We start from the raw sequence: 71,333 nt of genomic DNA on the forward strand, positions 1-71,333 counted from the left end.
ATATCTTGACAGGCACAAAACCTCTTACCACTATAGCCGGAGAAGCAACGGCTACAAGACCATGATCTTTCACGCTATCCACAGACACTATAAATTTGGTCGGATCGTCATCACTTTCATCTACTCCAATCATATTTATCGAGGCTCCATCATGGGTCGGGAGTGGATTGTTATCAACGTTTGGTGCCGGTTGTTTGACCATGATCTGTTTTGCTTCAATAAGATCTTCAACTTTGTGTTTCAATGCGTAACAACGATCAGTGGAATGACCTTTTACCCCCAAATGATATGCACACGTTTTGGTGGGATCAAAAATTCTAGGTAGTGGATCTGGAATTCTACCTTCCACAGGATATAATAAGCCTGAAACTTGCAATCTTTCAAAAACAACGCTCAATGGCTCTCCTAACTGTGTAAAATTGCGGAAAGGTCTATTTGAGCGAGGTGCGGATGCATTGTTTGGATGATGAAATTGTGATGGTGGAGTTTGGTGTGTTGGTGGTCGTGGAGCTCGGTATGTTGGTTGTGTGTTGTAGACGGGGTAGGAAATTTGTGGTGATTGAGGTTGGTAAGATGACAAAGCTTGGTTGTATGGATGTGACGAATATTGAAAATATTGTGAGTGGAGAGCGTTAGACTGGTACCGCGGAGGTTGTTGATGGTGGTATGAGGCGCTTCCCAGAGCCATTACCGCTGCCGCTTCTTTTGTTTTTCTTTCCATTTCCGAGAGTACCAGTTTGTATGGCCTTACTAGTAGATTGCAATGCCGCTAGACTTGTTATTCTCCCTGTCTTAATGCCATCTTCGATCATGTCCCCAGCTTTGATCACTTCTGCAAAAGTTTTCCCGCCCATTGTCACCAAACGTTCATAGTACTCCGGTTCTAGTGCTTGAATGAAGAAAGTAACCATTTCTGCTTCCTCCATGGGCGGGTGTACCCTGGATGCTTCTTCCCTCCACCGTATAGCATATTCTCGGAATGATTCGGTTGACTTCTTCTTTAATTTTGTAATTGAGATTCTGTCAGGAGCGATCTCAACATGAAACTTGTAATGATCCACAAAAGCATTTGCCAAGTCATCCCAAGTACGCCATTTGGTTGTATCTTTCTTGGAATACCATTCCAAATCTTTTCCACTCAAACTCTGATTAAATAGTTTGACTCTTATCCCTTCATTCTTCCCCACACGAATCAACTTTTCACAATAGACCTTCAAATGGAAGAAAGGGTTTCCCGACCCATCAAACTTCTCAAATTTTGGAATTTTGTACCCTGGTGGCAATTCTACCTCAGGAAATGCACATAATTCTTCATATCTCACGCTTTGGTTACTACCGAGTCCACGCAAACTTCTCATAGCATCTTCCAAACTTTTGAGCTTTCTATTCACCATTTCATCATTAACTGCCCTTGCCTCCTTTTCGACTTCGACATAATGATCAACATCCGTGTGACATAGTCCTTGGGTTTGTATCATGGGTGGAGCTGTGGCATAAGTATATACCGGCGGAACTTGATACGCATTGGTAACATCATGTGCCTGCGGTATGTACTGAGCCTTTGAAGAAGCTGCTCTAAACAAAAGAGGAGCATTTTGAGTGACTAGGTGGGCGGAGGGTTCAGAATGAGCTGGATGAGAAGTGGTAAAATAGTTTGCTTGGTTAAGTTCATCCAAGTTTGGGAATGGAGGTGGTATAGGTAAAGTCTGACGAACCCCATGAGATGGAGTCATATGTGGCGGAGTTTGAGAAAATGACCAATTTTGAAGTACCATGTGACTTAGTTCAGCAACTCGCCTCTCGAGACGAGCAATGGTCTCCAAATGTGTTTCTGGTTCATTAGAGGATGTGGGATAACTCGTGATCGGTAAACTAAGAGATGGCTCAGATGAAGTGGTTGCATTGATCAAACTTTGCTCCATTTTAGAACGAGTCCTTTTAGTTAATCAGATGATTAGTGATGAGTCAGAGTCTGATTTCTTGGCTTTAGACCGTGTGAAATATGGATGCTCCGCCAGTTCCCCTTTAGCACAAGTCAACCTTCTGTTTTGAAAATAAGTTTTAAAAGAAAAAGATAAAATAAGAAAAGAAAAATAAAACGATTCAGTATACGGTAAGGACATATTATTGCACGTAAACACATTATTGCACATAATACATCGCGTTCTATAATGCAAGGGACCTCTTTATGCCAGAGGTAGGCCTAACGAACATTTGAAGGACAAACATGTCTTTTATGTATCATTCCATAACTCTTCCTAAAACTAATTTACAAGAATAATAAAAATTTATTACATGCCAGTTAATAATACAATTCAAAGTTAATCTAAGATATCTAATACTTCATCTCCACTAATTTCCTTTGGTTGTCTTCAAACCTCCGGCATTAATTGGATGCTCCACGACAACCTGCAACAAAATGTCAGTTTTCCTGAAATATTTATCTATAGAGTACTAGGTCCACGGATTCCTCACATTTGTCCTTCAAATAATGCACATAAATAGTGAATAGTGTCACTTAGAGTCATAGACTCATTTGGACATTTGGTAAGGTTGACTAATGAACTCAATACACCAAGGGTATTAAGCCTCCTAGGTTTAAAATGATGCATGTCCTTACAAGGTTTTGGTTTTCGCTCTATCTTAGGCTAGCTAGGAGTTGGTTTCCTACGACACAAGACTCCCCCAAGTGGACAACTTGGGAGTGGAAAGTCCGTGGCTGTCGACTGCACCGCCGATCGATTAAATCCACCAGATCAATCCAACTAAAGGGGTAATTTAGTAGTGCACGGCCGCGAACCGCGAAACCGCTTTAAGTGTGTGAATTGTGTGAATTTTCCAGGAGTGGAAGAAATATGAACGGAATGCCAATTTAATAAAAGAAAAAACATATATATTACATGGCAAAGGCAAATAAGGCATAAAACAATAATAAAGACATTTAAAAGCATATAAGGCAAAATAAAGAAAACAAACAAAAAAAACACCCAACAAAATATTAATTAACCTAAGTCTGTTGTGGTTAGAACCTAATTTCCCCAGCGGAGTCGCCAAGCTGTTATACCCCATTTTAAACGGATTAAATCGGAGTACAACATATTGGTGATTCCTATTTTGTTTAATTTAAGGAGTCGCCACCTAATTAGTTTATTGGTGAATTAGAACACCTAAATATTAACTAAGGTAAAGTTAAACTAAACCTCTGTTAATGGTCTGCTCAATTAGCGTGATTCTAGGTAAGGGTTCTAGATTATCCTAAAGAGAAGGGATTAAGCATCCTTTAGAATCCATTAATTATGATTTACCGTCCAAATTTAGGTTAATTAAAATATGGCTAAAATGAATATTTTGAAAATATTATACTAATGTATATTTATTGAAACCTTACAAAATATGAATGCATGAGTAAAACATTAAAGTGGAAAGTAGGACATCTATTAGTTTAAATTATATAAGCATAAGAATACCAATTGTGTCATCCAAGAAAATAAAATGTAGCAAATTTATAGAAGGTTCGAACTGTTAAAAATATTTAGCCACGTATGGGAAAAAATATGGTGACTTGACTTAACAAAATTGAGAAAAAAGCAATAAAATGATTTCTGGTCAAACTTGTAAAAATGTGGTTTGATTTGAGCTTAATTGCAATCTATGCAGACTTCACTTTACTCTTTTGTTTTGTTGTTTTTTAACTTTATTTACTTTTTGTTGGGTGATTTATTTATCTATCGATAAAATGGTGACGGACATGTAAGCTCTCAATTTTTTGTCAAAGGGGGCAAGAAAAGAAGCTTAAGAACAATTTGTATGTATTTGTCGTGTTTACCAAATTCTTCTTCGCAAACCATGGGATTTTATGTGAATGTCCTCATTTGTTATCTTTGATTTGCTACTTTGACCTTTAGTCAGTTGTGCGTATAAGCATTGTTAATCTATTTGGCTAGAAAGCGGTTAATCAATTTATTTCTTTATCTACATTGTTAATCTATTTGGTTGAGTTGACAGAAATTTTTTCTAATCATGCAGGTTCAAATTCCGGTTGCGGAATTCTTCTATTTCTTAAATGATCCTTACTAGAATCCACTGTTGAGTGAAAAGTACATAATTGTTACCAGCATGCTAATTTCAATTCTTGGTTTGGGGATTGAGATGTCCTCATTGACAAGCCCATATTGGATTGGCACTCTGTAATGTGCAGGCACCACTACATTTTAGCACAAGCAATCGACTTACTAAAACACCTCCTTGATCCAAGAATGTCTAAACGAAATGAAAGTTCAAAAACAACACTACATAATCATCCTAAAAGAACACCTCTACATAAGATATCTGCTCTTTCGGGCTTCGGCGTTCAACATTCTGCTATCTCTAACAGGTAAAAAGATAGATACTTATAGCGGTATAAATTGCAGGTAAAACTACTACTTCAGTAAGCTGCAATTATGACCTACATAATCGAAGATGACTATGAAAAATGTACACGGTTTTTAAATTCATTTTTCAGATGTTGGATGCAGTACGTACAATTCACTGAAGGAGGTTATCTTACAAAATCAACATTGCTTCTACTTGGGCATCCTGTATATGAGACACATCACTATTATAAGAATTGTCGAGATATATGCTTCAAATTTCCCAAAGGTCCCTTTGTACTATCTTTGCTACATATGCCATTACAACAAAAAAAGGTTCAATTCAAAATTTTAGCTATCCAAAATTTTAGCTACCCTACCTGAAGAAGCTATTACTCTGAATTACTGACTCCTTTGAGATTAAGAAGTTAATAAAACGTCTTGAAGTTAAATTGTTGCTCTATATGAAAAAAAATTATTACTAACTTCACGTTCTAAGCTAAAAGAGGTTTACAAGCAAGACGAGAAAATGAAGTATAGGATAACATTTAAGTCCACGTAAAAAGAAGAAACAAGAATATTCCTATCAAATACTATAGGCAAATCAAAATTCCTTGAGTTACTTGCCTGATATTAGTTAATGACAAAATTCCGACAGATTATTACTTCCTGTTGGAGAGCCGAATAAGTTGTGTCCAAGCATATCAAGATTCAGGTATCTCCGATCTATCTATATATAATAGGAGAGGCAAAAGATGGTGAGATGACAAGTGTCATTATCATAAAAATCAGAAATTAAAAATTTAAAAATCAAAAAGAAAAAAAAAAGAATAAGCTACAAAAGTTAAAAAAAAAAAAACTGCAATGAGCAAATTATTCAGCAAAATATTTTTTTTAAAAAAATGCAAGGGCATACTTAGCAAATAAAAAATTATTAAAACAGTGACATCACGTTCTTAAACACAAACAGTTTTAGAGCCTATTTTTGTGGAACTTTATTTCCACAAAATATGTTCTACAAGATAATTGCACGTACAATTTAAAAATGACAAAAATTTAAGAATCAATTTCAGAGCCTATTTATGTGGCGAACTATATTTCCACCGTCCTAGACATTAGGAAAAATAAACTCCCTCAAAGAACGGTAAATTACAAACTTCTATCTATTATTAATAGGAGAGGCAAAGAGTTGTTAAGATGACACTACAAAATTCCAAATTCCTAATTTAAAGTACAAAAGAAAACTGCTTAAGTTAAAATTGTTGAAACTGCTAAATTTAAAAATAAAATAAAAAACAAAAAATAAAAACAAATCAAACAAAAAGTTAAACCAAAAAACCCACGTTTGCAAACAACTAATCAGGAAATAAGCCATATGTCAAAATATGGAAAAAATAATGCCAATTGGCAGAGGATAAATAGATGTTTTAAATTTGATTTTAAATTCAATTCTTTAATAGTAGAAAAATAGCACATCCAAAAAAAGGACAAAAGAAATGATTTTAATCGTGGGTTTGTTTTAAAGAATTGAATTGAGATAAGAATAACAGTTCAACTCAACTGCAAATACCTCTCACAGCAAAATCCTAAAAATCCTCTTCATCTCAAAACATGTTCATTTTTCAAACTGCTTCACAAACAAGTAAGATAATACATTTTCAGATATTAACTGCAATGGGATTGATACTGAGTTTCGGAAGTTTGAGACTGCCAATCTGCCATATTACGGGCTTTATTAAAAGGGTTCAATCTGAGATTGATGATTTACAGCCGGAGAAGTTAGTTCAACCTAATGTGAATTGGTTCTGCACAAATATTTCACGAAGTAGGCATTTTTCTCTTCAACTTATCAAGGCTATGTTTCTTTTAGTGTTATTTCAAACCGCTATTTCTAATTTGCTTTTGCTTTTAATTTGTTTTAGAACTTTAGGAAAAGATAATAATGTACTTTTATTAGTTTTTTTTCTTTGTCTTCACCTCTATATTTTATTTTATGGCATGCATCTCTAAGATTCTCACATTTGTGGATATTAACTTTTGCAGTATTTACTGGTCTTTCGGAAATTGTTGGATTCGAAAGCAAAGATACATTATGTAAATTTTCTTATTCTTGACAGTTATTGCGTTATTTTAATATATTATACATTAATTCTTAATCATATGCATGTATTTTGGATCGAATTTAGTATTTTAATTATGTTGTATAAGGAATCGATAATACTGTACTTTTATTAGTTTTTTCTTTGTCTTCACGCCTAAGTTTTATTTTATGGGAGGCATCTCTAAAATTCTCACATTTGTGGACATTACTTTTGCAGTATTTAATGGTCTTTCGGAAATTGTTGGATTTGAAGGCAGAGGTACATTATTGTAATTTTTATTGTGTATTTTAATATATTATACAATAATTCTTAATCATATGCGTGTATTTTGGATCAAAGTTAGTATTTTGATTATGTTGTATAAGGTTGACAATATCTTATCCTTAAATATATACAAGAGGATATGGGCTTCTAAGCAAAGATTTATTTGTCACTAACTTTTTCTTTTACTTTTTATTTTTATTTTTTTTACTCCTGAAAGATTTACTGGCAGTGGAAAGCCTCATAACAAGGAGTTTTTATACAAATAATTGTTATAGTAATTAGACTGCTAGGCAAAAGAAAAAATATGCAAGCTCCTTGATGATATGATTTACTATGGCATGTCTATAGATCGACTCGGTTTGCAGTATATAAAATTCCTATTCTAATGCATATATATATTAATTGAGAATAATATTTTATTGTTTGTTTATCATTGACCGATTTAATTGATATTGTTATTTTGATTTGTTGGAAAGAGCAAGAAGAATGACGGAGGAGAGAAGAAAAGTGGGGACCTATAGAAGAAGGAAATAAAGAGGGAAAAACAAAACGATGACAAATTATATATGGCTTTTATGAATTCACATTTTCATTAAGAAGGTTGAATCTCCAAAGTGATCAATATCATCTTGAAGTTTCAAAAATTTATCTTTAGTGATTTTTTCCACTAAATTTAATCCTTTTTATGGTGCTCTTTTTGTTGTTTCACATTTGATGTAGATTTAACATTTGTAAATATTAATTATTTGTTCTTCTATCCGACAAATTGTATAATCCCTTAATTAAATTGAAGAGAAAAGAACAATTCTTGCCCTTGTGCTTTTCAATTTCCTACCGTTGGTGTTTGACTTGTGTTTTCTTAATCTTTTAATACTTATTTATATATAGTGTTTTGAAAGTACAAAAGAAGTTGCTATGTGTGATGCTAATTCAATTTGATATATCTTTATTTGGCACAAAATATATTTACGTTGGAAATTCATACATTCTATATTTAAGTTTAAGTCCTTATTTTGAAAAGGAAATATCATATTGAAGATGCTTTATTGAGATTTTGTTTAGCTTATTATATTTGAATCATGTTATATTTTCATGTTGTTTATATCACATACTATATTTTTCAAAATTTCATAACTCTTTTGTTCTTCGACATATTATGGAACAAGTTGCAGTCGTTATTTAATTAAAATATTATGATGTAATGCGCTAAAATAAGGAAAATTATAATTTAATAAGCTTAATATTTTATGATAATATTTGCTCATTGTGCAAATCCTATTACTAATACTTATTATACTAAAATGAGAGCATGGGGCAAAAACAACATTAGTGAAGCACAAGGTAATAAAAACTTATAGTATAATGTAATAACATGTACTCCAACAAGACATCAAAACTGTTTCTTGATTAATATTTATTTTGATATTCACAGCGCATCGCGCGGGTATAAATACTAGTAAGTAGTAACTCATGTAAAAAAGCAAACGCTCAATTTTTTGACATTTGTATAGTCAACATTGATATTCACTGAGATGATCAATTTTATATTAGTCCCACCTAACTTAAAATGTTACATCTTTTGAGTAAACAACATTAAACTTCATTCATAAAAATATAATTAATTATTTTTAATCATTGGATTGTTCAATAGGATAACATAATTAATTATTTTTAATCATTGGATTCTTCAATAGGATAACATAATTAATTATTTTTAATCATTGAATTGTTCAATGGGATAACATTAAGACTAATTTACATTATCAGGAGAATTACGCTTCTAGGATAATCAATTATGATTGATTCCATCTTAAGTAATAAAAAATTTCTAATATTACTATCTAGAGATTGTAAACTTTCTTTGCTTACAAGTATCATTTATTAAGTTGATATAAAATATTAGTTGAATTATGTTATTAAGAAATGAAATTTTAAATCTTAACATATTTAAAATTGAATGTATTGTACTATGATTGACGTATATTGTTACTTCAATGGTAATATTTTCCGTGCATCGCACGGTAGAGATACTAGTTTTATTATCAAAGTGATGATAATATCTTCATCTAGTCTATTCTAGCAGACAGATATAAGTTTCAAAGTATGCCGATTTGTGGGGGAAATAACAGACAGGTTTGACTATACGTGTCATAAGCAGCGCAAAATTGTGGCGAGCAACTCATGCGCAACACTTCCACTTGTAACCTTTACAAAGCTCCAGCCTCTTCTTCTTATTGCCCACTAATTTCACTACTATTTCTCCTCCATCACATATCTACATTTTCAGTTTCTTGAAGTTAGAAGTTGTAAAGTGTGTGGACAACTAGAGAGATATGGGAGAAACGACAATAACAACAGGTGGAATGGAGAGGAATCAAGCATTGATAACAGAGGCCCCTCTTGCGCCAGTTACTATTGAAAGGAAAGTTAGAACTGATTTGGAAACTTCTATTCCTAAGCCTTGTAAGTTTGCTTCTTCTTTTTAGTTTTTGATGATATGTGCATAACAGCATAAGTGATTGGTGACTCTTCACTTAGAAAGTTTAATTTTTTCTATTTTCTATTTCAAACAATCGGGAGTATTCATCCTATATTATTCCTGCAATTTGCAGAATGTGCCTATAAAAGGAACTATACTAGCGGCCTACTCAGTTTATTGTAGAAATTTTCGTGATTAATGATTTGACCATGCAAACTAACTAAAAATGCTTTTTCTCGGCTAAAGAAACAGATTACTCATCTATTTCTGTGCACTCATGATATATACTATCTTAAGAGCGATACGCTGCGTACTGATTCCCGTAATTATTAATAACCTATAGTCAATGACAAAAACCTTCTAGTGAATTTTAACTCGGAACCTCAACTTGAATTTTGAACCCTGGCCAACCTCTAATCTTGTATTATTTAGGGGATATACGCAACCCTATCCTCCATTTTTGCAAGAGGCTGTTTTCACGGCTTTTGCAGAAATGGAGGGTAAGGGATGGTAAGGCTACGCACGATAGATTCTTGTGGTCCGGCCCTTCTCCGGATCCCGCGCATACCGGCTGCCCCTCTTCTTCTTTTTACAACTTTTTTTTTAAATACATAAAAGATAGGAGTAAAAATAAATTACTTTAAATTTTTAAGGACGAATGCCGGAAAATCATACTCATAAGAAAATGGAAACTCAAACCCAAGAACTAACTTATAAGGTGAGCCTTGCCCAATATCATATATAAAGATAGACATAATCCTCATTCCTACCACATAATTCCCGTGCCTACTGATATGGGACTCAACAATCTCGGATGGAGGTACTTGTTAACCGATATGTAACTTCTATTAAAGTCAGATTTTAGATGAATAGCATTGAGCAGAAGATCTTTCGGAAACCGCTTCTCTACCTCCCAAGTCTCCCAAGGTTCCCAAGGTAGGGGTAAGGTCCGCGTACACTCAACCTCCCCAGACCCCACTTGTGAGATTTGTATGTTGTTGTTTAGATCAATAGCATATTGATTGCAGTCGCAAATCATACCTCTTATTGGAATAGCCCTAGTTGTGCGTCTATGTTTCCTCTTGAAAGTGAATATATTCGCAAGTTGTATTTCAAGTCTTGAACATTTGATGATGAGACTTCATTTGGTTGGTTGTGGACTGCTATTAGTTGCATTCTCTAGACTTCTTTTGAGAAAGGTAAATATTTGATAATTGTAGCACACGGGGCGGGACTGTACAAGTGTGTATACTTTGCGTATGTCTATATATTGATTAAATTTTACTTAAATGGGCACCTCAACCTTGAGAGTTGCGTAATGTGCTTGACCGCGTAATGTGCTTGACCAGTAATAAGTAATGAGAAAGTAGGCTAAAGGGTAGCGAATTCTAATGTAAGGTGGGTTATCGCTGTGTTTAGAAGGAACCGTGTACTGAGTTCTGTTAGTTTGTAAGTTTGTGCATCTCTTCCCTCAGACCAAGACTTATCCAAATTCAGACACAGTAATTCCTGAAGCTGACGCGATGAACTTGTTAATTAGAGGAATTTGGAAGGTCGTATTCCAGCCTTTAAGATTAAAAACCCCAAAATAAAGTACACCATATTCATGAAAGAAGAAAAAAAAGTGCCGAGCTATGATTAGAAATTAAATCTACATTCTGTCTGTGGATCCTTTATTCATAGTCGAATTAAGACAAAAATTACCAAACTAAAGGTATTAAGTATAACAAACGCGTTGAACCTGTAGATAATTGCATTTTGATTAAGAGCATTTATCTGCAAAAGTTGAATGGATTTTTCTAGTTTTATTTCAATACTGGAGTGTTGTTTCTCAAAATTAGTGGCTTATTGTCCAGTTGTCACTTGGTGGTTCATTATTAGTTTGATTATATGCAAGTTCTGCTGGTGTTGCTGGTCTTTTGTTTCTTGTAATTAACATAATCATGGCATTCTTACTTCACTCAAAATATTCAGATATGGCTAGAGGATTGGTCGCTCCAGATATGGAGCACCCCAACGGAACACCTGGGCACAAGCACAATGGCATGAGTGTTCTTCAGCAGCACGCAGCCTTCTTCGACCAGGATGATAATGGCATCATTTATCCATGGGAAACATACTCTGGTAAATTATCATTCTAGTCCGCAAACTGTTGTGAAGGCTGATTTATTTGTGGATGTGTAATTTATTGATTTCCAGGAAGGAAGTTATACTTAATGGGATGACATAATTTCCTATGGTTCTTCACTTCAAGAACTTAGTTTTATCAATTACAATCATTAGCTGATACTTGCCGATGTCTGATCTTTCCTCCACTTTCTAATCGCTTTGAACAGGATTTCGTCAAATTGGTTTCAACATGATTGGGTCGTTCATAATGGCTATTGTCATCAATGCTGCTTTGAGCTATCCTACTCTCCCGGTAATTTGAAGCAGAGTCACTGATACTTGTAACCCAAACAACTGATGAAAAATTAAAAAGAATAATATTCGTTGCGGAAGCAACACACTTAATGAAAGTGGCAGGATTACAAATTAAAGAAACCGAATAAGTTTCATGCCATTATTGCTTTGTTCGGATTTGTAGCACATAGTTTGAAATTTAGTTCAATTTGAAATTTAGTTCAACTCGATGCATTCAGAATCAGCAATGGTTTTTACTTATTTGTCATTTTGGGAAGCTTTAGCAATATGTAATGAAGGCCGAAAATCTAAGGAGAGGCAGCAGAACTAATAGCTTCGATGATTTCCATATGGTGCTAGATGCGAGTTTTTAGTTCTCTCCGTTAATAGCGCACTGTAAAATGTTAATTTGCAGGGGTGGTTCCCTTCTCCGTTGCTTCCAATATACATTAATAATATACACAAGTGCAAGCATGGAAGCGATTCAGGGACCTATGACAGAGAAGGCAGGCAAGTATATATACTAGTATGAAATTACTTCAACTTCTTGAAGTTGATCTTGATCTTACTCTGGTTTTTTGCTTAGATACACCCCAGTGCATTTTGAGAACATCTTTAGCAAATATGCTCGAACAGTGCCCGATAAGCTTAGTCTTGGAGAACTGTGGGATATGACTCAGGCTAATAGAGAAGCATTTGATTTTTTTGGCTGGTAAGTAGGTCCATTTCTTTAACTGCTTATTTTCAGTTGAAACACATAATTGTTTTAATCATTTGGTGTTTTCGCATCTAATTTTGAAGGATTGCTACAAAAATGGAGTGGGGAATCTTGTATCTTCTTGCTCGAGACGATGATGGTTTCTTATCGAAAGAGGCCATAAGGCGATGCTTCGATGGGAGTTTGTTCGACTATTGTGCAAAGGTACGCATGGGAGGTGACTATGCTAATAAGCAAGAATAGGTTCCACTTAGAAGTATACATATGCTAGTGTTCTGATTTAGATGTAATAGTTTGAGAAAGAGCTAGCCTGAATCTTGTATTCTCGTATACATGTTTTAAGGTTTTTCTTTGTTCAGAAACTGTGAGATGGATTTGGAATTTCAAGTTATCTTTCACCCTATGTTCAGAGGATCTTGCATCTTATCAATTTTTTTGATTTTTTGGAATCTTGGCCAAACAGACTATTAGTATCATCAAAGTTCGAGTTTACCTCGATAGTTTAAAAATGTTTGCACATCCTATGTTCAGAGGATCTTGCATCTTATCAATTTTTTTGATTTTTTGGAATCTTGGCCAAACAGACTATTAGTATCATCAAAGTTCGAGTTTACCTCGATAGTTTAAAAATGTTTGCACATCCTATGTTCAGAGGATCTTGCATCTTATCAATTTTTTTGATTTTTTGGAATCTTGGCCAAACAGACTATTAGTATCATCAAAGTTCGAGTTTACCTCGATAGTTTAAAAATGTTTGCACATCAAATAAGTTACCAATCAACTACTAGTAAATTGTATGCCAAATATGAATTGGTAACACTTCAAAACTAAATATATGCCGTCAGTATATAAGTTCAACTTTATAAAAGAGACGACTCATTTTTATTTTGTCTATTTTCTTAAATGTGCGCATGCACCTTTTTGGGTGGTAGTTGTTGACAATTGCTAGGTCCAATAATTGCCATAAAAAATTGGATGGATAAATCTTCAACTCTCCAATATTTAATGTGAAATCAACCAAATCATCAAGTTGATTAAGATAATTGCTACCATCAACAAACCACATCTCAAAAAAAAAAAAAAAGGAGAGAGAGAGAGAGAGAGAGAGAAAACAGATTACATCCAACAAGAAGTCTGTGTTTTTTATCCTCACAAGAACATAACAAATTCACAAGTGAAATGAACAAAGTGGATCCACATCAAGCAAGATAATACATAGGATTTGGAAGTTTGAATGTTCTTTTTGCACTTGGAAGACCCGCAATGCTGCTCCATTGGTCTCCAACAATACCCAAAATTCTATAGCCTTTGCTTATAAGCTTACTTCTTACCTCTGCCTTAAATTTCTGAGCATTCTTGCATTCATCTTCTTGACCTCTAAAATATTCAAAAAAAAAAAAAAAAAAAAAAAACTCAAAAAATTAGTACCAATCTTTTAAATTATGTATAACCATAAACCAGATAAATAGAGAGTAATTTTGAAACCTTAGTATGAGGCCCTTCCATCCATAGAAACCAACATGGACAAGATTGTCAACGGTGGCAGATCTAAGAAGTTCTCTTCTTGAAGAAACAATAAAGATTTGAACTCCTAGCTCTTTAAGATGATTGAACAACTTCACAGAATGACTCAATGCTGTTCCTTTCCCTTGGCTCATCCAAGCCTCCAAAGATGTCATATTTAACTTATTTCCCCTATCCCACCCAAAAAAAAAAAAAAAAAAACATTACCAACATTAAAAATATCATTATATTTTTTATCAAAGGATCTCAATGAGAAGTTATATGCACTAAAACGTATAAACTAATTTGTCACTATCAATGCAATGTAATTGACTATGACATTTTATCACTCTATTTCTAAATTGTCATGTTAGACTTGTTAAACTAATTGTTGTTGTAAGGCAACTTAACCTAACAATGGTAATAAGAAATGGACATTGGACATAAGTCAACTCTAAAGTTAGCTCATGATTGGAATGTGAGATATGAGCCTTGATATCAGGTAACGAATTTTTTTTATCTGACCGATTCTGATACCATGTTAAGAAATTGATTTTTTGCAGAAGGACTAGATAATGAGATAGATGACTATAAGCTGATAATCTTTGCCTCTTGCTAGTAAAGCGAAATGCCCTATATGTCTTAGACCTAATTATTCAACTTCAAAAGCTAATTCGTGAGATAAGGATTATCCAATATTATATAAAAGACCAATTTTCCATTCACAACCGATATGAAACATACTCAACAGATAGTGTAAGATCTTATATATGCAGTGTCAATGCACAGAACATAAAATCTTACCCTAAAAACAAAAGATGAGAAACAAAAAACTTACCCAAAGCCATTGTTCTTGTAGTAAGGAACAGAGGAAAGAAGGGTGTCATCAATGTCAAAAATCCAAGCATCTTTCCCATCATGTTCCAAAATACAATTAGTACTAATATGAAGTATGCATTCATCAATTGTTCTTTCAGAATCCACTTTGTATTGAGTGGAAGTCATGTACTTTGCAATATAGGCAACACATTCTTGAGGGACAACAACATAGTCTCTAATGTTGTGCAACTCAACATTCATTCTCCAACTCTCACAGTAATTCTTAAGGCTGATTTTGAGACCATCATTGGTTTTGTACTGTTTCAAAATGTTCCAATCTGCTAGAGATGAAGTAAAGAGAAGGCAAAAGATAGTGAAGAAAATTCCAAATTTTCTTGCCATTGTTTTAGGGAGAAAGAAGAAGTTGAAGAAATTGATGAGAAAGTTGGAGTTTTAGATGATTTTGTGTAGCTACTTATTGAGGGACTTAGTGATAAATGTCAAATGAAGGGTCACATGGGTGATGGGAATTAGTTGTCACCATGTATATTCTTGTCCTCAAGAACACATGATCGCTTGGGTGGCAGGTTGATTAAATTAAACATAAAAATTGTCTAATTATGTCAATCAATGATGTCATATGGAACTTAGTTCTATAGTTTCAAATCTTCTATTTTATGTAGTTTGGTTTCTGGGTAAGCTAACTTAGATCATGAAAATTGAATTTGATTCTTTATAGTTTGTTCACACTAGGACCATGTTACATCATCAGTCACGCCTCCATGAAAGTAAAACGTAATTGCCCAATCAGGATAATTTTGCAAGTAATCTTGGACTGGCGAAAATTCTGAGTCCAAGCTTTTCGTTTATTATCATTTCTCTTGTGATCTGAAATATGTAATTACCACCAATTTTTTTTTTTTTTTAAAGGTGAGTGTAATATCTAATGGGAGAAACAGCTTGCTAGAGGGATTGTCATTTGACACTTCATTAAAAAAAGTTATGAATGTAAATATTTTTTTCCAACATAGAAAAGAAATGTTTACATTTCTGATTCATCCAACAATGCTTGAAAATAATACAACATAAACGTATTATAAGGGACAGGAAGTACAATCCTAAAGCTTTCTCGTACTGTCTCAACCAACCCACGTATATGCTAAGTTGTGTTAATAAGTCGATATCACTTACATAAATTTTGCGTTTGCTATTGGTCATATCACAAAATACAAGAAAGGTTACTGCTGTGTAAACAAAACTATAATGAACCTTGCAAAGCTTAAAAAAGAAATCTATTTTTTTTATATTTTACATATCAAAATTTTTTGACTTAAATTTTACCAAAATAATTACTCTTAATTAATAACAAGTTCCGCAGTTAAATTATATGAACCATGCAAAGCTTGAAGATGGAACATGTGTCTTGAGCAAGCCAATAATATCTACTCCCTCCGTCCCAAAAAGATTGTTTTGTTTTGACTTGATACAAAATTTAAAAAATAAAGGAAGACTTTTGAAATGTATGGTTCAAAACAAGCCTTAGATATTTGTGTGGCCGTAAATCATTTCATAAAATTAAATTGTTTTCTAAATATAGAAAGAGGACAATTTTTTTGGGACAGACTAAAAAAAGAAGGGAGGATAATCTTTTTGAAACTGAGGATTACAATAAAGAAGTGACAAGAAATATATAATAGATATAAAAATAAGAAAGTAAACAACAACACATATTCAAACCAAATAGAAATTGTATAATTAGAAATAGAAATAATTACCAAGTGGGTGCCACAAAGGAGTCGAACCGTATTGACATTTCAACGTACAGCTATATATCACATGGAATTGAACCTAATCGAGGGGCATCTCTAAATAAACATAAATAATATCATCCATTGTAATTTATATCTTGGTCCCTAGCCATTTATATCAATTGAAAAACTTTATTGCATGCTAAAACTGATTTTTTTCTTATAAGTTGTAGTATTATATAGTTGAGTAAGAGTAATAATTATGAGTTAGTTTTTGGGATTGCTCTTGCTTTAGTTACTCAAATTAATACTTTCCTAATATCCCTATGTCAAGAAGGTCTCAAAAGTTGAAAAATCAAAAAAGGAACAGAAGAGACAGGAAAGGAGAATCTTGTAAGTGCATATATAAGGAAAAAATTTAATTGCTGAGGCTGACTTTTAAGAAGAAAAAAGGAAGGTTGGAACCAAATTCCGTCCTATTATGTCCATTTTAAACCCCAACCAAATCCCTATTCGTTGACACATTTAAACAGACATGTGTCCACAGCACTTTTTCCTGGCACTTTCCCAGCAACATATTGTATATTTTTATTTCTGGTACCGATTTGAGAGTAGATTATTTTAGATTTACATTGAGAAATTCATTTAGGGGAATTTGATAAGAAATGAATGTCTGTTCTAACTCAACCTTAAACATTGGCTCATGAGATACAAATTATCCTCAATCTCAAAAATTGGCTCATGACATAAAAGTTATCTAAGACTATATAAGGGGACGAAATAAGTCATCATCCACCAATATGAGACCTCCACCCCCCAGCGCCCCCAACCCCCCTTCATACTCAATGCCCAAGACTCTACATTTGACGCGTGGACAATATAGATGAGGTCAATATTGGGTACATCTGAATTAAGATGGTCTTAACTCTGATACCATGATAAAAAATTAATTATGAGTCTAACTCAATACAGAAACTAAGTTTTGAGATAAAGATTGCTCAAGACTATTTAAGGAGATCAAATAACCTATAAGTCACCGATGGTGGAACTAAACAGGGTTAAAGCATTCCCTGCAAAAGACAACTCTATTTCTAAGGCTCGAAATCGGGTTCAAATTTAGAATAGAGTGATACTACCGCCCACCACAACATTTAATGATCCTAACATTGTATATTTGGGGGAAAAGTGATTAAGTTGTATTAGACTTACATTTTACATAAACAACTACTTCGAACTAGAAGTTTCGCAAGTACATATTTTATATTTTGCTATAATATATGAGTAATTAAAGTACGTCTACTTCTCAACCCTCTTGTAAGTTGTAATCAGTCTTGATTATTATATAACGTGGCAGAGTTCCAATGGAGGTCATTAGATTTATGATTGCTAGCTACAGCTACAAGAGGCAAATTCAACAAATAATAATTTACTAAATATTAAAAAGACAATAATGCCAAAATGCTTAACCAATTATAATTGGAATTAATCAGCAAGTCGGTAACACGTCTCTTGACGCTTCTTTTTGGGTCAACACATATTTGTCAACATAACAGCTATGTAACGCTGATTCCTAACCAATCCAGAAACATACAAAAAAATTAAAACAATACGTGATATAAGCAATAACATATCATTGAACTATTTTTTTCTGTTCGACAGAGACATACTCCATAGTTTACTCAATTACTCTCTACTAAAGGTGGCAACCGGTTAGGAAACCGGCCGGTTCCGGTTCCAAAACCGGAACCGCCTAACCGGTTCCGGTTTAACCGGTTCCGGTTTACCGGTTTTAAACCTCAAACCGGAACCGATCCGATTTGGAGTGATTAAAATCTATTTTTTTTTTGTTTTTTGTATTATATATATATATTATAGTATTTATTTGTATATTGTAGCTATATTTTCATATGTTATACAACTTTATAATTAAAGTTTAAATATTTACTGACTAACAGCCTAACAGCAAGTCAGCAATACAGAATAGTGCTTTTCGTATACATATATATGTATAACTTACATATACTTATATATATGTATAACTTAATATATATACTATATACTATATATATGTATATATATGTATAACTTAATATATATACTAAATATATACATATAACTTAATATATATACTATATATACATACTTATATATATGTACTATATACTATATATACTTATATATATGTATATATATGTACTATATATACTATATGTACTATATACTATATATACTTACTTATATACTTTAGTTTTTTTTTTTTACCGGTTTAACCGGTCCGGTTCCGGTTTTACCGGTTCCGGTTTCCAAAATATTGGAACCGGACCGGTAAACCATTAAATGCTTAACCGGAACCGGTTAACCGGTTCTACCGGTTCCGGTTTAACCGGTCCGGTTACCGGTTAAAACCGGTAAGACCAAACCGGTTACCACCTCTACTCTCTACGGTCTCAAATTATTAGTCGATTAGACCAACGTATGGTTTCAAAATATTTGATGTTTTAAAAGATAAAAACTCATTTATTTTCTTTTTCAAATCCATGTCTTTACTATAAAAGGTAATTTATTTAAAATGTTCTTGTTATTAAATATTTTTATCAATGTATCCTTTTAAAAAACGGACAGTATAAACTGAAGCAGCAATTTTCAACTGCAAAGTGGAAAACAATTGTACCTGCTTTGAGAATTATTGTCTTTGATGATCATATAATACGTAAAATTTTACGGCTAATGAATGAACTGTACTAATTTCTTATTAATTAAAATTGAATCCTGACCATTTTACTTAATCATGCAATAGTTACTTAACACCTCAATTTGTTTGGTCTTGCTAGTATTTAAGACAAAACAAGCTAATAATCAAAAGTACTTCAATGGTAACTACTTTTAATCAATTTGGGTGTTGAGTACTGTGGTCCGGCTTTCATCAACAATAGTTCAGAGTTCAAAGAAAACTGATTACAAACCAAAAGCCTAACTTTTTGGTTTGATTTTTAAAAGATAAAAACTGAAAATAATCAAATCAAACGCACAAAACAGTTCAAGTGACCACAACCTCGAAATTTTTCTTTTTCTTACATCAAAATACGGCTCTTTAAGCTTTGAAAGTTCCCAACTGTGAAGGTTTGAAGGGATTTAACACTTAAACACCTATAGTCTGAAGTGAAATAAAGAAAATAGTAGGGGAATTACAAGACACGGAAAGTCACAGAAATACAAAATTAATTAACATTACAAATTTACAATCGAGAATACGATCTTGGAGGTTTGAGTAGTGAACCAAAGTAGAATTTTACGATAAGTTCACCGTTTTTCTTTTACTTTTACAGTAAGTGCTTCTAAAGTAATTTGATATTTCGTTTATAATACTATGGTATTTTATGTTTTTATTTGTTCAACTTGTTTTCAGGCTTCTTCGTCTTTTTCCATTTCCTTGTTCATCTATTTTTGCCTTAGATAACGTTCCCATTAATTTAACATTGTATAGAAATTGAATAAAACAGTCAAACCAACCAAAATTAAAAACAAGATATGACAGCTAAAACCGATAAATTTGTATTGTACCTGATTTGATTTAAATTTAGAAACCAACAATCCATGGCCACAGAATCTGTTACCACTCTGTATATGAGATACAATAATAAGGCATCATAATCTGCAGGTTAAATCTTTGTTCAAACTATTGCATTAGCTGCACTAGCAATCCTCGGCCATAAATCAGCACAAGCAATCCTCGGCCATAAATCAGCACACTCCTTCCCAATTGGACCAGTGATAGCAGAACCTGCAGGCACCCAAAAGCAGCTCATGAACAATACATACATCGAGAAATTTTAGAAAACTAAACAGTTTAAATCGTTGATATACGGCTAAACGAAGAATTAAAACATGCTTCATTTAACAATGCAACTATGCAAATCGCTCTTTCACGGGAAGTGTGTATCATCCATGATACAACAAAAACCATGTAGAAGATTTTATTTTGAAATTTTGATCAGACATGCCAATGCATAAAATTTAGATAGATTTTCTTGATTGAGATTAAGCATTAGCTTACCTTTCATTTCTCCTTTGGGATTGACAATCACACCAGCATTATCTGCAGAAGGATACATGTCATGTTATGATCTCAGCTTTACCTTTAGAAACATTCTTGCGCTTGAGAAGAAATTACAAAACATAACTACTAAAACACACTCCATCCACCTTGCAGATGCATGCTTAACATGCTAGAACTCAAAAACAAATGTAGAGTCTGAATGGAGCAGATGTGAGCTTAAAAAGAATCAACACATCTGTAACGATGGTCACGTCCATTTTCCAGCCATGTAACTGTATCAACCACTATAATGAGGTCGTTACCTGACTAATGCCTGGATATGTTTTTAAGTTATACAACACAGTAACAAGAAAACATTGAACCAGATTTATGTACACACACTATATAATGCTTAAAATGCTACAACTTGATAACATATATAGAATCCAAATGGAGCAGATGTGAGCTTAAAAGGAATCAACACATCTGTAACGATGGACACTTCCATTTTCCAGACATGTAACTGTATCAACCACAGTATAAGAGGTTGTTACTTGACTAATGGCTGGATATGCTTTAAGTTATACACCATAATAGCAAGAAATTTTTGAAAACGAATGTGTAAAAAAATCAAGAAATGTTACCCTTTCAAAAAAAAAAAAGACTATAATCTTATTTGAAAAGAAATGAAACAAAGATAACTTTAAAACACAACAGACACCAATTCATCAATTTCTGCCTATATGTATGCAGAATGGAAGAAATAGGTTACTTCATGTTGGGCCCATATGGAGCAGAAGGTGCTTGAATGGTATAAGCGCATCTGTAACGATAGACAACATTAATTTCCCAGACTAGTAACTGTATTAACCACTAGATGAAATGTTAACACCTGACTAAGTCTGGTTCAAAATTTAAAGCTAGACTTTCTCAAAAAAAATAAAAATTGTTAGTAGATATTTATAACGGGAAAAGACAGCACATACCCATCAAATGGCTAATTCTAACTACCACTGCCACAGCCCACAATCCGAAGCTTCAAAATTTTTGTAAACATACATTACTCATTCCATCGGAAACAGAATCATAAGAAACAAGATACAGAAAGTCATACCATGATAAAAATTGCAAGGTACAAGTTATACTCTTTCAAAAAACAGAATAAACACCTTAAACAGGACAAAAACTCCTAACCCACTACTAAGATCATATGTTAATTAAAGTTCAGCTATCTCTAAACATGGTCAACTTAAGGAGAGAATGTATCGAATCGCGAAAAGAGAGGTCCACCTGGGGAGATCCCACTCGATTATATACCCGACTGTTCATACATCAAGACAACCCCCAAAACCAGCAAATACAAACAATAACCCTTGCACGGAAACAGGTACATGTGTATAACTTTCAGGAGAAGAAAACGCCATTCAAATGTGGCCTCTTTCAGAAAAATCCAGAAGAGAATTGTAACAAGAAGACAATTAGGTAACAAGTGTAGATAATGTAAAAAGAGAGCAAAAACATGAAGAAGTCAAAGAAACTAATGATATCAAGTTTCCCAACCTTGACAGGGATGGTAAAAGAAGTTACCATCCGAGGAAGGGGAAGATTGGTTAGGCTATAGCTGGTCATGGGAAGTGTAGAGAAACTCAAATCCAATTCTCAACACTACATTACCAGCAAAGCAACCTGAAGAATGAGAGAAAAATCCAATGGAGACCGAAAAACAAGAGAGAAATCGAACATGAGCTATGTCAGGCTTGACAGAGCAAGGTCCTAGAAGACTGATAACCTACTTGATCTAATGACTGACTCTCATCTACTTAATCCTGCAAACATTACATTCCACTCTAATTTATTTCAAGTAGCCCTCGAAGACATGTTCAAACCTGTGATCAACATTGTTGTTACCATGTTCATCTAATATCCACCAAATTGTTAAATCTGCTTTCGATATATGAAATTATTATGTGGATACTACTACTGGAAAAACACAACGTATAAAAAGAATGTAATCCAACCATGTGTCCAATAAGTCATGAAAGAAAAGACCTAGTGGACTAGTAATTGAAAGCTGAAATAACATTCATTTCGCAAAACGAAGAAATTGCCACAGAACATTAATTATGGTTCTGGGACAGAGTGCGTTTGCTCAATACATTTTCAATATATAACAACCCACTGATTTTAAAAGTAGAGCATAATTTTGTAAAAAAAAAAGAAAAAAAAAACACACACACAACAAAATCTTAAGCAATGATATAATTGTAAAAAAAATTATTTTGGTAACCGGAAGCATATGAAGGAGGGATGAAATGTGCCCGTAGGTAAAGGGCCTGAAAAATCATGGGGAAGAATCAGATTCAGGCGAGTGATACTGACTTATTTCTTTTTCGCAAGCTTGTGTAATTATATTGACTGGATCGTTTAAGGTTCGATTCCAGCCAAGAAGCTGACTTGCTTATATCTCAAATACCAAAATAATACATACCAAAAAAAAGGAAAAATTCAATGCTGGTACGGGTAGACCAGCTCTCATTGGTAAATCACTTCTATAAAATAAAGAAAGCATACCAAGTCCAACAACACATTACAGGAGCATTCCACTATACACATAATGCTTAAAATTTGGGAGAAATAGACAAAAAAGTATATCTATACTAGCAAGGAAGTCCCAACACCCTAAACTCTACTACATTGATGTCCACTGAACCTCAATTTTTTTTTTGATTAAGCACCGGGTGTCCAAGGCTCTTAGAGCCCCGACTAATCCCGGGGGTGCACAGGCCCTCAGCAAGGAGTTTCCCGCAAGTGCACCACGGGTAATTCAGGGTTTTACCCAGTCCAATGGCCCTCAGAAATTGTTTGCACCCAGTGGGTTTCGAACTTGAGACCTTGAAAGGGAGCACCCAAGGCTCAAGCCAATTTCCACCAGGCCAACCCCTGAGGGTTCCACTGAACCTCAATTTGTACAGTAATTTTCGTTAATCTTTGCAAATGGTAACACTTTATAACTAACCACATGGATACTTCACTGCATACAAATATAAAATCATATGATCTCAAACATGGGTATGGCTTAATGAATATTTCTTGCATACAAACTGAATAATGGGACCAATCCCTCTACTCTTTTCCACTCAATACCCCAACAAAGCATAACACATAACACAATCAAAAAACAAAGTGACAATTTACCTTCAAAGTACATGAAAACACCGTCCTTTCGGCGCCAAGGTTTACGTTGTCTAACAATAACAGCAGGCATAACTTTCTTCCTTAATTCAGGTTTCCCTTTCTTAACAGTAGCCATAACCATATCACCTACACAAGCTGATGGCAATCTATTTAACCTGCCCTTTATACCCTTTACTGATATAATATAAAGGTTCTTAGCCCCAGTGTTATCAGCACAATTCACCGTCGCCGCCACCGGTAAACCCAGTGACATCCTGAACTTGTTTCCAGCAGACCCTCCACGCCCTAAACATCATTTTGCAAGAACAAAAAATGAATTAATTAGGCGAAATGTAATTTGAGAAGGATTACTGAATTGAGGGGAAGTAGAGTTACCTCGTTTTGACATTTTTGGTTCTTGGAAGTATGGAGATTTAGGGTTTTGTTAGGGTTTTATAGATAGCAATTGTAGTTTAGGGTTTAATTCGAAGAATGTTGGGTTGTGGACTTTTTGGACTCTATTTGGGCTGCAGCTTTAGACCGGCCCATTTTCTTTAATTTTTGTAAAATTTTCACAAATAGCTACCTTTTAGCTGCCTCTAACAAGTTATAACTATAAGTTCATTATTTACAATTCGTAGCTTATTTTTCCTATATTTAGGTTCTGGACGCGTCGCATAAATATAGCCAAAATATAGACTAAATACACCGAACTGTTGAGCAAATAATGCCTCTATTTAAGGGGAAAAAAAATTCAAACTAAACAGAAATCTGTTTTTAATGTTCCATAAATCACGCAAATCTTATTTTCTTCCATATCTAATCACATATCTCATTCAACATCTAATCATTCACATAAAATTTGAATTCAAAAACTCTCTTCATATTTTTTCCCAAAATATAACTAAAAAAAAAATCTCTGTTTAATGTTCCATTTGTTCATCAACTAAATTACACGTTTCACCGTGTAATTGCAACTTTTTTTTTAATATTTTTCTGAACTTTTTAGTTGTTTTTCATATATATTTTGGCTATATTTTTAATTGTATTTTGATTATTATGTTCAATATTACTTATTCTGGTTACTGTTGACTATATTTAAGATATATTTTTCACATATTTTGACTATATTTAGAAAATTTTCAGGAAAACAAAAGTTGCAGTGAAAACGTTACTACCTCAATTATGACTCTATTTTGGCTATATTTTTTAATTATATTTTGATTAATATGTTCAATATTACTTATTCTGGTTTCTGTTGACTATATTTCAGATATATTTTTCATATATTTTGACTATATTTTTCAAAATTTCAGAAAAATAAAAAAAATAAAAAGTTGCAGTGAAAACGTTGTTACCTCAATTATGAACTCAACTTGAATTCGATATTTCAACAGATGAATTCAAATATATATTCGTCGTTTAAAACGCAAAAATAACAGAGAATCTTACATATTTTAGGAAATAGAATTGAATTTTGGGGGTAAAAGATTGAAATTAATGAGCAGTTAATACATAGTAAAAAAAGGAAGTGAAAGAAATCAGAAACTGATTTGAAAAGCACGAAATTAGGGGAGATGGGGAGTTAGAAACGTGTATATTTAGAAAAAGGGGGGAGAGAGAAAGTGTGGAGCTAAAAAATAGGGGTGTGGGGAGTGATAAGTTAATTGGTAGAAAAGTGGGTAGCTATAAGTTGTAAAAATATAATGTTATAGCTACTAAACTTAATTATTAAAAAGTATAGTTATGTTTCATAAATATGTAACATAGTAAACTATGTCAAGTAAAAATTACTTAATTTTTTCCAGTTTGATGAGGGAAAGGTTTTTCAATTTGAAAAGGATCCTAAGGATCATTTGCACTTCTGTTACTATTTTGTGCTGGTAGTAATACCACACAAGTCATGCACGTATCTTACAAAACTTATGTCCCGCTAGCCATAAAGTCAGATTTTGAAGGACAAAAATTAAAGACCAGCCCATTTGAAGGAAGAAGGAAAGTGGATCATTTTTGCTCTATATTGATGAATTTGTATCACTTCTTATTTGACTTTAGTTATGAAGTACAAACCAGTTGGGGCTTGATGACTTTATTGGATGTTTGCACATAAATCTAGACCCGTTTGAATGCTTGCATATGTGTGAGTCCGCGACTTTTCTAGCACAAAAAAAAAAAGTTGAACCAAACTAGTACAAAAAAAAACACATTAATAGGTTTCACGCACGAATTTCGTGCGTGAAAGGACCAAACTGCACAAATGCAACTTGGGCCTTTCACGCACTAATTTCGTGCGTGAAAGGACCAACTTGCAAAAATGCAACCTGGGCCTTTCACGCACGAATTCAGGAGGCCTAACATCTTAAAGTGTCAGGAAAATTAACCTTTCACGCACAGAAACTGTGCGCGAAAGGCTTTTATCCTTTCACGCACTAATTTCGTGCATGAAAAGGCCTCCCTCCCCCAACACCTTGATTTGACAATGCATTATTTGACCGTTTTAACACGACTTGTATTGCGCACCATTTTAATGCGCAATGTAACACCACGCATGACAATTTCAGGAATCTATGACACATAAAGTCTTGATTTGACAATGCATTGCTGCATTATTTGACCATTTTAACACGACTTGTATTGCGCACCATTTTAATGCGCAATCTAAGTGTTGATTTGACAACACACCACACATTACAATTTTGAGTGGTCTATTTAACTTGAAGGTTTGACGAGTGAAAAACTCATCAACTTCATAAGTCTAAGTCTTACAAGTCATTCAAAAAAAAAAATCAAACTTCATAGAAAAAATGTCTCAAAATGCTTCAACTGTTAAGGTTTCACTATTTTGGCATGGAGATATCGTCTAGGACAATTACTCCATTCGTTATAGTATCAAACCAAAAGCCCATGTTAAATTTCCAACAACTTTAAATTATGAAACACTAGTCAGTTATATGCACAAAAGAATGAAAACTACACCCACTGAGTTTGGAATCTCAATAACTGGCAGATATCCACAAACAATATCAAACGGTGTAGTGTGTTATGGAATGTACAATATCAACGATGATGAATCTTTGAATGATTATTTGGGATCGTCGGAAGAATATCGTGATTTAGTATTCATTAATGTTCTTGAGATGTATGTTGAAAAGATACCTCGAGAAGAAGTCCATCAAGTCCAGTCTATTCATGATAACACTTATGGGGACTTTAGTTCTTATGAAGACATTTTGAGTGGTCAAGTGCCGTAGGAAAATCTAAGCCAGCAATTTAATCAAGCTTACAATGAAAATTGGTAAATATGGATTTTTCATATTATTATGTGTAGTTGCACATGTTTGTTGTATGAATTGGTAAATAACCAATTTTCAAATCTTTATAGGAACTATTCTCAAAACTCGCCAGTGGTACCAAATATGAATGTTGGTCAATCCTCTCAGTTCGGTGGAGTTGATCATTCTCCACACCATGACAGTGCTTATGAACGACAGTAAGTTCATCACCTTGATATTAAATTCTCTGTGTATATATATATATATATATATATGATGTTGGTATTTAAAATATGTTACTTTTCGTGTAGGAGGATGAATGCACTTGATAATGAAGATTTTCCTAATTATTATGAGTCATCATCAAGTGATGACGATGAAATAGATAATAATGCAGAGGTAACCGATGATGAAGATGATGATGATGTTCAAGTTGGTATGACCAACAATATTCCTCAAAGCCAAAACCAACAAGAACCAATGCACCACCACGTACCACCACCGATGGCTGAAAACCCAACTTCTGAAAGCCCAGTTCAGTGGCATTCTAACAATATCCCTTATCTTGACAGCCTGCAGGGTCGTGATGATGCATTTGTCTTCACAAAAGAAGATGATGATAGTCGCCAAAAAACCTGGATTGAACCAAAGGATCTCAACAAAGATCGATGCTACCTTGCAAAGGGAATGTTGTTTGCATCCAAAAAGGCGTTGCAACGGGCTGTCAAAATTTATTGTTTTAAGGACATAAGGGAGTTTAAGGTTGATCAGTCAAACACAAAGATATGGAGACTAGTTTATAAACGATGGTATCAAGGCTGTGAGTGGTTGCTTCGGGGAATTGTTAAGCCTGATGGTATGTGGGCTATCACAAAATTCCGCGAAAGACACACTTGTGATATGGAAGAAAATCGAGCAGATCATTATAATTTAGATACAAACATGATTGCTCAAGTATTACTTAAAGACGTTGTTGAATCGCCATGGTAACTTATCCTACCTAGTACATTATATGTCTTATATCGATTAAAAGATCATTACTAAATGTTGTTTGTTTAAACTTGTGCAGGATCCCCATCAAAGATTGTATTCGAAACGTTCAAACCGTATATAGTAAAACCATAAGCAACAGAAAGGGATTTCTCGGGCGTAGACGCGCTTTTGAGATGGTTTTCGGAAATTGACATACTTCTTTTCAATCGCTGCCAAGGTATATGGCAGCTCTACAACATTTTAATAATGGTACTGTTGTAGAGTGGCGGCTTATAGAGGGTAAAATCTTCAACTTCGTATTTTGGACATTCAAACCATGCATTGATGGTTTTGCTCACTGCCGACCAGTGATATCCATAGATGGTACGCATGTATATAGTGCCTACGACATCAAGCTCCTAATTGCAATAGGAATGGATGCCAATGGGTCAATGTTTCCTCTTGCTTTCACAATTGCCGCTAACGAGAGCAACGACACATGAGGGATCTTTTTGACCCATTTGAAAACTCATGTTATTAAGGATCGTACCGGCATATGCGTGTTGTCTGATCGTCATAAAGGCATATTGCACAATATGGCTAATTTACCGAGGTGTCAGCCTCCCTTTGTTTACCATCGCTATTGTTTAAGGCACTTGAAGGCAAATTTGCAATCAACGTTTCACAATGGCACTCTAAACAAATTGATGTGGGGGGCTGCGATGGAGCATCAACAACGAAAATGGGCTGCAAAAATGGATCTGATCAGGGCAGTGAGTGAACCCGCATATGTTTGGTTGATGAAGCTCGAAGTTGAAAAATGGACGCTTCATGCTGATGGAGGCAAACGATGGGGCATGCTCACAACAAACAGCTCAGAGTCTTTCAATGGCTTGCTGAAATCTGCTCGAGGACTACCCGTCACCGCAATGGTGAGAATGACTTTCAAGCAGGTTGTGGAGCGATTTGTTGTTAGGACAAGGCTGGCTAGAGCGATATTAGCCGACGGCGGGACATGGATGCCAAAAGCCCTTCAAAAATATGGATCATTATAGAAAAAAAAGTGAGCATCACCAAATGACCGAGTATGACCCAATTCAACATGTGTATGAAGTTAGGACGGGTTATCGCAACGGTAAGGGTGGAAACGTGCATACCGTTTATGAGGCAACAAGAACATGCACTTGCGGTAGCAAACGTACCACATGCCGTGTTCTCATGCTGTCAAGTGCTTCAAGAGAATGAGAAAAACGGTAACAAGTTATGGCCAAAGAAACATGCCTTGTGAAAGAAGGGTTAGCCTTACATACCTTTTCGTGTGGCGGGGGAATACAAGGTCCACAGTTACCTCAGAGCATATTCCGGTCAATTCCACCCACTTGGTAATGAAGCTTATTGGCCAAACGAGCCGTTTTCGATAGTTGCTAACAAGGATTACATCAGGAAATTGGGCATTAACCCACAGAGTCGTAGACCCAATCAAATGGATGTTAGTGAAAGAACTTATTCTCGCAAGTGCTCTACATGTAAGCAATATGGCCACGACAAGCGTTCGTGTGGGCAACAAGGCCGTGGTAGTACAAGCACGTCTCGAAGTAATAGAGCCTCTAGAACTTGAAGATTTTATTATTATTGTAATTTATTATTGTATTGCTTTGAATTAGTATTGTAATTAAATGGAATGAATTATTTTTTAATTAGTATAAACCTCTCGTATTGGATGAATTATTATTAAATCAAATATTTATATTTGTACATTCAAATATAATAAAACACTTAAATCAAAACCCTATAAATATGACAAGTTTCAAAACTTACTTCGGGGCACTTTAGAACCCCTAAAACGACGATCCAAACGTTTAGGTGGACTTGATGTAATGAGCCGACATTATTGTACGCAAAAAAAAATATATTAAGTTTTATATAAAATATTGATATTTTGGGGTTTTGAAACATGACTAATCTTTGCCCAAAGTATGGAAAAAAATGTGATTTGAAAGGTAACACCAAAAAAAAAAAAAACAGAAGAGCTGCTTCACACACGAATTTCGTGCGTGAAACTTATTAATGTTTTTTTTTTGTACTAGTTTGGTTCAACTTTTTTTTTTTGCGCTAGAAAAGTCGCGGATTCCATATGTGTTTGATAGGAATTTAGGTTGATTTTTACATTTTTATTCAAGTCGGATGTACCAGATTATTCATTAGGTATTTGGAATAGTGTTTTAAAATGTGGGTACGTTAGACTAGGTGTTTTACTTATTAATGTCAGGCAAGACATAATCCCTGAACATTGAAGGTTAAGCATTTGTCGTATTTAGGACGCACGCTTAAGACATGAGTCTTACAAAACAAAACTCCACGTGCAAGTCTTAGAGCGTTTTGTAAGTGTCTCGCTCAACCCCAAATAAGTTAAAAAAAAAAAAAACTTTTAAAGACTGGTCAATTTGGAGGTGGTTCTCGAGAGTTTGGAATCATAACTCATAAGGACTTTAACATATTGATATTCAATCAACTTATGTTACATTTTAACATTATAAGTAGCCGTCTAAACACAATTTAGTTGATTAGTTAGTCAAAAAAGCTACTGTCACTTCTTAATATGCCAATCGGTACAAAGTCATTATCACTAAGCTTTCATTTTATTGCAAGGATTATGGTGTGAAGAATTACACAATTTTATTTTCTATCATGGACAAAATCTTAGAAAGATAGTAGTGACTAGTGAATCCACAACATATTGGATTCATCTGATTTGTTAATGAAAGAGATAAAACAAGGACTAATTATTCATTTTGTACACTGTTGGAAAAGAACAACAGACAAGCCGTATGTGATCAAAATATTGGAAGCTTGTGTTCAATTAATATCTAATGTTTATCTAGAAATGGAACAGAGAAAATAAAAGCTTATGATAATTACAAATTTGTGTCATTGTCTCAACTATGAATTGAGCAAAACGCGTGAAGAGGTAGAGTGATAAGAATTTGCCAGAATTTGGGTGGCAAATGTAATAATTATTAATACCCTTTGAATATGTAATTAACCACTGTTATTACTTTTAGACTAGACGAAAATGACGTTTAACAAAATAAAGATTCGTTTTTAAGAAAAATCTGTTGAGTACTTTAGCTCTCAATGAGTCAATGTCGTTTTATTTTTTATTATTGTCTGATTAGACTCTACTGAACAACTCGAGAGCAATGCAGCTCTTACTTTGTAACTAAGTTTGATAACCCATATTTTAAACATATAAGACGATTTTAAAACATTTATTAAATGAATAAAAAAGAAAAACACTATTAAAGTGACCACTATTACATTTAATTATCTTTATTTTATTTTTATACATGAATAAAATAACAACAACAACAACAACAACAACCCAGTGAAATCCCACAACGTGGGGTCTGGAAAGGGTAGAGTGTACGCAGACCTTACTCCTACCAAGGTAGGATGGCTGTTTCCGAGAGACCCTCGACTCAATAAAAACATAAAAAGAGGTCAGATACGGCTAAGAGATTCAAAGCGATATGGAAATGAAATAACGCAAGCGACACAGATAACATAGAATAATCAAAGCACAGGAAATAACAGATTTATACATGAATAAAATAAGTTGTCTTTAAATTCAGATGATTTCATATATTCCTTTTAAGTGTTTGAAATTCCAAATTATCTTTCTCTTTGTATCTTTGTTCAATACTACTGTTTATAAAGATCCCATTTTAGTTATTTGAGAAAAAAAAATCCAATTTCACTAGACAACTACTACTTTTATCAATTTTTGGTGTCTGGGACTAAAGCGCAATTGTTGTTAGTGTTTGGTGGAGTTTTTAGTGTTGCAATTTTTAGATTTGACGGGACTATACTAGTGTTTGGGGGAGTTTTTAGTGTTGCAATTTTTTAAATTTGACTGGACTGTACTAGTGTTTCTGATTAATTTTTCACAGTTTCCATAAAACCTAGCCGAATGGTGACATGTGTCAATTGGATCCAAATAATTTTAACCTTTATTTAAATAATTCAAAAAGACATTTCAAGAAAAAACTTTATTATCAGCATTGAAACTTAAGCTTCCTTTTACGAAACTCTGAACCCAAAAAACAAGCATTTAAAGAACCTTCATTTTCACTCTTTTTTCCTGCCACCCCATTTGAAAATCATCTAAGTTTTACCCCTTTTTTTCCCTCTCCTTACTGTCATCACTTTGAGTTTTTGCACTGTATTTTCATCTGTTAGTCCATAATTAACATCAATGGCTCAATCTTTTGTCTCATATCTTATTGAGAGAATTGAAGGTGTGTTGAGATTAAACAAAGTCAACCTTTTATTTGGTTCCAAAAAATGTGTTAAGGAACTTCAAAAAGAACTCAAGAATATGAAGCAGTTACTCAAATATGCTGAACAAAAACAAAAAGAAAACAAAAAAATTCAAGAACTGATAGAACATATTAGAAGGGTTGCCTTCAATATTGATGATGAAGTTGAAAGTTACGCGTTTAAGGTCGCGAAAAGCTGGAAATTCTGTAACAAAGGATCAGTTATGGAACAGTATAAGAGAACTTTTCATGGTAAGCAAAAGAATTTTCAGCTAAAGATGGTAGAATTTAAAGCTAAGGTGAAATGGTTCTCAATGAGCTTGGAATATTATGGTGCAAAAAAGTCCAGTAAAATTCCACACATCATGGCAGAGAAACTTCGGAGTATTGTGATTAAGGTATGCTTTCTTCACAGGTAACTTGCATCATATTACCTGTAAATTTTCTCAAGAACGCCTGAGAAATGTAAGTGAAAGATCTAGAATTTATAATCAAAGGATAACAAAGTTTTTCCGCATCATATGATCTGTTTCCTTAAGGAGAACTGCAAGGATAAAACTTCTCATGTTGTTTCATCTTATGAACAAGTTGTGTGTCACACAGTATGCCAAACTGAAAGTGCAGGAGGTTTTCTATCTCAAAATATATTAAGTAATTTCATCTATTCTTTCTTTATTTTCTAGATCAACTGCTCCAGTCTTTAGAATGTGAAAAAATTCAGTAGTCCTTTTATTCAATGAGAATTTTGACATAATTATGGCTTTGATTCAAGCAGTTGCACTCAGATTCAAGCAAATCTTGGTTTATTCTATAATCTTTTCACCCTTTATCATTCTATTTGTCTCAAAAAGTCCTGATGGATATTGAAATAAGAGAGAGCTATCATGAACACAAGACCAGATGGAAATACTTTAATTGACTTAAGGCAGCTGATCTTTTTTTTTTTTATGAAGATTTACTTAGACAGCAGAATCTTAACTTGGGATTAATCAAAATTTCAGTTTTCACATCAAAAGGAGAAACATGATGGAGTTGCAAAGCAGAATCTTAACTTGGGATTAATCAAAATTTCAGTTTTCACATCAAAAGGAGAAACATGATGGAGTTGCAAAACATTCATTCCTAAATTTGAGGTGCTCTACTAAGAACTAAACTAATCATTCATCAGTGACTTGTTTCTGAATCTTGATTCAACCTCCTTGTTGTTGTGTTGTTAAGAGATCTAAAGTAGAACTTATCCGACAAAATTTAGTTAGAGAAACAAAGTGCAGCAACCTTCTCTTCTCCTGCAAAAGTCAGTATCAAAGTAACACTATTAAAAAAAGGATTTTTTTTTTTTGATAGTTGACTAGGGTCTGCCTATAGAAGTAATTTTTGGTACCTGGAGTTGTTTCAAAAGCTAAAGTGATCTGTTTTGACTGGATGGAGTTGTTTCAAAAGCTAAAGTGATCTGTTTTGACTGGATGGAGTTGTTTCAAAAACTAAAGTGATCTGTTTTCACTGGATAGAGTGTTCTTCTTCATTGCTTTCCTCTTTAATTCTTATGTTATATACAAAAAGGAGTTGTGCTTTTTCATGACACCCTTGCATTGTTTGTTTCACTGTCAGTTTCTCAATGTAATTGCATTCTGTTTGCTCCTTTAAGTCCCTGTGGAGACTCTTTGTTCATTTTTCACAAATATTACTCTTTTGAATAGTTTTGCTCAATAATCAGACCCTTATTTAGGTCTAACAGCTTCCCATAAATTTCAGAGTTGTTTCTAGCTTCAGTTTTGAGCATATTTTCTGGAAGAATTTTGATAACTTCAGTTGTAAGTAGTTTGGTAATTGTCATTGAACTTGTTCATTGTTGATTTCTTGTTTGTAGCTGTTGAAGACTAAATTGAGAATTTGAACATCTAGTTGCTCGGATTCTTTGATTGTCGTGAATCTGAGACTCTAAAATTTGTGTAGCAAGGTCTATACATTGAGATTGAAATCTGTTTTGATTGTCGTGAATACGCATTTTATGATTGAAATCATTCTGTTTTATTCATTGTTAGCTTGGAATTGATTTAGGCACCAGCACTGGGAAGTCCATTTTGGGTTGAGAATTCTAAAACTAAATTTTACTGACTTGGAGATTAGTTTCTTGTTGTTTTGGGAAAAGTTTTTGAAGCCAATTTGCATTAGAGAAGTTTGGAAAAGTCCAACACAATTTTAATTTGACTGCCTAGTTTCTTTGGGTTCAAAAATTGGTGTATCTACTGAACCATTGTGTAAAGTTAAATTGCAAGACTAATTATGTTTTTTTCTGAGTTGAAAATGATCCTTCTATTAAAATCTGGTGGTAGCTACTGGTGTAATCAGTTAAATTTTGAACAATTGAGAGAGGACGACTGCCTGTTGAAATGGATGAAGTGGATCAGGCCACACAAGATGCCCAAGAAGCCCCGGAAGATGATCTACACCAGCACGTTATAGGCAAAAAGAAATGAGAATCACGACATCGAGGATTACTCTACTATAATGAGCATCGTGGTTAAACTGTTATAACTTTTTTTGTGCCAATATGCTATTTGAAGAAGTGTAAATGGACTAGTAGTATATCAATAGTAAGATGGAAGGGTGTAAATAGACTAGTATCTAAATTCTGTTTTATATTTTTGAGCTTCTTACTTTATATAATCATGTTAATCTATTCAACTATATGTACATATATATATATATATATATGTCAGATTTTTTCAACTCGTGAGTAATGATCCTTCTCTTTTTTTGCTCTTACTTGCCTTAATTCTTTCTCCTTCTGTCCTGTTTTATAGACTTCCCGTGACTTTATTACGTCCTCTTTTTGATATCACTAGTTCTTACGTTTATAAAATTTTATGAACTTTTTGTTCTCCCAAAAACTTAAATTTTTTACATCCTACCGTTTGTTGTTGTATGTCATACAACTAAAATTTTCCCCAACTTAGAATGATTTAAGAGATGAGTTAAAGAGGAGCTATTGAGTCTTCAAATCTTCGGAAACCTTTTGCATAGACAAGGAGATAAGAGCTTCGTGACTATGGCAGCTCCAAGGGTCAATGCAGGCGAGGGAGGCAGATGCAGTGTGCCTCTTCATAGGCTTTGGTTGCACTACTTCAAAGGTTATAATTGTTGTTTCATACTTGAAGACCACTCCCTGCCTAATTAGATGATAGAACAACCGATGATATTAGTATCACAAATCATAAAGAACTTGCACGTAAAATAATTTTGGTAAACACAAACCACATAGAGGTTAACAAATTTTCAACCTACCATTTTGATGTATCAACCTTTTATTTTCACTATTTGATGAAAACACAGTATCTAATCGTTCAGTATACTGTGGATCCAAACTTTCATTGTCAGGAGGGGTGCGGCTTAATTTTGTGCTAGTATATAATATCCTCCTCAGCAACAAACCAGGTGATGATGTTATGGACTTGAAAAAGGTTTGAAAAAGGTTGATAAGCAATATTGTTTAACTATCCACACTTTAGTTTCCTGCATTAATAAGGAATATAAATGGTTGAAGTGTAATAATCGAGGATTTTAGCAGAGCCATGAACATACACAGAAGCTGGACAAAATTATTAATTAAGTTAATTTACAAAACCAAACTTGAGCTTGTAAGCATAAATATCAAGCAATATTAGAGCACACGTGCAAAGGGAAAAAAGGAACCCAAGTGTAAATCGGAAAGACGCAGAGAAAAGACATCATATATTTATCATATTACTACTTTTTTGCTTGCTCATTCACGTTGGAATCTCAAAGTTATACGGCTCTCATAATCCTTTTATCATAAATGAAAGTATTTACTGGCCAATATTAGTGGGGAATAGGACTAGATTCGATTCATGAATATAAGTGCTTTTTCGTTACCACATACTCCCTCCGTTCACTTTTACTTGACCATTATGAACTTTGCATACCCATTAAGAAAATAATAAATGAAGTGCATATTTTATCATGATACCCATATTAATTGGTGTATAATTGTATTGGATTTGGAGAATGATTTGGAAAGAGTAATTAATGCTAAGGGTAAAACAGGAAAAACAAATTATTTTTCTCGCGAAATTGGACAAGTAAAAGTAAAAATCTATTTTTAGAATAGTAGACAAATAAAAGTGAACTAGGGAGTATTTAAAACGGTAGAGTAATAAATAGGAACGTGATCAATTCATACCCAGTGATGATGTTAGGTGCAGTTTCACTACGGTAAATATGCAGGGGCGGATCTACACACAAGTGAGGGTGTTTACCCTCGGCAAAAAAGTATATTGTATATATAAGGTGTTTTTTTTATTTTTTATGTACATATATAGATTTTGAACACTCTGAACACGAGTAAGGGTTGGTTCAATGATTTTTGAAACCCCTCAATGAAATTTCTAGATCCGCCACTGTAAATATGGAATCGGCGTTATCATATGAAGCGTTGGATTACCAATTATTATACATTATAAAAATATAGACAGATTCCTAAAAGCTATTAATGTCAATTCCCATTTTGATATTCATTGTATCTATTAACTTTTTGGCTCATTCATTGTATAATGTAAATGGGAGTTCTTTCCTGTCTTGCTAATAGTTACTCCCAATTGGATATTTATCCAGACTTACAACGCATGTTTACATTTATGTACAATAATAACTAAGAATGTTTTATTTTTGATGGGTAAAAAAAGTCAATCAACTTCTTAGGGATATTTCCGTATTTCAACTTTAGATTTTCCACTTTTAATATAATATGATATGATTAGTACTTGTTTCCTTAGTCAGCTATACTAAGTACTGACCATCGTACACATAGCAAACTAGACTGTAAAAAGGGCAGTCCGTGCAAGAAATATCGTGTGTTTACGTAGGATCCAGGAAAGGGTTGCACTCCAAGGGATGTAATTTAGGAAACCTACTATGACATGTTGATCCCATAGCTCAAAACCATGGGTCACATGGGAGACAACTTTACCGTGACAAGCATCAATGACTGATTTTGCGATTCAAATACACAAGTAGACAATTTTATCTTTAACACAAGCATCAGTGGCTCGAACCCGTATAGGTCACACGGAGAACATTATATGCTCTAAGACTCCCCTTCAAAGCAAACAAGAAGTGATCCATGAAAAAGGTTTGTGATCTTGTGATCCCCAGTCACTAGCTAGATGCAAGATTTATAGTTCAAAATCTTTTTCATCAAAGGAATAATATAATGATGTTCTTGACTTTTTGCATTTTTGCAAAGAAATGTGATTTAAGACTTTTGCCAACCATAAACTCCAAGCTTTATTCACGGAGAACCAAATAAATGAGCTTTTACCAGTTAGGTATCTATTGGATACTGGCTACTTTAAGTTGGTATTTCGGTTTTCTTTTCGCGAAAATGCTAACTTATTGTTGCAGTGGTAGCCGATTAAGAAGTAATATACTCAAATGTACGAAACAATCAACAAACAAAACATGTTTTTCCAACGTACTCATGCAATTTCACCAATTGATAGTACATAACATCAGCAGTTCTTTTTTCTATAGTTAACATCAGCTGTTCTTTTCCCGAAAAACAAAATAGTGCTTCTTGACAATCAGCAAGTTTTTTGAAGTGAAACAATAGCTTCAGTTACTCTATTCTATAACAAATGGAGCACCTAATAAACATTTCAATGTACTGAAGGCTGATAGGCAGAACTGTACAAGAAGCAATATACTTGTTAAATAATTTCACCGAAGACTGATGTCCCGACAAACTTTACTTCCACAGCAGCACTTGAAAGCCTTCACTGGATGACTATGATCAGTGAAGTCGATGCCATAATCCTGCAATGTTGCATATTTACAAAGATTCTTTAGTCAAAGTCAACAGCTAGTTAAAAAGAAATTACACTTATCTTTGACTTAGCTCATGCTTCCTCTACATTAAAATGAGAAAGTTCTAAAGTCATGGTGTTCAAGATAGATGGGGGCATTACCCAAGTTAACTCTTCTAAAGCATTAACTTTCCTTGTAGTGAAAAAAGCCACCTGCAGTGACATTAAAAAAATATGCTTGATGTAGATACTCCACGGATTTCTAAATAACAGAAGGGTACTTCAAAAAGCTTGAAAAGAAAGATAGCTAACAAGTACATGGTAGTAGTGATGATCCGGAGTCTCTACTTCAACTGGGATCTCAATCAAGTTAGCTTCATAACATCTGACCAAGATAAAATTACAATGTGATTAGGTTCAGTCCACATTGGGAAGAGAAAAAGAAACAACTACTTTTGTTCAACATAAATGTGATTCTTAGAAACAATAAATGCAAAGAACGAATTGTTTGATCACGCAAAGAAGAATAACGGGAACTTGTAATGGTGCTCGACTGGTGGTTCATTCCATGCCAAATTTATTTCATAGAGAAAGTCACACGAACAAAAGGAATCAATTGATTATAACATCTCTACATGCCAGATATGATGTTGCATCCAATGTTTACCTATCACCTCTCTTTTCAAATTTGAGGACCAAAGTTATAGAAACAAAGAACAGATACACTGAAAGAGTGAGGGAAAAAATATTAATTCCAAGCATCAAGTGAAGTTACAGCATGCATTCAGATGGAGATATAGGGGGTAAAGCAGTGAAGAGTTGCAGGGAAGAATAGAGAAGTGATGCTGAAGAAGTAAATATGACGACATTGTTATCTTCAATGCATGATTGATGATACTATACACATTCTCATGACTCCTGATATATTAATTACCTACTCAAAAAGTCATAATCAAAATGAGTGTAAATATAAATTTTATTAGGGAGTCGACATATATTTTCATTCCGAGAGGCGAGAAGCGTAATTGGCGAACATGATATTATTTATTACCTTCCTGATCACGTTGTTTGTTCATTAGGTAACAGCTAGTGGACATGAATATTATGCAGAAAAAGTGTACACACCATCTATCACCGGATAAATCAAAGAGGAGAGAAGAAGGAAATGGAGAGAGGCAACCACGAAGAGGCAAGGATGAGAATTAGAAACTAACCTATGATTAATGAACCTTGCAACATTGCCATAGGAAGTTGCGTCCAAACAAAGTGCTTCCTCATCCTTCAGGACACCTTCCGAACCCCAGTCTGCATCTAGTAAAACTGGGTATGTGTGTCTCTCATCAGCAGTTTGGGTGTTTCGCTCATACAACTCTGTGTTGGTCACTATCTCACCTACATATTCACAAACAAAAGCACCTCTAGGCAAATCGTCCAGTGCCCTGAGCCCCCAACCTTTCCCATCAGCTGTCATAAACACCTGACATGTAGATAAGAATGTGTCAAATAGTTTCTTACTATTCTAGGTTCTTCAAAAGTATTGATCATGCAGAAAAACTTTCTTTTTTTCTTTTTGGATATATCAGATAAGTACCATTTCTATCACAACAAGATAGCGAAAAATAATATATACAACATAGAATTATAGTTCAACCACAATCAACTATCATGTTTTCCCAGACCAATAATTTAAATGACCTATAAGTCTATTACTGAAACAATCTCCTTCTTATGTTCAAAAAGAGACAAAGTGGTCGTACACGAAACCCTTGATTTGCAATATTTTCTAACCTGTAATGGCACTGCTATGCCTCGCTGAACAACACGATTGCCACATCCCTTGCTGCAGCCGCATTTATGCCAGCACTCTTTGACAAATTTCCTCACCAAATGACCCTTGCACAGGCCAGAAATGCTATTGTTCTTAGACCTTTCAAGGGGACAGTCTTGACAATATACTAAACCATGCTTTTGGGGTTCACGATTCATTGAGATGCAATTCTCGAGAAACTTTTCCTTGAGCAAACCACCTGATGTGTAGGCAAATTCACCCCCTGTTTCACCAGCACAAGCACAGGGTATATCTTGAGACAAACAATCCCCGCTGCAGCTTGAACAACAGTTGTCATCTGATATACGAGCAAGGAGAAACTTGACGTATGCATTTTGGAAAATGACGTTTTTTGGCATGTACTTGAAGACTGGAAGAATCTCGTGGCTGAATTCATTAATTAACGAAATTTTGTGCTCCTCTTGACCATTGGAAATGTCTTCAATATAATAAGCAGAAACTGAATTGTTCATCATTGGAGGCCCAAGGAGTTTAAGGACCTTAAGAGTTTTGTCATTTTCAGCACCGTAAATCCTAGTACCGTTAAAATTCACCATATGGCAGATTATATCCCTATTTCCTGAAGCTGGAAATTTTGGAATTTGAGGTACGGCTTTGACAAGATTCGACAATTTGAAACCTACTGGATGAAGTTTCTGAGACTCTACTGATGTCTCATTTGCTACCCTGGCCTTGGTGTCAGCTGTCAGATAGCATTCACACAGATTTTCCATCAACCTCAACAAAGCAAAACCAGGTTGAGAAAATCCGTAAGACTTTATATATTTTTCCTCCATCCGCTTTAAGACTGCATCTAAACTTGGTGGACTAAAGTCTGAGGAGGAATTTGGCTTATAGACAAACGAGATCTTAACCTCCCCTTTTGAAGAGGAAGCAATATCTAGACGTGATGAATTTGTTGCACCTTCTTCATTTCCTTCTGTACCCAAATATTTAGATAACATTCACATTTTGGTAAGACTACGGATTTGACAAAACCAACAGGAAGGAAATACAAATAAAAAAGATTCAAAATTCCAGACGTACGATTTTACACATAGATACAATTTCCCAGTGGTTTTACCAACAAAAAGAAAAGAACTTACGACCCCATCTGATTCAACAAATCTGGATGTTCTTCATTCACATAGCTTTTTCCTTTTCATCAACCAAAATATCAATGTTGGGCTTACTATGAGCCGAAACTAATATAGAATTACTATAAAACATAAGAATCTCTGCACGGCTAGCTTGTATGAAAGATATAGCTGACATGTATTTGACTTATTAATTGAAAATTATAACCCACAAAATATGAAGAAAAAGTCTGAATCAGTCTTAAACCAATGTCATAACAGAAAAGAAGAGATTAGCTTTTCCAGCTCAATCAAAAGTGGAAGATGTAGCTTTTTGGTAGAAAGCATTTATATAAATATGATTTCACGTCTTTGATTTGTTCAAAGAAGATCACTAGAACAAGAACAAATTCATAGAAAATTTGTAATCATTGAAGCTTTCATAAAGAAGAATTGTATATCACTGGAGAAAGGATTGCAATATAGCAGTTTGACTTAGCTGTCTTTGTTTGGCTTTCAGACAACAGATTAACTTCTAGAATATAGTTATTGACGTTAGCAAGTTAACTCCTCCTCTATTTCTTCCTTTTAGTCAATCTTTACTATATTCACGTTCTGATTTAGTATGCAATCACCAAAACAAGTGTACATGACAGTCAAAAGAAACTTCAAAAGTAAAATCCATCTAGAAGATATCAACCCAGACCCCACTTGTGAGATTATACTGGGTATGTTGTTGTTGCATCTAGAGAATATCAACAGAATGGGTAGCCGAACTCGAACTAAAGAACACTCCATTAACAGTTTCCAAGTATTAAACCGTGTCTGGGAAGAGAAACAGAAAGATCTTATTAATAGTTAACTCTACACATGGAAGGAATACCTGAAGGGACAACAGCAAGGGGAACATCAAAACCTGGCAGGTTATCAGAAAATGGCACGTTGAGAGGCACAGAATCACTAACGTCGTACTCAACCAGAGCACCTTGGTTGGATGCATCAGTTGAACCCGTAACATTTGGCTCTTCCGGGCTACTATTAAAAGTTAGTCTTCTTTTGGGAATCACAGCAGGATTTGAAAGAGCACAAGGTCCTTGCATGTCATCATCTGAGAGTACCACAATGTCATTAGCCCACTCCGAAACAGGAGAAGCCTCTGAAGAACTCCGTTTCTTGCCTTGGCGCTGATGATGGTTCAAGAGAGAAAGAGGCTTCAATTCAACATCCTCAGTTTCGTAAGACTCAGTAGTGAACTCAGCCATCTTCTGCTTGCTGGGAATCTGCAACTCTGAAATACATGTGTCAGCACTTGGGCTGGGATCGTAAAGTGAAGAATGATTTCCCTGGGAGCTGAGCCTAGATCTTTTCAGCGGTGGTTCATCTTCTTCCGGCTCATCTACCAAATGCCTTACCTGATCATCAGGGAAACTATAATGACATGCCTTCTCATTGGAAATTGAAAGGAAAGATGTGAAGATGAATGAACGGCCCCTTTTTTTCTTTGTGCATGACCTCAAGATAGACACAAATATTACCATACATAATCCATAGAAAGAAATTCACACGTTGCAAGGGGTATCATGTGGTTATGGACAATGGAAATAAGCACTGAATCAGAAGTAATAACAGTACCTTTGATTTCTTGCTGTCTATAATAGACTCCACAAGAGCAGAATAGTTCTCATCTTCAATAAGCTCCCAGTTTTTGTTGTACAGTTTCAGAAGGTTATTCAACACTGGCTTCACATCTTTTGCAGTATAGCCAAAGACCTTCATTGCCTCATAGGCCTTTGTAACTTTCGGATTCCTTGGAGCCATTTTATATTACTAATGAAGAACTTGAAGGGGCTCAATGAGGTTGAGGTATAGCTTCTTCCTTTGCATGCGGAAAAAAAAAACGAGAGACAACATTACATCTCCATTTCAACCACAAACAAGAAAAAGCAGAAACACACTGAATTTTACCAACATAATGACTGGAATAAAATTTAAGCATAGCATACTAATAAAATCCACTGGGTATGTTGTTGTTTTGTTTGTTGTTTATTAACTTACTAGATGACAATCCATGTAGAACAGTATCTAGTACAGATTTATGAGGACTCCTAGCAGTTCTTTCGGAAGCTAATAGGAGGTGCAGAATGTTGGTTATATCAAATGCTACATCAATAGAAAAACAGACTGTATGACGTAATTAAGCATCAAGCCGATACTTCATCATTCCAGAAAATCCTAATAGAGTTCGGTGTGAGACATTCCAGAAAATCCTAATAGAGCTCGGTGTGAGACAGTCTAAGTTACTCGGACTCTTCAAAAGTGTTGCCGCACCCGTGTCGGATCCTCCAAAAATACACTACTTTTGAAGGATCTGACACGCACCGACGACATTTTAGGAGAGTCCGAATAACATAGGAGACAGTAGAAAAGGGTTGACTGCAAAATAATCACTTCATCAGCCAAAATACAAATTAATGCAGTGGCAGAATTGTTCCCCGCATTTCACCAAGTCCTCTATTACTAGTATTTCTTTTTTATCAGCCAACATCTTCTCTATAATCCAAGAGATATGACAGGGGGAATGAAGATTATAAGTAGTTCCTACTTGTCAAACTTTGTTGTATCACACATCTTCCTACCAATAACCAAGAAGTGTTTTATTCACAATTTGTCAATGTTAATATTACTAAGATAACACCCATTGTCACAGAAAAGATGCTAATGGGTGTTCTAAGATACATTGTTGAGGAATTTTTTAAAAAATCTACAAGGTATGGTACAAAGTAGAGTTCCATAGATCAACAACAGGACATCAGTTTAACAGAAATGTTTAACAGAAATTAAGTCCCCACTTAAGTTGTGTCTCAACAGCTTACTTCCATGTTATTCTTTAACAACTGCAACCTGCCCCTGCCCATACAAGATTACTATGAAGTTAAACTAGATCCCATCTTCAACCTGTAAAAACAAGTTTGAAGTTCTCTTTAACAGCAACTTTGCTTTCAAAACTCCATTTACTACTACCTCCATCCCGAAACGAACAGGAAGAGTTTGGAGTATAAAGCCATCCATCTCTTAATATATTTTAAATAAAAGTCTACACACTTAAAAAATATGTTAAGAAGGTACATAGATCACACATTTGTAGTCAGAAAAAAATACTATGTACTTACCAAATAGTAATAGTGTTAAAAACATAATTAAGTAGTAAATAGAAGTGTTTTCTCTCCAACAGAATAAGCTTTTATTGAGATGGTTATACACTTCAAGTGATATCAAACACAATGTAGTCCTGAGTTCAAGAGAATTGGCACATTTTTGTCTTATGAAAAAGAACTAGCCTCCTCAACAACGGGCATGTTGAAAACATAATTAAGTAAGTGGCCATTTGGCCATGAATAATTTTTACTTTTTTTCAGAGTTGAATTCAGGAAATCATGTTTGCCAGTAAAATTCCGGAATTCGAAAAACACCAAAAGTTGTTTTCACTTTTTTCACTCCAAATCACTCACAAAAAAATTCAAAAACAACTCCAATTTGTATCCATGGCCAAACACAACTCCAATTTCTAAATATCATATTTCACTTTGGCCATGGATAGTTTTCACGTTTTTCCGGAATATTATTTAGGAAAACCGTTTGGACATCTGTTACAATTTTTCGGAATTCAACTTCAAGTTGAATTTTGAAATTTTCCGGGATTTGAAAAACTCTAGAAAAACAACTTTCACTTCAAATCACTCGCAAAAATTCAAAAGCAGCTCCAATTTATATTCATGTCCAAACATAACTCTAATTTCCAAATACCTTTTTTCAACTTTAAAACATACTATTTTTTTTTTCAAATTTCACAATTCTTATATCCAAACGCCCACAAAAACTACTTTTTACACAAAGAAAAAAGAGATAATGGCACAGCCTCAAACAAGCAAAATAAAGCAACCCAAAAAAAAATTATACTAACAGGAAACTCGTCTACTATAATTTTTTTTTATTATGAATATTTGGCAAAAACAAAAAAAAAGATCAACAATAATATTCTTACTTCTGGGTTTTTATAAGCTTGAAACAACAACCCAAAATACATTTCAAAAACTAAAGCATTATTCTATCAAGCCTTTTATTTTTCTCATGCATGAAGCCATTTTAACTAATCTAATATCAATGGGTTATAACCCCATTGCAAACACTGACCCCACTAGGTTTTTGAAGAAAATACTTCCACACATCCCAAAATAACAAACAAATAAATTATTCTTTTTTTTTTTTTTACCTTAGAATTTCATAATTAAAATTAAAAAAAAAAACTTGTGGACCATACTTTAAATGAATAATCACAATACCTTTTGGAAAAGCTTTTACTTGAGCTTCAAGAAACTCTTGGACAATTTCTCAACATTCTCTTCAACAATGGTGACAAACAAATTCTTCATCAAGAATTCTTGATGTCTGTATCAAATCAAACAATTTAACTATAGTTGAATTACTATGGTTAATAGTACTAAATATACCTAGGAAAGACAAATTTAGAGAAATTTTATTTTGTAGCTCACACAATTGACACAAGTTGTGTGAGACTATTTTTTGTTTGACCAATTAATGAGTCCAAAGTTTGTACTTTTGAGCCCATAAATTTTGAATCAAATGAATTTGTGATATTAAAAGAAGTCTCACACAACAAGTTAATTAGTTATGTAAAATACAAATTAAATTATCTTATAAATATCTTGTTTTATTGGTACAGTAAAATATCTAAATTTTTTGAGAGCACGGCAACTAAAAGTAACAGAATTACTGCGACATAATTCTTTTTACTGTCTAATCTTTTACCTTTTCGCTCAACTACTGACTTTTTTTATTTAATTACCCTTTTAATGATTCGTTTTTATTTAATTATTGATAAAGGAGGGATTTAAGTTGATATATTGACGATATTAAAATTTGTAATACAACCAAATATTAGTTTAGATAATTAGGGTATAGTGATGTCAATTGGTTACTGATGTAATTTACTTACATTTAGGATTTATGAATGAGTGTGTTTTTGAACTATTATCACTTAATTATACTCTCTCCATTCTTAAATAAATGAATTTGTAGAACTTTTTCTATTTCCAAAACAAATGAATTTTACGAAGTCCAAAGATGTATTAATTATCTTTTTCAAAATTACCTCTCTAATTGTTTTTCCTGCTCCCAAAATTGACTATCTCTTGTTTTAAGAAAAGTTTTAAGACAGTAAAATGGTAATATTGACAAATTATCTTTTAATTAATGTCATTAATTAACTTTCTTAAGAGGCGTGTCACACCCCAAAAATTCATTTATTTTTTAAATGGGGGGAGTAGTTAATTGATTAGGACTATTTTTACCTCTCTTTATTTTTAATCACGATAAGTTGATGTCGCTTGGTGTAAACACAGGAATTAAGTGAGTTTTTGCTTGTTACTTGCACAACAAAACTAACTAGCTTGCTATTATTAGTTATAAACTAAACTAACATTGTAAAAGTTCATTATATTTACATGGTATATAATTAAATTAGGGAAAAGGATCAAAACACCCTTCAAATTTGTGAAATTCACAAATTTCGCCCTCCGTTAATTAGTGTATCACCCCTCCTCCCAACCACATTCTGTCATTTAAATTCTGTGTAGCAAATGTATAATATGCTTTTAAGCTTTTAAATGTATAATTCAATCTGCAAGATTGCCAAAAATGGAGATTAGGTGTGATATTCCTTTCTACTTCAATGTATTGTCCATGTTTTCTTATTTATCTTACTCTATTTCAAAATATTGATATTCACTCGAAAGAAAATATTTAAATCGATTTTCCTTCTCTTCTTTTAGTATATATTCTAAAAAGATAAAAGGAAGAAGTATTTGCTAAATATTGTTAAATTGTGTTTTATTTATCGTTATTTGATGGAGTTTCGGATAGGTAGCAATTTACCAAATTCGATATGCATATATTGTAAAAGAATCGATATATGGTACATGTCTTTAAATATACTAGTTTAACCGTACGTGCATTGCACGTGTGCATCATGTCAATCACAAAAAAATATGTGTGTATTGCTTCATTTCAAATTATCAAAAAAAAAAAAAAAACTTATCAATTTAGCACTGTCTAATCTATTAAATCCTACAATCTAGATAACTTAACGATTAGAATCTTGATAAACAAAATAATGTGCATATGTATTTATTGCACAATGCATCAAATTAATAACATAAACATATGAAGGAAAAAGATTAAATTTTAATTTATTGGAGTTACCGCAAGAAAATCATTTAACTCCAATCCAAACCTATCTAATTTGTAGATTCAATACCAATTCTAATTAATCCAATCTCTACTTGGAAGGTGTTAATTTAAACAAATTAGATAGTTGTGTATATCGTAACACAGAAAACTTGTTAATTTAAACAAATTAGATAGTTGTGTATATCGTAACACAGAAAACTTACTTGTTTTTCGATAGCAGAAGCGGAAGTCTAAAACGAAGTGGTTGAAATTACTGGCCGCAGTTAAAATTACTGACCGATGGTGAAATTTTTTCGTGCAGTCCGTGGATAAAAAGACTCCTAAACCTAAAAAATATGGAAAGAGCTTAAAATTTTTAGGTATGTAATTAAATGTTTATTTCTAAATATTAGGGGATAATCAAATGACTATTATAAATAATAATTTGAGAAAAATAATAAATGACAATTTTGTCTATTATATAGTCTTTTAATTTAATAAAAGGCAAAAAGTCCAATCAATATTTCTAAGGTCATTCGTGCTTTTAATATAACTAGTCTCTATAAACGTGCAGTTGCACGTTATTCTCAAACAATCTCAATCATAGTAAAATTCGGATTATATATATATATATATATATATATATATGTATCTACTCAACACTTACTTGAAATTGATGTTCACGGTATTTATTATTTTTCCCTTTTTCCCATATAGAAAATATGTTACTGCTAAGATAATCAATATTAGAAATAAAGTGGTCATATATTTATTTAGTGTAATTTAAAGATATAAAAGCGTTGAAAATCATTACTAAACAAAATTACATTATAAGAATATCAATCACTTTCAAGAATATTTGGTTATTTATTTTCTTAAAAAAAAAAAAGTTGATTATAAAAGAAACAAAATTAAGTTGATTACCAAAGTAAGATTTATAATATTTCTATTAAAAAAACAAGTAATTAAAAAAGCCTTATCTTACATAAATTAAATCAGAAGGCCGGATTTCTTAGTTCTCCAAGGAGGCATGTGCATGCTTTTATTAAATCAATCAATCAATCATCAATAATATCAAATCAATATATTATAAAGCTAAGCATAAATAAAGTGACGTGACACCTCTCTGTGGTCTCCATTAATATTTATATTTTTTTCTCAATTTTTTGAGCTTTTTCGGTTATATTCCCCTCAAAATATTTGTTGAAAAATAAAATTACTTTATCAATAAGTCTAATAATTATTACATTCATTGCTGAATTAAAAGGGAAAGACACCCTTTCATATTCCTTGTTGTAAATTAAATCATCTATATCCACTACTGCTTAAATTTTTGTAACGATACTAATCCATATCGTTTGCAATAAAAGTAAACTTCACACTAACTTCTGAAATTTCCAAACACGGTTGGTTTTACATATTTAATTCCCTTTAATTCCATCTGCTAACGTATAAGCTAATCAACGCAAATTCATTACTCAATTAAATGGTAAAGAAGATGAAGAGATTCCAGGCGGTGCTTAAGTACTGCCTAAACTAGAAGAAATTCATATCTTCTCCATGCTGCAGTTGTTGACAAAGGCGAAGGAGAAATTATGGTATGTTTTTGAACTTTTCTTAACATATTTCCACGACAAGTACTGCATTGTGATACCATAAAACGTTGAATATAACTTATACAGTAACTCACTGTCGCGGTCTTTTACCATCAAGTATTTCTTAATAATTCTTTGTAATTTCTTACTAATATATTTCCCCAAAAGATGTTTTATGGGCATTTGTAATTCTTTGTGTAGAGGAGTTTCATGGTAGGAGTAATTCTCTACCTGTTTGGATGGGCTTATGACTTTTGACTTAGAGCCTGTTTGGATGGGCTTATGCCTATAAGCTGTTTGCAGCTTATAAGCTAAAAAAAATAAGTTGGGGTAGTCTAACTTATTTTTTTTGGCTTATAAGTTGTTTTCAGCTTATAAGCTGCTTTAGATAAGCTAAGTCAAATGGGCTCAATTATTTTTTTGAGCTTATTTTAAGCACAAAATGACTTTAAGCTGGCCAGCCAAACACTCAAAAAAACTGAAAACAGCTTATAAGCTAACTTATAAGCCAATCCAAACGGGCTCTTATAAGCCAAAAATCATAAGTTAGGAATTCTAGCTTATGACTTTTGGCTTATTTTTGTCATTTTAGCTTAAACACTAGTGCTTAAAAACACTTTTTTATTTTACCCAAATACTATAAAAGTGTTTAAAAACACCTAAATCAAATATTTGTACTCCTATCAAATGAACATGAAAAAGAAGAAAAGAATCTACTTATAAAAATAAAAACATGAAATTTCTGGAAAAGTATTTTCTATTCTTTCCATTTTAAGAGAATCAAGAAAACTCACATATCATGATTATAAATATATAATAAATATTTAATATAATTATTTTTCATAGTGCATAATTGGTTGTAGAAAGCTTGAAGATGAATGGACTTTGTCTTTTGTTTATTTGTTTAGTTTGCCCATGTTAGCTCTTTCATATTTCAGTTAGTTGAAGTGTGTTGCATTTGATGGGAGTCATTGGACCAGAAGCGACTCTTTTTCACAAAGACAAAGGAGATCATAAATGAGTAAATGACTATTGATTGTTGATTATAGTGTCGTGATATTGAACGTTTTTTCAAATAAGTTATTAAATGTGGGCTCAGTATAAAATCTCACGATCAGAATAAATTATACTCCTTAGGGGTAGTAAAATTCCTTAGGAAATGGTATGTTCTTTTAGGATAGTTAAAAACTTATAAACATCCAACGCTTTCATCAATCATTTTTATTTATTATGATTAAGTGATGTATATGAAGAGATATGTTATGTATTCATTTGAATGGTATAAAGACTTAATACGAGTGAAAAATATGTGTGCATGATAAATTTTAGATCCAAAAATTCGTACATCCTTTTTTGGGATCATCTTTTGCCTTTTTCCCGAACTTTTTGTTTATATTTTATTATAAAACGCTTAAAATTATCTATTTACATTACTCAGTTAATACTACGAGGTACAGAAATATGAGCAAAAAGTACAAGAGTATTATAAATATATAATTAATAAGAAATTAAAATTGTGTTAATACTATTCATATGGCTATAAGAAAAGAAAAAAAAATGTTTCAAGAATATTTTATTTCTACTACATTAGAAGGTTGGATCGTTGCCCACTCATTCTTCTAATATAGTTAAAATAATTATTAAAAACAAAATTACTGTGGGACTCACTCTTCTACAATAGTAAAAATTAAAAAAAAAATATAAGGTGGGGTCCACGGGAAGAAGTACGAGACAAAGCAAAAAAGAAAAGAAAAAAAAAGGACATTTAAATAATGATATAAGTTCAGAAAATGGTAAAGGTACGCATAGAGAAAATTTAAAGAAGAAAAATTCATGAAAAAAGAAATAACGATTTAAATTGAACACAAAAACCGCTGAAGAAGTCATAAAAACCAAAAGATTTAAAACTTATACCCAATAGACACATACGTCTCACACAAATAATGAAGAATAACATGAAGGAGACGAAATATAAACGGTCAAGAAACGTATACACATATTTTCTTAAAATGATGAAGTTGATCTATACTTAAAAATTTAAAACTACAACAGATGCTAACGTATGAAAGCGCTTTTCAGTGTTGCTGAGTAGAAAGAGATGATGACATGAAACTCGGTAAGAGAAGGTGTATTTCAAATCTTTCAATTAGAGAACCAAACCAGGAAAGTCATATATGGGAGAAGCGGACTAAGTAAAATAATTTATTGATATTTTCAATTAATTGAATTATAATATTTTCTATAAGAAAAATTTCATAATTATATTACTAAAAGGTACTCTCTGTGTCCTAATTTATGTGACATAGTTTGACTAGGTACGAAGTTTAAAAAAGAAGGAAAGATCTTTAAAACTTGTGATCTAAAACAAATCATAGATATTTGTGTGAATTTAAATCATTTCATTAAAGGTAAAAGAGAAAATTTCAAGTTAAATGATTTCTAAACATAAAAATATATCATTCTTTTTATAAAAAAAGTATGGTACTATTTTTTGTGTTGGGTCCATGCTAACATGAGCTTTCATCATCTAGTTGTACTAATATATCCTTATTCGCCCTTCTTTTCTTATCTTATCTTTTATGGAATTAACTTTTATACACATGTGTATATATGAAAATCATATATTTTAAGCCGATAACATTTACAAAAAGATCATTTTGGTAGTTTATCAATGCCATGTATAATCACGCAAAGCGCGAAAAAATTCACTAGTTATAATAAAAGTCAGAATACTCATTTTTTCTTAAATAGAAGTTTTTGTTAAATAGAAGTCTTACCATAGTGTACAATTAGCGTTGGAATCAAACTCACGGCTGATAATCGAAACTCAATTAAGTACAAACTTTGATATTTTTTTGTTACCAAAATACGCAATAAAAATATTGTAGAATTAAACTAAAGGGGTATAAGAGTCGTTCAATATTTAAAGACTATTTTGGTCAACCAACATTTAATTTCATACTTTTAAAATAATATAGATAGATAGATATAATTTATTATAATCAGAAATATAATTAATTAATATATATATATGTTTTGTAAGATAGGCATATAAACTTATAAGGTGACCAGATAGACACTTAAACTTACTCAAAGTGTATTTTTCAAGTTTTTCAGTTGTTTTGAAAACAAAAACTATATTTTTCAAACACTCACAATTTTCATGGCCAAACAAGCCCTAAATATATCACAAAATATTTTTTTTAAAATGCAAAAATAAGGCAAACGCATATACATGAGACTATAAATGTGCACTTAAACCAATAAATACTCGCTAATCGCAATTTTGCAGCTTTCAATTAACTCGGATTTTTTTTTACACTTGAATAATTAAAAAACAATAACTTTAACCAATAAAAATCCTTAAAAAAAGAAATTTCAAATTAAGAAATTTCTAAGTTCAGTATTTCAAGTGTAAAAGAAATTTCAAATTAAGAAAATTGTAAAGCCGAGAAGAAAATCCTTAAAAAAAAGAAATTTCTTAATTTGAAATTTATTTTTTTAAGGATTTTTATTGGTTAAAGTTATTGTTTTTTAATTATTCAAGTGTAAAAAAAAAAACCGAGTTAATTGAAAGCTGCAAAATTGCGATTAGCGAGTATTTATTGGTTTAAGTGCACATTTATAGTCTCATGTATATGCGTTTGCCTTATTTTTGCATTTTAAAAAAAATATTTTGTGATATATTTAGGGCTTGTTTGGCCATGAAAATTGTGAGTGTTTGAAAAATATAGTTTTTGTTTTCAAAACAACTGAAAAACTTGAAAAATACACTTTGAGTAAGTTTAAGTGTCTATCTGGTCACCTTATAAATTTATATGTGTATCTTACAAAACATGTCAAATTTAAAGATCCATCTGGATATTAAGCCTTTTAATAATTAGTATGATTTGGGGGAATGTAAGCGAGTAAAGTCTTACCATAATATGTTGACAAAACGAATTGAACTTTGTACTAGGATATATGTACTTTGACCAACATAGACCGTTCGATTCTATCATCAGAACCGTTTACTGGTGAATTAATCATGACCATTCATCCTCACTGATCCAACGGCTCATACCAACACAGAAGATTCCCCATATCTTTTACCGTTTCCTTTCAATTCGTCTTTCCTATTACAAACACTGTCTTACTAGCATTTCTCAACGTACCACTGCAAAATAATATACTCATAATAAGGTAAAGTTTGAATTTTTTTTACCATAATTATCTTATTTCTACTTTATCTTCTTGTTAGCTTATATATAGTAAAAAACAAACGGGTCTTTGAAAAAGTTGAGCATATTTCGCAATATTTTTAGAATTTGGTTTAGATGTTTCTATAAGTTTAACTAACTTGCACTTTTTAGTATTAAGCAAGTGCTTTTTAAAATTTAATTATCAAATGCAATCAATTCACTACTTATGATATTGAATAAGCCCACAATTCTTAGTGCAAAAATTTCCATCTGCGGAGAGAGTCGTTTTCTCATATGGGTAAAAGGACGAAATTGGCCCTTGTATTAATTGCTCAATTTTACTTTATGTTATACTTTTGATTCATTTATATCTTTGTCATTAGCAATGATTTTGCCATTAATGAAACTCTAGCATGACATGGATAGACTTCAAGGACGAAATTGGCCCTTGTATTAATTGCTCAATTTACTTTATGTTATACTTTTAATTCATTTATATCTTTGTCATTAGCAATGATTTTGCCATTAATGAAACTCTAGCATGAAATTGATAGACTTCAAGTGTCAAAACTCTCAAGAAGCATTTCAACTTTGAGTTCCAATAGGGGTCATGTTTCCGGTCATCAAAAATAATATGACATAAAAATTTAACGGATGACAAAATTACTCAATTTCAAATAATACAAGGACACGGTTAACTATTTACCCCTATCCAATTATCAATCCCATTCCTTATGTCATTTCGACCTTTTTCTTTTTGTTACTTGATTCATGGTCTCTTATATTTTGGTTACTCCAAGAATGTAACATGTTTTGTTACCAACAATGAGTATTTGGAGTTCTTTTTTTTCCTATTTCTGTTTTGAGAAATGAAACCACGGTGATTACAACGAAACTATTACCACAACCAAGTTTTTAAGTTTGGTTTATTTGTGCAAGAACTATATGAGGTTAAAATTGTTGGGTATTTAAGAGGTGCGAATGAGAAATGAATAGTAGTTTCGAAAAAAAGACATCAGGAATAAGTTGTGACTTTTCCAATAAGGCACAATAACACCTGTTCACACTATCCTTTATTAACTATAAATACCTTATCATTTCCTCAGATTTTACTTATGAAAATACTTATTGTTTTCTTCTTTAATTATGCACTTTGAATAAATTATGTGTGATTTGTTGACGCCTATTGCGTTCGCCGATTACCAAAGTTTGAGGTACGCTAATTCTGGTAAACTTAATCCGTTCCATTGTGTCATCCTGGGAGGATATATTCTATATCTTCAATTACATTGAGGAAAATAATTTCCTTAATGAAACACTTAATCCGTTCTATCCTGAGAGAACATATTTCAAAACTTTAGTTACATTGAGGAAAATAATTTCCTTAATCGAACACTATGAATTCAATGGGCTCAAATTATTTTAAGTATTGCTAACAAAAACGTGATCAATTGCTTGCTGCAAGTTTTCTGCAGTAACTGCACTGCAAAAGAGGTGTTGGTCTCATGGTCTGCCCAACAAAACACATCCAAAACTCTGAATATTGTGTTCCTGCCAAGTGCCAATTGTCACTAAAAAGGGAGATGTGAGAACAGAACCCTCACTTTGCGTGAGGAAGACCCCAGTTCATGACAATGAGAGTAGTAAGACTTGTGGATCAGTTTGGCGGAGACAGTCTTCAATGAGTGATGTTTTTTTTTTGTTCTCCTGATAATTGTGATATCCAGCTTGCTACTAATTCCACAAAATACAGACGGCCTCCTCTCAGCATAGGTATCAGATAATTTTGGTTATCATAACATATGAGGAGAAATCATCTAGTGTTTTTACCTCCGTTAGAATTTGAACTTGTGACTTCAGAATTTAACACATTTTATTGACTACTAGATCACACCCTTAAATGCTCGGTGATGTTATTTGACACCGCTTCGCCAAAATTATTCATTACAAATATATTTAAAAAAATATTATTTATATATAAAATATATCGACACAACTTGAAAATAACCAAAATATTCATGATCAATTTGGGAAATAAAAAGATTTAGAACCTCTATAGCCCCAAATCCAAACCCCACATAAAAATCTTGCATGTGCCACCGGCTTAAAATCAACGAACAACTCATTAGAATTTAGAAAGGTGACGAGCAAACATCGAAGCTGAATATTACCTTAAGCAAGGCGTCATATATTAATGATTTAAGTTTCATTATGCTTGTACTGACCATGCTAGAAAGGATCAACCATAATTACCTCAAAACTTTACTGTATAATGAAGTAAGAAGAAAAAGGATATCAAAGATAATCCCCTAGCTAGAAATTGTTTTTTTCGGGGCCATTTTCATCCATAGTTTGATCAAATACGAAACTTGTATTTAGATCTAGTGAATCAAAATGAGTGTACCTAATTATTTGTATGTGTTTTACGTCTCTTCATATATGTATACATAGTTCAAGCCGAAAGCAATTCGCTCAAAATAGCACCTGCATTAATTCGCCACAAAATGTGATGGTAAACTTATTACTTCAGCCCTTCAAGTCATGCATATTGGCACACATTAGTTTTTTCCTTTCCCTTATAAGCCTCTGTTACTTTCATAACATCGGCCACTCACCCACCAAGTCCAACGAAAGAAGCAAACAAAGAATCTTACTCTAAAGAAAAGAAAAACTTATTTCATTTTCTAGAAATTCTGTAAACTATTAATCGAAGTACTTAGCACTCAATGCTGCAATTAACATAAGCAGAATTTGCATGAGAACACTTGCAACATAAACATAAAGAAACAGAATGACATCCCACTTGAAGTCCCATAATGTAACATAATCCAGAGTCTAACCACCCAATAACAGGAGATATCTTTGAGAACTACCAAAGTGAATGCAGATAATCCACAAAGGGTTTCAATCAGATGTCCAATTTTCCAGCATGATTAGCACAAGAAAGGTAGATTGAGTTTGACATTGACACTCAGTATATGATCTTAAATGAGTTCCAAGAACGTGTAAGAAAACATAACAAGGCAGTGATCCGTCAATATTGTCTACACTGAACTCACACATGCAAAAACCAATATGAGACAGAGCGAGAGAGAGGCAACTTTAAATTTCATTGACATTTTCGCTTATCAAACTACTTACATGACTAAAGAATTGGCAAGGAAGTTGACAATTTTGAAAATTAGAAAGGAAATTCCACGTCCTGCTTACAATCAGTGATAGCCGAGATTGAAACATGACTGAAGTTTCAATTGATGCCTGAAAGTTGCACTAAAGATCAAAGGAACAAACCACTCGAAAATCAGTGTGTTTCAGTAACTTAAACAACTTTTACGGTACAAATGGATTCCCCCATCCAATACATGATTTGTACAGTGACCACTGCTTCTAACGCATATCATTCATTACACTAACAAAATGATAACGTGAGCTAACAAATTTCCTATCTAATATTCTGCCAGCTAAGATAAATTAATGAACATGAGACAAAATCAGATGCTATATCTTTGAACCATTTCTAACGGTCAATTTGTCTGACTTCTTTTCTAAAAGTAGAGAACTATAACAACAGATATCATACTTAAGTCCTCTTACTTCACTTCCTGTACAGTTTCGGTCGTAGAAAAGGACTATGTCTATGAATGAAAGCAGCAGCTATGGCAAAGGACTGCAAAGCTGATAGAGTCGAATGAAAATGGATGTAATACAAACCATCATGAATATTTGACATTTTCATGACTGGTGCACATTGTTTTGAACCCTGCAAAATCGGGGAGAAAAAATTGGTTAGTGACATCTCAGTGCTCCACTTAGTTAAACGCATAGTTGCAAAGACAGCTTTATCACAAACTAGAAATGAGAGCTAAGAGGAACATGGAGATGTTAAAGAGAGAATTACAGTTCAATGCCTTTTTGGTGATCCGATTTACAAAATAGCCAGGAAATGTATAGGTTTTGTATATTAAGTATAAATATACATATCATACAGATAATGTATACATAAATATACATATAATATACACAATCAGTGTATAGATTTTGTATATTTTGGCTAGCGACCTTAATTAATTTCAGCCGACGGGTCCAAAATGGAAAAGGCCCATTATAAGATGCACACGCCAAAGGACAGACCTGTATATAGAGATCAAAAGTTTGGCATTCTCCGGATGTAGTTTGTGATGAAGCTTCATTTCCAGTTTTAAGAACTGTGAGGGGGCACCCGACATCCCAGCCTCCACAATCACAGTGCCCACCGGAGCTCCACCGCTCCAACAGGCTTGACGGCCCAGCATGTATGCTTCTAGGCCCACCATGAAAACCAGTTGGAACTATAACATCCATGCTGGTTGAGCATTCACTGTTACCACGTGAACCAGGAGGTGCATTTTTAGTTTCAGTTGGGGATTTCTTGAGAAACTTCATACCCCAGCCACCCGTCTCTGTCTCCTTAGAGTTGTCAAAAATAGGATCTCTCATAACAATGGCAGCCAACTCAAAATTTGGCGGGATTTGTTGATCTAGAAGAGCATTGCCGCATGAATGGTAATCATCATACATATCTATCGATGGCGTCCAAGAAGCATCTTCAAGAATGGCACTTGTTCCGCCAAACTGGGATAAGCTTCTCTGCTTATAAGACTGACTAGTTCTGAACACATCTGTTACTTTCTTTGCCAGTCTTTTGTTGTTCTTCCTCAGGATATGACTTGCTTGTATCTCATTCATATATTGATCCATGGAACCAAACACAACAAATCGGGTCTCCATAATCTCCAACTTGGTTGAGCTAAGTGTAACTGAAGTTGACACCGTCATTTTACCTACAAGATGTGATTCCCTTAAGGCACGTTCCTTTTTGCCTTCTGGTCTTGAATGAAATGTGTAAACATAATCCAGAAACTTATCATCAGGCGAGTCAATCTTCAGCAAATCAGCTGTATACACATCCTTTTTACCATCTACGGAAAAGATGTAATGTGGTAAACCGTTTTTCCATCTCCTCTGGAGCATTCCTTGAGAAATAGGGGCAGCTGCTGAAAGACAAGATTGGTCCGAGCATGTCGAAGTTGTAGTACTAGATACAGAAAGAACCCTTCTGTGTACGTGCTCAGATCCATATACCTGATATTCTGGACCACCAGGAGAGCTCATGAAATCAGAAAAAACTGTGGCTTCTTCACTATCATGTATATTTTCCTTGTTGACAGATTCCAACTGATTAAGTAAAGGACTTTTTAAAATGTTCAGCATACTCTTACTACCAGTTATTGCACCAAGAATCCACTCCTCAGAAGAGTCGGGGACATAACTCTCGGTCCCCACAGCTTGAGGACATTCAATCGCCAGATTGCCATTATTTGTGCAGATATTTTCGTTTCTAACCTCTGTAGAACCTGAACTCTTTGATAAGATTTGCATGTTTGAAGAGAAATTGCATGTGGAATGGATGTGTATCAATTCAAGGCAGCGAAGGAAATATCTTTCGTCGAAAGTTATTATATGCTTCGGAAGCTTATTTTGTAAGCCAAGAGAACTATGAAAGAACAATTTCTGAGTGCAATTTCCAGTAAAATGTGGGTTTCCTAGTCTAAGTAAGTGCTGTGGTTCTAACTCTTTTATTGATCCTGTCGACAAACAACTATTCTCCTCTGCCTGTTCTTCCTTGTTAGGGCCATCCTTGTCCATGTTTCTGTTTTCCATATTCCACCTCTAAGGTGATTAAACATTAGAAAGCAGATAAAAAGAACTTTCTTCTTTCACCTTCCACTGTTTAAGTATGGTTATACAGCGAGACCAAAATCCACCAGCAATTGTATCGTTCCGATTCTTATTTCAGAAAATATCCTGAAATCAAATGGAACAAACAGTTGGTGCATAAGAATTTTCAGGCATGAATCAAAACATAGAATCTTTACCACTTAAAATACTCCAAAGATTAAAACTTGATCAAATAATGAGTTACAACCCTGTATAAAAATAAGTCCCAGACTTTGTAACGTCAGAAAAAGAGAACAAAAAAAGGCTGAGGGTCTAACGAAACAACCTCCCTAGCTCACAAAAGTAGGGGTAAGGTCTACCCCACCCTCCACGGACCCCACTTAAGGAGAAAAAAGATCAACTCTTTGGCACCCGCAAGGGTGGCTCAATTGGTTGAGCATGGGGCTTTCATAATTGAGGTCTCAGGTTCGAAACCCCCTGCCTACGAAAGTAGGGGATTTGCCTTCTGGGTCGAGATCCTCGCACATGGCTTGCCTAGTGCGGGTTATCTCTCCTATGTGGTTGCGGGCTATTGCACAGGAGCGGGGCTTACCCTGTGCGCACCAGAAAGGATAGCGGCTGCGAGTTCCCTTGTTATCAGAAAAAAAAATAGACCAACTCTTTGTCTACAAACAAGTTCTCATGAGACTTACAAAGACAGAAATCTACACCATAGATGTTTATTAGAACTTTCAGCAACATCTTGTGGTTCCCAATAGCTGGGAGAGACACAAACAGTGAAACAGAAGGATTAAAGAACGGTGTTATATATCTCATAGGGCTCAAGCAGATCCTAATTGCATTTCAAGAACCAACCCTTTGCCAAAAACTCCAAAGGTAGCGGTTCTTCCTTTATCAGCATCATATTTAATACAATCTAACTCCAAAGAGTCATCTAGGATATCTTCATGATTACATAAAAGAAAGAAAACTAAGACTAAGATTCCCACTTATTATCAGAAATGCAGTATAAACAATTGCAACAATTGCTAGCCATATTGCAAAATAATGCAGACATAACAACATTTCCAACCAAACAGTAAGCAAAGTACAAGACAACAAAGTCCAAACATAAGAAGTAAAATCAATGCTTAACTTCCAACTCACCTCCAAAAAAATGAAACTCCACTTCAAATTCACCACAGAGATCAAGCTTTTTGGTTCTTCCAATCTTCTTCAGACAACTTATTGCTAGTCAATTTCAAGCCAATCCACAAAAACTGCAACTAAACAAGATAAGATGTAAAATTAGTCCCTCAAAAAGTCTATTTTAAACACAAAGTAGAGAAAGAAAAGCAAGAAACTTTGTCTAATAAAGAAATAAAAAGAAAGAAAGAAAAAAAAAATACTTCTACCAAGTATAGCACATGGAAGAAACCTCCACCACCACTTTCAACTCTTCCAACTACAAATAACTGTTTTTAGACAAATCTTGATTCTATAACAAGAAAACCAAACCAAACACATAAATATGGACAAATGGTAAAAAAAAAAAAAAAAAAAAAAAAAAAAAAAAAAAAAAAAAACTTAAAACCAACTAATGGGGTTCAAATAGGGTGGGTGGTGGGTTGCGTAAGCCACGTTCATTTTTTGGGAAAAAGTAGGCAAATGTATGTATATAACAATGGTGGGGTCCAAGATTTGCCAAAATCTTGCATTTTCAAGGTCTAATATATGGACTAAACCCTTAACCCCACCACGCCACATCAAAAAGACAAGTGAAAACAAGAAAGAAACATACACAAATATGTATGTATAGGTTAAAGAGAGAGAGAGAGGCAACCAAGAAAAAATGTCTTAGCTGGTCCGCACAATAGATAGATCAATTGTTGGACTATTTGGCAACTTGGCACTATATGTCTATGTCCTAAACTAATTTTCCCTTTTTCTTTAAAGCAGTATTATTTATCTAATTCATTGGTAGAAGATATCGTGGAATATTGAAAAATTAAAGTCAATTAGTTGTTTTGATAGAGTAAAACAGGTCATTTCTTGCTGGAATTAAGAAATTCAGAAGAATAAATTTTGGGATTGATTGTGGCCAAGAAAAAAAAGACATTAAGCAATATATAAGAAATTCATAAAATAAAAAATTGTGACTAAACCATCATAAAAGTTTTATCATTAACTTGTTAAACTCATAACGCATGCGAATCAATGTTGTTGCATGTTTAAAATAAAAAAATTAATGTTATCATTTTTTACAATTTAAAATGAGATAATTCACTCAATTTATGACATCAGAACAGATAAGTATTTCGAGTTTTACCGTCACATATTTGGTAAAAAAAATGTTTACACGTGAGAGCAGCAGTGTACGCAAGATTTTTCCTAAAAGGCGTTGATATTTAACTGAGTGAACAAATAAATAAATTACTTTAATGACAAAGGTTATCATATTTTACAGTTATATCCAATATTTTCATTTTACTTATTATTTCTATGTACATATTTAGTGAAAGAATTCGGTAAAGCGGTGTTTCCTGACTTCGCTTGGGGCAAGATATACAGATCCATGTGTGAGAGAGTGCGTTGTAAATTTCAAATAAATAAATACAAATATTTGTTCTCTAACCATTTAAATTATTATTAGGTATGGTTCACAATATTACTAATTCTACAAATATGTCACCTCTGACTATCTAAATGCAAGAAAACAAAGAGACCCTGTAAGGATATAAATAAACATATGTACCTAACAATCTTGAATATTGATACCTTTACCATGACTTATTTTCAAACATGTGACTTCTGTAATCTTGTATATATATTTTACTATTAAGTTAGTAGAATATTTCCGACTTAGATCACGTACTCAGTGTAGGACAAAAAGTCTTGGAGGTGTTATGTTCCAAACATGTTTTCGAAATTAATGTTATAGATATTGGAAATGTTCTTTTGTGAAATTAATGTTTGGTAGTAGATTTGCCTGTGAAATTATTAAATATCGTCATCTTTCAACTTATTGAATATTGTCATGTTGCTGCTTATTTTTAATTGTTGTTGTTGTTATCTTGATTTGTTTTTTATTTTATCTGCGGCGCAAAAAGCTCAACAGTTTTGAAACTTGTCGATGCATTTGGAATTAAAAATAAATAAATAATAGAATAGATAATAAGAGAAAGGAAGAAGGAAATAAATAGGAAATTTTTATTTTTTATAGAAGTGTTTAGACATATAGGTCATAGGAGAGAATAATAAATGACCTTTTAAAGTTAGGATTAGAATTATTGTGCATCAATTGACTTTTGACATACTTCCAAAGAGGATACTACTGTTTCAACCTAACTAGACTTTCGATTTATTCGACATGCCTATGATGGAATTATTCAAACTTCAAGATGATTGATTACAAATAGTTTATGAAATGAACAGATTAAAAAAAAACTATCGCAGTGGAATTGTGAACCCATCTATGTATATTTATACAAAAAAAATGCATAAAAGAAATTAAAATCATCAAGGAACCTGTGCGAAGCTTCATAAACGATTGTGGAATGAAGAGAGAAATTAAACCTTGATTATAAATAGTTATGAAGTTTAACAAAATCTTATTACGTGGAAACAAAGTGAATTGTACAAGTCCATCTTCGTAGGGTTCAAACGATGTTGAAGTTGTGTCTAACTTTTTAAATTTAGTGATAAAATTTGCACTCTTGAGCAAACATTTTAGGTATAACAAAATTTCATAATCAATTTTTTTTGATAAATTATTCAAGCTTAAAATGACGTAAAAAAAAAATTTACACTTACAAAATATAGTCATTAAGGGGTCAAAATTGTCCCTATACTATCCGAAATTGAGCAACTTTCCTCAACAACAAACTTTTGGTCTAATATTACCTCACCGTCACAAGAAAAATGTCTCGTTTTTTTCTCTTAGCCCCTAATGGATCTCCAACTTGAGAGTACTTGAAAAACAATAGTCAAAAAGTTGATGGGTAAATGATCTTTTTTCTCTAAGAATTTGGTCATATAGAGTTCATCCATTTCAATGATTTCATACTAGAGCTCCATACTTTAATTGTAAGGGATACAAAACGATTTACTAACCGCAAGAGACTAATGGACCAAAAATGCAACGAGTGGTAAAATTGAACCATTTCGAATTATATATCGGCAAATTAGACCGGTTAGCTGTATGCACTATAATACTCGTCATATTTTTTTTTATATTTTTTTTTGTTAAAGTCATATTTAATTCTTCTCAATGTAAAATGAAAATATTCTGTTATGCATTAACACCAGACAACTCTTAAGATGGTGCATCCACATGTTGATCCATTAATTCACTTAATGGATTGAGCAATTTGTTGCTTTCAACTTTCCAAATGATGAAGTGATCCACTTAATTGGACTATGCACTCCCCCGTCTCAAATTATCTGTTACTAAAAATAATTGTCTAAAATTATTTTTCTCTTTAGAAGTTCAAGGCACAATGGATTATTTTTGTCTCCCATTTTACCCTTAGTAAATTTTGTCATTAATGGAGATGACACAAATAAAATAAATACTTAATAGAGGGAAATTATAACTCACAAATAAGGGTAAAATTAGTCAAATAATCTCTTAGTTAATATTTTTTAAGGAGCGTGTGAAACCGAAGAAAACTGAAACGAGGGAGTATCTGATCATATGTTTGGCTTCAGTTGATTAGTTCACTGACTACATCAATCACAAATTCACAATTATTAGATTCCATACAGTTATTGCTTTCAGAATTCCCAACAGGCTTATGACACAAAATTTCAGTAAGCTTTCTTCTCCAACTTAATTTTTCGTTAATTGTTGATTTCAAAGAAGAGAAACTAGGCATTTTGTCAAAGTTTGAAAAGTACAGTTTAAGCATAAGACGTTAATGTATAAGACTAGAGAAGACTATTATTTTGGATTTAATAAAAGTTATTAAGACTTTTTTTCACAGACTTTCCTTACAGTTTACCATTTGCTAATCTCTTATATTGGTAACCACCAAAGAATGTGGTACAGCGGATGGAGTAGCTCCTTTCTTAATTAGAGATTTCGGGAACAAATCCTAAGTATGAAAAAATTCTTTGTAGGGAACACTTCAACGCAAATATCGGATACCGCACACCGCGTGGGAAATCAAAAAATATATTATTAGACTTTTGATTTTTGTGTTCAACATAATTATCTCACATAAATCCCGACTAATTGTGACTTGTGTTAAACCAAAAAAAAAAAATTATTAGACTTTTGATTTTTGTGTTCAGCATAATTATCTCACATAAATCCGGGCTAATTGTGATTTATGTATTGTCTCCCCTAAATGGAAAGAGTTGTTGGACAGAGCCGAATACAGATTTCACGCAATCGACTTTTGTTACAATTCAAGTAGTGTTAAAGGACACTCTTGTCGCTAAATAGAATACAAAAATATGATGTTAATCTTATTTAACAACGGATTAGCGGCGGTTATGAAGAAAATTTATTAATTAGGATCATTTAGAGACGGACTAAAGACAAATTTTGAAAGTAATTCCTATTTGTTTGTAGTGATTCATAATTCATCAGCTCAATGTACATATTGTCTATGCATGATAAGACAACAGAAAATTCGAACTAAAATATTAAACTATATTATATGTCTATGCACCACCTTTCGAATTTGAAATTCAAATTCAAAAAATGGACATGAATCCAGAATATGCTCCAATAATGTTTACACTAGAAGGTGCATATTATTTCTTTATAAAAACATTATCTCATGGATTCAGAATTTTAAAATTTTGCATTCAAGACATAATACAAAAGGAACACTGTTTAAACTGTGCACTTCTTTTCAGAGTTACAAAGTCAAATTTAGTAGTTACTCTCTGGATAGAACAATTTATTTAAATGCACATGTATTAAAATTGCTTGATTTTGAAAACTCAAAATCAGGTGGTGGGTGGGACCAAATTAAAGAACCAATATGAACAATTTTGCAGTATTAATGCAATGAATCTGATTGAAATCTTGATTGACAGAGAAATGTTTGTTTTTTTGTACACTTAAAAATTATTTAACTAACCCACCCTCCAGAAAAAAAAATGAAAAAAGAGATTCCTTGTTGTTCTTCAAAGTCAAAATTTTGGATGGAAAAATAATTACTGCTTTAAAGGTTGGTTTTGTCAAGAGTTATAGTCAAATTATTGTTATTAAATTTCTTGCATTCTAGATTATGGAGGTGAAAATGACTTGTTGATTTAGTTACCTTCAATTTAGGAAAATTTAATCAGTTGGAGGTGTCAATGCTGTGGGTCATAGACCGTCTACACTTTATCTTTTTCACTTCCTCTCATCTAAATTACTATTAAGGGAGAATCAAAAGCTTTCGCAGTCCTCATAAAAATTTTCAAATTAATGTTAAATTTTTCAATTAATTACTTTTAGGTTCTAATGTTATTTTTTAAAGTTAATTTTACTTTTTTAATTTTTTTTAATTATTTTATTACATATGGGTAGGGGAAGGGAAAATGCAGGAGGGGATTACAGCGTGGGAATTCGAAACTCTCACTAACAAGATAAAAGTTCAGGTAGTCAACCAACTGAACTACTAGATCCCTACGTCAACTTTAGAGCTGTCGAACACCTACCTTATTTCTTCTTTCACTTTCTTCTATTGATCTTATCTGTTATCCTAAAAAAAACAATCATTTCTTCGCTAGATATTCTTGCTTCTTGTCTCTCTCTCCTTTTTCCTTTTTCCTTTTTCATTTGTTGCATATTATCTTCCAACTTTTTTTTCCTCCTCTTATTGGTTTGTTGTAGATTCTTACATGTAGGTATTTCTTTTACTTTATACTTGCATCATTGAATTTGAGAATTTCTGAAAATTTGTTTACTTACATGTAGGCATTTCTGTTACATTATATTTATACTTTACCGAGCTAATGTGTTTAAAAAAAAAATTGTACTAAAATGATTTTTAGGTATAATTTATAAATTATTTAGTCTAAAACTAAGGTTAAAAATCACATTTAACCAGCATAAACCCTTAACACAAAATAATGAGTATCAAAACAAATTTATTTTTATCTATAAATAAAATCACACACTTACAAATTCACTAAAATATGAAAATATTTTTGATTTATGATTTTTGCAAGTTGTAATTATCCTACTTTATCATCTTAGCTTAGGATATCGAATCACTTGTGTCCCTTTGAGATTTGCTAATTTTTCTACTTAACTTTGTTCCTCATAAATAAAGTTTTCATTAAAAATCATCTAATTGTGTGATGAAGAAACTTTAATAATTATAAAATATTATTAACCTGCAAATACATTAAATTAGTTATCCGGTAGAAAAATGTACTCCCTCCGACTCAATCTATGTGATATAGTTTGATTAGGCACGGAGTTTAAGAATAAAAAGAAGGACTTTTGAAACTAATGGCCTAAAACAAGTCATAGATATTTATGTGGCTGTAAATCATTTCATTAAGAGTAAAAGGGGAAGTTTTAAGTTAGATTATTTCTAAATATAGAAATGTATCATTTTTTTTTATACAGACTAAAAAGGAATGTGTATCACATAAATTGGGAAAGAAGGAATAGCAGGTTATACTTATTTAATAAAAGATTATATTTTTATATTTTGAGTTTGGGCCCAGGCTTAACACGGGCCTTCTATCAAACCTAAGGAGCAATTATTCTATTGAAAATGAGGCAATACATTTTTCTATTCGACTCTAATTAGTCAATGTTCAAATTACAACTTTGTAGCCTAATAATTAAATGTAATCGATCTCTTAACTCCAACAATCACTCGATTGTCAACCCCATTAATTTAACTCTATATCGAAGCAATATTTACTCCCACATATTATGACCTAAGAATGCTTTTAAAATAAGCTGACAATGTTACTTACAACTCGATAGTAATTAGACTGAATACACGTTGACAACTCGATCAAGAATATGTATCCATGTTTTTCTGCACGTTGTTGGCTCAAATACTCACGAACAATGATCTTTTGCAATGTGTTATGGATCTCTATGGAAGTGTGTAACATGAGTGAAATTACCAAATATTTATAGGTAGATTAGAAGTTAGTAACATAAGCTGTTTACACCCACCAAGGAAACAAATAATAAAAAATCTTCTTACCTGAGGAAATTTAATAACCGTGTTCCTTAGTTACCACTTACCAATAAAAGTATTGAACATTGACATATATCAAGATTCAAAATTAGGTCAAAGAAAAACTAACCAAAGAAAACAAACAGGAGAGAGAAAATGTAGCATGGCCAACCATACTACTATCTTTTAACACCTTAATTCTATTGCAAAAGTTTGTCACATAGTTTTCACATGGAGCTTTCTATTGCCCCGGCCCCTCCAAGAAAAGGAAAACTTTGTACTTTTTTTAATAATATTTCTAAGATGTGTCACATCTTTCTAGCTCTATTGTGGGGGTTAAAAAAAGAGTAAAGAAGGATTTAGTCCAACATATGATCACAAGAGTTTTCAAAGGTACAATCACACTTCTCTATAACATATTATTAATCATCCTGTACAACAATATTTTACTATGAAAATCAAGTTTTTTTTTATATTAATTTTTATGTTATATTATATATTTTCTATAATAGCATTTCGCTATAACAATTAAAAAAAAAACTAAAAGATCCAGACAAATAACTTTATTATAAAGAGATTTGATTGTACATAAATTCATGTCATTTGGAATTTGTTAAAGAGAAACTCTTCAATATATGATCCATATATACTCACTTTTTCCTTATTCCCTTTTTAGGCAAACTCCATTTTCCTCTTTAATTTTCAGAAAATGTATACCTAGTTGGACAATCCCGACACTTAAGTACGCATTTGAGTATGATTTGGTCGAAATTTGAAGGAAAAAAAGTAAGTATTTAAAGTTAAATTGAAAAATGGAATTTGAAAGTTGAAATTGTGTTAGAACATGAAAATAGAGTTGAAGTTTGAATGAAAGCTTGAAAAATTCTAAAACCTACTTTTTCAAATATCACATTCTATATTAAAAGTTTGAAGTTAAAATAATGGGTCAATTTTTATCTTGAAATTTAAATTTTGGGACCAGTTTCTAAGAGGTACTTTCTTGCAGCCAAGCAATAGGCTTCTTCTTATACGTGGCGGCAAGAAGCTGGCCAGAAAAGAATGATAAAATAAGTAAATTAAATAAAATGTAATGAGAAAAAAGAATGTACTTACTACTAAGTAGGAATTAGAAAGTGGAGTAATACTTTTTAGTCTTAAAATTTATATTATGTTTAATTTCTTTTGAACGTGACCTGAATTAATGATTAAAAATAATAATTTATATTTGTTCTCTTGAATTTTTTCCTCTATCTATGGATTTGCGCAAGAATGGGTGGTAGAAGATTCTATTTCATATTGCAAAAGTTACTTCTATTTCATACTGGAAAAATTTCATGTTCAAATTGTACCAAAAATCACTTAGAAAATGTTATTTCGGAAGATGAAAAAAACTTAAAGGGCTAGTCCGTCGTAGCCCGCGGCCCACTTAGGGTTGGATTGAGCTGCCATTTTGCAGGCCCTTCAATTAAAAGGGTCAGTTCATCCTAGCCCGTTTAATTCTTTGGCTCTTTAAGGCTGGGTTGGGTTGGGCTGAGCCAGCTCATTTTGACACCTCTAATCTGACCCATATGTAGTCATTTTTTCATTATTCCCTTTTTAGGCAAACTCCATTTTTCTATCATTTTCCTCTTTAAATTTCAGAAAATGTATACCTTGTTGGACAATGCCAACACTTAAGTACGCATTTGAGTATGATTTGGTCGAAATTTGAAGGAAAAAAAGTAAATATTTAAAGTTAAATTGAAAATGGTATTTGAAAGTTGAAATTGTATTGGAACATGAAAATAAAAATTGTGTTGGAACATGAAAATAGAGTTGAAGTTTGAATCAAAGCTTGAGAAAACTTGAAAAATTCTAAAACCTGTTTTTCAAATTTCACATTCTATATTAAAAGTTTGAAGTTAAAATAATGGGTCAATTTTCTATTTGTTTGCGCGGATTGTCCTTCATTTGGGGTGGTCTTTAATTTTTGGCCTTCAAAATGGTGGTCTTTAAGTTTTGTTTTTCGCCTAATACCCCGAGGTTGTGGGTTCGAACCCCAGCTCAGTAAGAAAAAAAAATCGCAAGGCAGAATTCTGCCCATGAAAATTCTGCCTTGCAAATCTGTCCATGTTTAGACAGAATTTGCAAAACTGTCCATGTTTAGACGGAATTTGGCCCTTAAGGACAAAAGTTAAAGACCACCAATTTGAGGGACAAAAATTAAAGACCACCCCCAGCAAAGGACAATCCTGCAAATTGCCCGTCAATTTATCTTGAAATTTAAATTTTGGGACCAGTTTCTAAGAGGTACTTTCTCGCAGCTAGGCTTCTTCTTATACGTGGCCGGCAAGAAGCTGGGCTCAAAAACTATTTTTAATGGACTTTTGGATGTAATGCTGGGATCATTTGCACTGCTGATTCTATTTTGTGCTGATCTTTAATTTTTATCCTTTAAAATCAAATTTATGGGGCATAAGTTACGCATCATAATATTCATAAGTTATGTCGGTGTCCTTAAAAAAATTATGTCACGCTAGGCATAAGTTCGATTTTGAAAGGCGAAAATTATAGACCAGGCCATTTGAAGGACAAAAATTAAAAACCAATCCATTTGAAGGACAAACCGTGCAATTATTTCACAACGCTGGCAACAGGATTGGGTTATTTGCACAAATTTCTTTTATTTTGGGGTGGTCTTTAATTTTTGTCTCTTAAATTTATGGTCTTTAATTTTTTTCCCTTCAACATTTTGACGCGGCATAAACTAAATTTCGGCATGCATAATTAGCGTTTAGCTTCGGCATAGATATCGCAATATTCCACAAGTTATGCCGGACAAGGCAAAATTTTCAACATTAAACATAATATGGAAAAAAAGTATAATAGATTTCGCTCGACATAGTTAGCATTTAGCTTCGACATATGTATCATCACATCCACACAAGTTATGCAGAAAAGGCAAAACTTTCAACACTCAACATAATTTTAAAAATACTACACAACTTATGTCGCATACTTAATTTCTACAGGACTTGTGCCGAGCGAGGCAAAAGTTCAGTTTCCGAAGATAAAAATGTTACAGAACTTATGCCGAACGAAACATATCTAGATATTTTCATTCATTAAGCAGCAAGGGCAAAAATTAAAGACCACATATATGAGGAGAAAAAGTTAAAGACCAATCTATGCAAAATTTTGAACAGGATTGCATAAACACTGGGAGAACCAAATCCTTTGCAGAAGAATTGGAGACTGTTTGGTCCAAGCATGGAAAGTTGTTCCATGCGCAACTTTTACCTAAAAATACAAATTATGACCCTAATTATCCTATTTAATGGTAAAATCACATTTTTAAAAATTAAACTACAGTTTTATTACAAAACATATATAACCTCCAACAAATTCCACAAAATTAGGGATTTTGGAGATCTTTCTATTTCTCTTTCTTCTAATTGATCTGCTCTCGTCTACCGTTTTTCTACCAAATTGTCGAAGTTTTGCCAAAAAATCATATGACTTTACGGGGTCGTTTGGTACGTAGACAAAACTATTCCAGGATTATAATTCTGGGACTAATTTATTCCATCTGAGATATGGGATAAAATAATCACAGGATTAATGGGATAAGACGGGATATCCCAAAGTTTCGGATGCACTTTATACTTTGTTTGGTACAAGATATAAATTTATCTACCTTCTACCAAACATGATACAAAATTAATCTCACAATTAGTGTTGGGATATCGAAGCTAATACCGTGTACCAAACGACCCCTATCTGTTTGCTGCTTCTTCGTTTTTTCACCAGAGTTTTCTTCTTTGTCGGAGTTCTCTCCCGTGGCTTCTACAACTCTTCCCATATATACTCGTATATGATTGTTTATTATTGTATGTGAATATCTACAACTAAGACATATATACAAGAATATATACTCATAAACAACAAATACAAGATATACTGTAATACACAGATCGACTTGTATGTTGTATTATTTCCACCCATTCTACCATTACAAAGCAAAATTATTTCCATAAAAATTTTACAAAAAAAAAAAGAGTTTCGTCGAAGCTAGATTTATCCAGATCTCTTTTACCAGAGCGATTTCCTCATGGAGATTTTGATGGGCGATGGGGAGATGCAGTGGTAGAAGCATTTTGTAGGAGCAGAAATAAGTGTTGCAAAAGAAGAAAACAATGGTAGTAAGAGGTGATGCTACTGACCACAGAAAACCATTGGAGAAGCTTCTGAAGATGATTAATACATTGGTGGATGGAGTAATGAAAGGATAATGATGTATAATCCCTCTATTTCAATTTATTTGAACCTATTTTCTTTTTAATCCGTGCCAAAATGAATGATCTATTTCCTAATTTGGAAACAAATTCACTTTATGAATGATTTACATTCACGTAAATTTTCAAGACTTATTTTGAACCACAAATTTCAAAAGTCTTTCCTCTTTCTTAAATGTCGTGCCAATATAAATTGAAAGGGAGGGAGTATATATATGGGGGGCAATCGGTTTTTCCAATTTTCTAGGGCTAAAATTAAGGGATATTCCCTCTCTCTTAAATTTGTATAAATTGTGAAATATT

The 71,333-nt window shown here is 33.1% G+C and overlaps 6 protein-coding genes across 17 annotated transcripts; 2 read left to right on the plus strand and 4 right to left on the minus strand.

Annotated features, from left to right (window-relative positions):
- The first annotated feature begins 8,968 nt into the window (after positions 1 to 8,968).
- On the plus strand, positions 8,969 to 12,732 carry LOC132608972 (peroxygenase-like). The gene is made up of 6 exons (XM_060322803.1): positions 8,969 to 9,181; positions 11,172 to 11,321; positions 11,534 to 11,619; positions 12,016 to 12,110; positions 12,187 to 12,312; positions 12,402 to 12,732. Exons 1-6 carry the CDS (start codon positions 9,052 to 9,054, stop codon positions 12,559 to 12,561), a joined length of 747 nt encoding a protein of 248 aa, XP_060178786.1. The 5' UTR covers positions 8,969 to 9,051; the 3' UTR covers positions 12,562 to 12,732.
- Positions 12,733 to 13,421: 689 nt separating this feature from the next.
- On the minus strand, positions 13,422 to 15,304 carry LOC132608973 (acid phosphatase 1-like). The gene is made up of 3 exons (XM_060322804.1): positions 14,660 to 15,304; positions 13,804 to 14,013; positions 13,422 to 13,695 (listed from the first exon to the last, which is right to left on the minus strand). Exons 1-3 carry the CDS (start codon positions 15,040 to 15,042, stop codon positions 13,518 to 13,520), a joined length of 771 nt encoding a protein of 256 aa, XP_060178787.1. The 5' UTR covers positions 15,043 to 15,304; the 3' UTR covers positions 13,422 to 13,517.
- A 4,613-nt stretch (positions 15,305 to 19,917) lies between these two features.
- LOC132608975 (large ribosomal subunit protein uL14-like) lies at positions 19,918 to 24,151 on the minus strand. Its single transcript, XM_060322805.1, has 4 exons — positions 23,995 to 24,151; positions 23,620 to 23,904; positions 20,443 to 20,484; positions 19,918 to 20,169 (listed from the first exon to the last, which is right to left on the minus strand). The coding sequence occupies exons 1-4, from the start codon at positions 24,005 to 24,007 to the stop codon at positions 20,060 to 20,062; spliced, it is 450 nt and encodes a 149-aa protein (XP_060178788.1). The 5' UTR covers positions 24,008 to 24,151; the 3' UTR covers positions 19,918 to 20,059.
- Positions 24,152 to 31,880: 7,729 nt separating this feature from the next.
- LOC132610117 (uncharacterized) lies at positions 31,881 to 34,891 on the plus strand. Of its 9 annotated transcripts, none has more exons than XM_060324391.1 (3): positions 31,881 to 32,559; positions 33,236 to 33,294; positions 34,204 to 34,891. In XM_060324391.1, the coding sequence occupies exons 1-3, from the start codon at positions 32,098 to 32,100 to the stop codon at positions 34,217 to 34,219; spliced, it is 537 nt and encodes a 178-aa protein (XP_060180374.1). In that variant the 5' UTR covers positions 31,881 to 32,097; the 3' UTR covers positions 34,220 to 34,891. The 9 variants fall into 9 exon arrangements, with proteins under 9 accessions (XP_060180374.1, XP_060180369.1, XP_060180375.1 ...); XM_060324386.1 differs by having other exon boundaries at positions 34,495 to 34,891; XM_060324392.1 differs by having other exon boundaries at positions 34,511 to 34,891.
- A 2,734-nt stretch (positions 34,892 to 37,625) lies between these two features.
- On the minus strand, positions 37,626 to 45,468 carry LOC132609769 (probable inactive histone-lysine N-methyltransferase SUVR2). Of its 3 annotated transcripts, none has more exons than XM_060323917.1 (8): positions 45,228 to 45,468; positions 42,520 to 42,763; positions 41,771 to 42,299; positions 39,772 to 40,748; positions 39,198 to 39,460; positions 38,302 to 38,368; positions 38,146 to 38,196; positions 37,626 to 37,993 (listed from the first exon to the last, which is right to left on the minus strand). In XM_060323917.1, the coding sequence occupies exons 2-8, from the start codon at positions 42,703 to 42,705 to the stop codon at positions 37,898 to 37,900; spliced, it is 2,169 nt and encodes a 722-aa protein (XP_060179900.1). In that variant the 5' UTR covers positions 42,706 to 42,763; positions 45,228 to 45,468; the 3' UTR covers positions 37,626 to 37,897. The 3 variants fall into 3 exon arrangements, with proteins under 3 accessions (XP_060179900.1, XP_060179898.1, XP_060179899.1); XM_060323915.1 differs by having other exon boundaries at positions 39,772 to 40,751; positions 45,228 to 45,466; XM_060323916.1 differs by lacking the exon at positions 45,228 to 45,468 and adding an exon at positions 44,930 to 45,062 and having other exon boundaries at positions 39,772 to 40,751.
- A 10,718-nt stretch (positions 45,469 to 56,186) lies between these two features.
- Positions 56,187 to 60,173, minus strand: LOC132608840 (uncharacterized). 2 transcript variants are annotated; one of them, XM_060322602.1, is made up of 4 exons: positions 60,022 to 60,173; positions 59,774 to 59,892; positions 57,041 to 58,753; positions 56,187 to 56,669 (listed from the first exon to the last, which is right to left on the minus strand). In XM_060322602.1, exons 3-4 carry the CDS (start codon positions 58,607 to 58,609, stop codon positions 56,505 to 56,507), a joined length of 1,734 nt encoding a protein of 577 aa, XP_060178585.1. In that variant the 5' UTR covers positions 58,610 to 58,753; positions 59,774 to 59,892; positions 60,022 to 60,173; the 3' UTR covers positions 56,187 to 56,504. The 2 variants fall into 2 exon arrangements, with proteins under 2 accessions (XP_060178585.1, XP_060178584.1); XM_060322601.1 differs by having other exon boundaries at positions 60,016 to 60,162.
- Positions 60,174 to 71,333: the final 11,160 nt, after the last annotated feature.

Source organism: Lycium barbarum, chromosome 9 (assembly GCF_019175385.1).
Source record: "Lycium barbarum isolate Lr01 chromosome 9, ASM1917538v2, whole genome shotgun sequence".
NCBI lineage: Eukaryota > Viridiplantae > Streptophyta > Magnoliopsida > Solanales > Solanaceae > Lycium > Lycium barbarum.

What these genes read in the sequence shown, in the direction of transcription:
- LOC132608972 (XM_060322803.1), top strand. Translation starts at nt 9,052, where the DNA reads ATGGGAGAAACGACAATAACAACAGGTGGAATGGAGAGGAATCAAGCA. An exon ending in TGAGCTATCCTACTCTCCCG is followed by an intron (nt 11,620 to 12,015) that starts GTAATTTGAAGC and finishes GTTAATTTGCAG; the next exon opens with GGGTGGTTCCCTTCTCCGTT. An exon ending in GCATTTGATTTTTTTGGCTG is followed by an intron (nt 12,313 to 12,401) that starts GTAAGTAGGTCC and finishes CTAATTTTGAAG; the next exon opens with GATTGCTACAAAAATGGAGT.
- LOC132608973 (XM_060322804.1), bottom strand. Translation starts at nt 15,042, where the DNA reads ATGGCAAGAAAATTTGGAATTTTCTTCACTATCTTTTGCCTTCTCTTT. An exon ending in TACAAGAACAATGGCTTTGG is followed by an intron (nt 14,014 to 14,659) that starts GTAAGTTTTTTG and finishes TGGGTGGGATAG; the next exon opens with GGGAAATAAGTTAAATATGA. An exon ending in TGGAAGGGCCTCATACTAAG is followed by an intron (nt 13,696 to 13,803) that starts GTTTCAAAATTA and finishes TGAATATTTTAG; the next exon opens with AGGTCAAGAAGATGAATGCA.
- LOC132608975 (XM_060322805.1), bottom strand. An exon ending in TGTTTTCATGTACTTTGAAG is followed by an intron (nt 20,485 to 23,619) that starts GTAAATTGTCAC and finishes ATCCTTCTGCAG; the next exon opens with ATAATGCTGGTGTGATTGTC. An exon ending in TCCCAAAGGAGAAATGAAAG is followed by an intron (nt 20,170 to 20,442) that starts GTAAGCTAATGC and finishes GGGTGCCTGCAG; the next exon opens with GTTCTGCTATCACTGGTCCA.
- LOC132610117 (XM_060324386.1), top strand. Translation starts at nt 32,098, where the DNA reads ATGGCTCAATCTTTTGTCTCATATCTTATTGAGAGAATTGAAGGTGTG. An exon ending in TTCGGAGTATTGTGATTAAG is followed by an intron (nt 32,560 to 33,235) that starts GTATGCTTTCTT and finishes TCAAAATTTCAG; the next exon opens with TTTTCACATCAAAAGGAGAA. An exon ending in CATTCATTCCTAAATTTGAG is followed by an intron (nt 33,295 to 34,494) that starts GTGCTCTACTAA and finishes ATCTGGTGGTAG; the next exon opens with CTACTGGTGTAATCAGTTAA.
- LOC132609769 (XM_060323915.1), bottom strand. Translation starts at nt 42,705, where the DNA reads ATGGCTCCAAGGAATCCGAAAGTTACAAAGGCCTATGAGGCAATGAAG. An exon ending in CCTTGCTGTTGTCCCTTCAG is followed by an intron (nt 40,752 to 41,770) that starts GTATTCCTTCCA and finishes ATTTGGGTACAG; the next exon opens with AAGGAAATGAAGAAGGTGCA. An exon ending in CGGATCATCACTACTACCAT is followed by an intron (nt 38,197 to 38,301) that starts GTACTTGTTAGC and finishes ATGTCACTGCAG; the next exon opens with GTGGCTTTTTTCACTACAAG.
- LOC132608840 (XM_060322602.1), bottom strand. Translation starts at nt 58,609, where the DNA reads ATGGAAAACAGAAACATGGACAAGGATGGCCCTAACAAGGAAGAACAG. An exon ending in CTTTTGATCTCTATATACAG is followed by an intron (nt 56,670 to 57,040) that starts GTCTGTCCTTTG and finishes CCGATTTTGCAG; the next exon opens with GGTTCAAAACAATGTGCACC.